Below are 71,524 nucleotides of genomic sequence, written 5' to 3' on the forward strand. Positions count from 1 at the left end.
TGTGTAATATATTATAATATATTCATTCATTCAGTCGTATTCATTGAGGACTTACTGTGTGCAGACCACTGGACTAAGCGCTTGGGAAGTACAATTTTCTGATATATATGTATATATAATGTAGTATGTAATGTAGTAGATGTATTACATATGAGAAGCAGCATTTAATGTAATATATGTATGTGTAATATATATATATTATATATATATAATATTATATTATATATATATATATAAATAATATATAATTATTATTATATATTATATATTATAATATATCATTCATTCAATCATATTCATTGAGGACTTACTGTGTGCAGACCACTGGACTAAGTGCTTGGGAAGTACAATTTTCTTATTATACATATATATATAATGCATCATATAATGTAGTAGATGTATTATATATGAGAAGCAGCATTTAATGTATTTAATATTATGATATTATTATAATGATAATAATGAATAGGGCCATTCAAGGAAAGTGCCGACCTGTACTTCCCAAGCGCTTAGTCCAGTGCTCTGCACACAGTAAGCGCTCAATAAATACGGATGACTGACTGACTGAATGAATGGGTTCAAATCCCAGCTCCACCAATCAATCAATCAATCGTATTTATTGAGCGCTTACTGGGTGCAGAGCACTGTACTAAGCGCTTGGGAAGTACAAGTTGTCATCTGTGTGACTTTCCTTCCTCTCCCCCTCCTTCCCGCCTTAACTCCTTCCCCTCCCCACAGCACTTGTGTATATGTTTGTACATATTTATTACTCTATTTTATTTGTACATATTTATTCTATTTATTTTATTTTGTTAATATGTTTTTGCCATATGTTGCCAACTTGTACTTCCCAAGCGCTTGGTACAGTGCTCTGCACACAGTAAGCGCTTAATAAATACGACTGAATGAATATGTTTGTACAGATTGATTACTCTATTTTATTTGGACAGATTAACTATTCTATTTATTTTATTTTGTTAATACGTTTTGTTTCTTTGTCTGTCTCCCCCTTCTAGATTTTGACCCGCTGTTGGGTAGGGACCGTCTCTAGATGTTGCCAACTTGGACTTCCCAAGCGCTTAGTCCAGTGCTCTGCACACAGTAAGCGCTTAATAAATACGACTGAATGAATGAATATGTTTGTACAGATTGATTACTCTATTTTACTTGGACAGATTAACTATTCTATTTTTTATTTTGTTAATCCGTTTTGTTTCGTTGTCCGTCTCCCCCTTCTAGACTGTGAGCCCGCTGTTGGGTAGGGGCCGTCTCTAGATGTTGCCAACTTGGACTTCCCAAGCGCTTAGTCCAGTGCTCTGCACACAGTAAGCGCTCAATAAATACGACTGAATGAATTCAATAAGCAGCGTGGCTCAGTGGCAAAGACCCCAGGCTTTGGAGTCAGAGGTCATGGGTTCAAATCCCGACTCCCGCCAACTGTCAGCTGGGTGACTTTGGGCAGGTCACTTCACTTCTCTGGGCCTCAGTTCCCTCATCTGGAAAATGGGGATGAAGACTGTGAGCCCCCCGGGGGACAACCTGATCACCTTGTCACCTCCCCAGCGCTTAGAACAGTGCTTGGCACATAGTAAGCGCTTAATAAACGCCATTATTATTATTATTATTAATAATAAATACGACTGAATGAATGAATGAGCCCAACGGCTCGTGAGGCAGAGGGGGGGATGGACGGACATGCGCAGCTCGTGGGGGGGGGGGGGGGGGGATGGACGGACATGCGCAGAAGGAGCGGGCCTGTACCATCTTCCGGGCGCGGAGGGGGAGGAGTTCGGAGGCGGACTGTACCATCCTCCCCAGGGAGGGGCGCCCTCCCCCTACCACCCGCTGGCGGGGGGGTTTCGGGCGCTACCTTCCCGCCCAGCCGGAGGAGGGGCGGACCGTCCTCCGAGCCCCCTTCCCCGCCTGGGCCTCGAAAAGATGAAAATCGGCCACCACCACAGAGGCTCTAAAATCCCCATCTTTTGACGGGCAGGGCGGGCTGTGGGGGGGAGGACGGGCTGAGGTGGGGGCGGGTCCCCCCCCCCGCCGCGGGCGCGTGGATCGCTCCGCCTCGCGCCGACAACGAGTGGTGTCGGGGGGGGTAGACCGGAAGTGACGTCAGCGCGCTTCCGGGTCGGGGAGCGCGCGCCGCCGGCCGCCCGTGAGGAGAAGGAGGAGGAGGAGGAGGCGGCGACGACGGTCTGTGAGGAAGAGGAGGAAGAAGCGGCGGGACGCCGGGGGTCGGAGGTCGGGGGTCGGAGGTGAGGGCGGGGGGCGGGACGTGCGGGGACCGGGGAGCGGGAGAGGCGCCTCCGGGCCGGCCGGGGACGCGGGGCCGGGACCCGCCAACATGGCGGACGACCCGCCCCCACCCTGCCCTTTGTGTGTGTCACGGGGGGGGGGGGGCAGGGGGGAGGGGGGGTCCCTCCTCCCGTCGTCCTCTTCATCACCCTCCTCATCATCATGAGGGTATTTGTTAAGCGCCCACTGTGGGCCAGGCGCCGTTCTAGTAAGGATCCTAATGATAATGGTGGTAATGATAATAGTTTTGAGGGCATTACGATATTAATAGTAATGACAGTCGTCGTCATGAGGGTATTTGATAAGCGCCCACTGTGGGCCAGGCGCTGTTCTAGTAAGGATCGTAATGATAGTAATAATGATAGTTACGAGGGCATTATGATAATAGTAATAAGTCATCATCATGAGGGTATTTGTTAAGCGCTCACTGTGGGCCAGGCGCTGTTCTAATAATGATAATACTAATAATAATAACAGTCACGAGGGCATTATAATAACAATCGTAATAATAGTCATCGTCATGAGGGTATTTGTTAAGCGCTCACTGTGGGCCGGGCGCTGTTCTAATAATGATAATAGTAGTAATAGTAATAACAGTGACGAGGGCATTATAATAATAATAGTAATAATAGTCGTCATCGTGAGGGTATTCGTTAAGCGCTCACTGTGGGCCAGGCGCCGTTATAATAAGGATCATAATGGTAATGGTAGTAATAATAATGGTTTTGAGGGCATTATGATATTAATAGTAATGATAGTCGTCGTCATGAGGGTATTTGATAAGCGCCCACTGTGGGCCAGGCGCTGTTCTAATAATGATAATAGTAGTAGTAATAATAACAGTGACGAGGGCATTATGATAATAATAGTAATAATAGTCGTCATCATGAGGGTATTCGTTAAGCGCTCACTGTGGGCCAGGCGCCGTTCTAATAAGGATCATAAGGATAATGGTAGTAATAATAATAGTTTTGAGGGCATTATGATATTAATAGTAATGATAGTCGTCGTCATGAGGGTATTTGATAAGCGCCCACTGTGGGCCAGGCGCCGTTCTAGTAAGGATCCTAATGATAATGGTGGTGATGATAATAGTTTTGAGGGCATTATGATATTAATAGTAATGATAGTCATCATCGTGAGGGTATTTGTTAAGCGCCCACTGTGGGCCAGGCGCTGTTCTAGTAATGATGATAGTAATAATAATAACAGTCACGAGGGCATTATAATAATAATAGTAATAATAGTCATCATCATGAGGGTATCTGTTAAGCGCTCACTGTGGGCCAGGCGCTGTTCTAATAATGGTAATAGGAGTAATGATAGCAGTCGCGAGGGCATTATAATAATAATAGTAATAATAGTCATCATCATGAGGGTATTTGTTAAGCACTCACTGTGGGCCAGGCGCTGTTCTAATAACGATAATAGGAGTAATGAAGATAACAGTCACGAGGGCATTATAATAATAATAGTAATAACACTCAACATCATGAGGGTATTTGGTAAGCGCTCACTGTGGGCCAGGCGCTGTTCTAGTAAGGATCATAATGGTAATGGTAGTAATAATAATAGTTTTGAGGGCATTATGATATTAATAGTAATGATAGTCGTCAGCATGAGGGTATTTAAGCGCCCACTGTGGGCCAGGCGCTGTTCTAATAATGATAATAGTAGTAGTAATAATAACAGTGACGAGGGCATTATAATAATAATAGTAATAATAGTCGTCATCATGAGGGTATTCGTTAAGCGCTCACTGTGGGCCAGGCGCCGTTCTAATAAGGATCATAAGGATAATGGTAGTAATAATAATAGTTTTGAGGGCATTATGATATTAATAGTAATGATAGTCGTCGTCATGAGGGTATTTGATAAGCGCCCACTGTGGGCCAGGCGCCATTCTAGTAAGGATCCTAATGATAATGGTGGTAATGATAATAGTTTTGAGGGCATTATGATATTAATAGTAATGATAGTCGTCATCGTGAGGGTATTTGTTAAGCGCCCACTGTGGGCCAGGCGCTGTTCTAGTAATGATGATAGTAATAATAATAACAGTCACGAGGGCATTATAATAATAATAGTAATAATAGTCATCATCATGAGGGTATCTGTTAAGCGCTCACTGTGGGCCAGGCGCTGTTCTAATAATGGTAATAGGAGTAATGATAGCAGTCGCGAGGGCATTATAATAATAATAGTAATAATAGTCATCATCATGAGGGTATTTGTTAAGCACTCACTGTGGGCCAGGCGCTGTTCTAATAACGATAATAGGAGTAATGAAGATAACAGTCACGAGGGCATTATAATAATAATAGTAATAACACTCAACATCATGAGGGTATTTGGTAAGCGCTCACTGTGGGCCAGGCGCCATTCTAGTAAGGATCATAATGGTAATGGTAGTAATTATAATAGTTTTGAGGGCATTATGATATTAATAGTAATGATAGTCGTCAGCATGAGGGTATTTAAGCGCCCACTGTGGGCCAGGCGCTGTTCTAATAATGATAATAGTAGTAATAATAATAACAGTGACGAGGGCATTATAATAATAATAGTAATAATAGTCGTCATCATGACGGTATTCGTTAAGCGCTCACTGTGGGCCAGGCGCCGTTCTAATAAGGATCATAATGATAATGGTAGTAATAATAATAGTTTTGAGGGCATTATGATATTAATAGTAATGATAGTCGTCGTCATGAGGGTATTTGATAAGCGCCCACTGTGGGCCAGGCGCTGTTCTAATAATGATAATAGTAGTAATAATAATAACAGTGACGAGGGCATTATAATAATAATGGTAATAGTAGTCATCATCGTGAGGGTATTTGTTAAGTGCTCACTGTGGGCCAGGCGCCGTTATAATAAGGATCATAAGGATAATGGTAGTAATAATAATAGTTTTGAGGGCATTATGATATTAATAGTGATGATAGTCGTCGTCATGAGGGTATTTGATAAGCGCCCACTGTGGACCAGGCGCTGTTCTAATAAGGATCATAATGGTAATGGTAGTCGCTTAGTACAGTGCTCTGCACATAGTAAGCACTCAATAAATACGATTGATGATGATGATAATAATAGTTATGAGGGCGTTATGATAATAATAGTAATGATAGTCGTCAGCATGAGGGTATTTGTTAAACGCTCACTGTGGGCCAGGCGCTGTTCTAATAAGGATCATAATGATAATGGTAGTAATAATAATAGTTTTGAGGGCATTATGATATTAATAGTAATAATAGTCGTCATCATGAGGGTATTTGTTAAGCGCTCACTGTGGGCCAGGCACTATTCTAAGAAGGATCATGATGATAATGGTAGTAATAATAATAGTTATGAGGGCATTATGATATTAATAGTAATAATAGTCGTTATCATGAGGGTATTTGTTAAGCACTCACTGTGGGCCAGGCGCTGTTCTAATAATGATAATAGTAGTAATAATAATAATAGTCAAGAGGGCATTATAATAGTAATAGTAGTCATCGTCATGAGGGTATTTGTTAAGTGCTCACTGTGGGCCAGGCGCTGTTCTAATAAGGATCATAATGATAATGGTAGTAATAATAATAGTTATGAGGGCATTATGATAATAATAGTAATAATAGTCATCATCATGAGGGTATATGTTAAGTGCTCACTGTGGGCCAGGCGCTTTTCTAATAAGGATCATAATGATAATGGTAATAATAATAATAGTTTTGAGGGCATTGTGATATTAATAGTAATAATAGTCATCATCTTGAGGGTATTTGTTAAGGGCCCACTGTGGGCCAGGTGCTGTTCTAGTAAGGATCATAATGATAATGGTAGCAATAATAATAGTTATGAGGGCATTATGATAATAGTAGTAATAATAGTCATCATCAAGAGGGTATTTGCTAAGCGCTCACTGTGGGCCAGGCGCTGTTCTAGTAAGGATAATAATGATAATGGTAGTAATAATAATAGTTCTGAGGGCATTATGATATTAATAGTAATAATAGTTGTCATCATGAGGGTATTTGTTAAGTGCTCACCGTGGGCCAGGCGCCGTTCTAGTAAGGATCGTAATGATAATGGTAGTAATAATAATAGTAATAATAGCCGTCAGCTGAGGGTATTCATTAAACGCTCACTGTGGGCCAGGTGCTGTTCTAGTAAGGATAATAGTGATAATGGTAGTAAAAATAATAGTTTTGAGGGCATTATGATATTAATAGTAATAATAGTCATCATCATGAGGGTGTTTGTTAAGCGCTCACTGTGGGCCAGGCGCTGTTCTAGTAAGGATAATAATGATAATGGTAGTAGTAATAATAGTTTTGGGGGCATTATGATATTAATAGTAATAATAGTTGTCATCATGAGGGTGTTTGTTAAGCGCTCACTGTGGGCCAGGCGCCGTTCTAGTAAGGATCATAATGATAATGGTAGTAATAATGGTAGTTTTGAGGGCATTATGATATTAATAGTAGTAATAGTCGTCATCATGAGGGTGTTTGTTAAGCGCTCACTGTGGGCCAGGCGCCATTCTAAAAGGATCATAATGGTAATGGTAATAATAATAATAATGGTTTTGAGGGCATTATGATATTAATAGTAATAATAGTCGTCATTATGAGGGTATTTGTTAAGCGCTCACTGTGGGCCAGGCACTGTTCTAGTAAGGATCATAATGATAATGGTAGTAATAATAATAGTTTTGAGGGCATTATAATATTAATAGTAATAATAGTCATCATCATGAGGGTATTTGGTAAGCGGTCACTGTGGGCCAGGCGCTGTTCTAATAATGATAATAGTACTAATAATGATAATAGTCACGAGGGCTTTCTAATAATAGTAGTAATAATAGTCATCATCATGAGGGTATTTGTTAAGCGCTCACTGTGGGCCGGGCGCTGTTCTAATAGGGATCAAAATGATAATGGTAGTAATAATAATAGTTTTGAGGGCATTATGATAATAGTAATAATAGTCTTCATCATGAGGGTATTTGTTAAGCACTCACTGTGGGCCAGGCGCCATTCTAGTAAGGATCATAAGGATAATGGTAGTAATAATAATAGTTTTGAGGGCATTATGGTATTAATAGTAATAATAGTCGTCATCATGAGGGTATTTGTTAAGTGCCCACTGTGGGCCAGGCGCCGTTCTAGTAAGGATCATAATGGTAACAGTAGTAATAATAATAGTCATGAAGGCATTATAGTAATAGTAATAATAGTCATCATCATGAGTGTATTTGTTAAGCACTCACTGCATGCCAGGCACTGCTCTAATAATGATAATAATGATAGTAGTAATAGTAGTCATGAGGGCATAATAATAATAATAGTCATCATCATGAGGGTATTTGTTGAGCGCCCACTGTGGGCCAGGCGCTGCTCCAATAAGGATAATGATAATAGTAATAATAATAATAATGGATGATAATAGTAATAATAGTCATGAGGGCATTATAATAATAATAATAGTCATCATCATGAGGGTATTTGTTAAGAGCTCACTGTGGGCCAGACGCTGCTCTAATAAGGATAATAGTAATAATAATCATCATGAGTGTATAATAATAATAATCATCATCATCATCATCATGAGGGTATTTGTTAAGCACTCACTGTGGGCCAGGTACTGCTCTAATAATGATAGTAGTAATAATCATCATTATGAGGGTATAATAATAATGATAATAGTAATAATAATCATCATCATGAGGGCATTTGTTAAGCTCTCGCTTTGGGCCAGGAGCTGCTCTAATAAGGATAATAATGATAATAGTACTAATAATAATAGTCAAAAGGATATAATAACATTGATAGTAATAATCATAATCATGAGGGTATTTGTTAAGCTCTCACTGTGGGCCAGGCGCTGCTCTAATAATGATAACAGTAATAATAATCATCACCATGAGGGTATTTGTTAAGCTCTCACTGTGGTTCAGGCGCTACTGTAATAAGGATAATAGTAGTAATAATAACAGCCATGAGGGTATAATAATAATAATGGTAATAATAATCATCATCATGAGGGCATTTGTTAAGCTCTCACAATGGGCCACGTGCTGCTCTAATATGGGTAATAATAATAGTAGTAATAATAATCATGAGGGCATTATAATAATAATAGTAATAATAGTCACCATCATGAGGGTATTTGTTAAGCGCTCACTTTGGACCAGGTGCTGCTCTAATAATGATAATAGTAGTAATAATAGTCATGAGGGAATTATAATAATAGTAATAATAATCATCACCATGAGGGTATTTGTTAAGCCCTCACTATGGGCCAAGTGCTGCTCTAATAAGGGTAATAATGATAATAGTAGTAATATAGTCATGAGGGTATAATAATAATAGTTATAATAAGTATCATGAGGGTATTGGTTAAGCTCTCACTGTGGGCCAGGCGCTGCTCTAATAATGATAATAATAATAATAGCAGTAATAATAATAGTCATGAGGGTATTTGTTAGGCGCTCACTATGGGCCAGGCGCTACTCTAATGATAATCAAGAGGGTATCTGTTAAGCGCTCACTGTGGGCCAGGCGCTGCTCTAATAATAATCATGAGCATATTTAAGCGCTCACAATGGGCCAGGAGTTGCTCTAATAATAATAATAAGAAGAGTAGTGATAACAATAATGATGAGGGTATTTGTTAAGCGCTCACTATGGACCAGGAGTTGCTCTGATAATGATAATAGTAATACTGGTAATAATGATGAGGGTATTTAAGCGCTCACTATGGGCCAGGTGCTGCTCTTATAATGGTAATAGTAATAATAATAATCATCATCATGAGGGTATTTGTTAAGCGCTCACTAGGAGTAATGAAAATAATCCTGAGGGTATTTGTTAAGCACTCACCATGGGCCAGGTGCTGCTCTAATAATAATAATCATCATCATCATGGGGGTATTTTTTAAGCGCTCACCATGGGCCAGGTTCTGCTCTAATAATGATAATAAGAAGAATAATAGTAATCATGAGGGTATTTGTTAAGCTCTCACTATGGGCCAGGCACTGCTCTAATGGTAATAATAGTAATAATGATGAGGGTATTTGTTAAGCGCTCACTATGGGCCAGGCGCTGCTCTAATAATAAGTAATGGTAATGATAATGATGAGGTTATTTGTTAAGTGCTCACTATGGGCCAGGCGCTGCTCTAATAGTAGTAATAGTCATGAGGTTATTTGTTAAGCGCTCACTGTGATCCAGGCTCTACTCTAATAATGATAAGAAGAAGAATAATAGTCATGAGGGTATTTGTTAAGCACTCACTATGGGCCAGGCGCTGCTCTAATAATAATAATAGTGATAATAATAATAATCATGAGGGTATTTGTTACTGCTCTAATAATAATAATAATCATGAGAGTATTTGTTAAGCACTCACTATGGGCCAGGTGCTGCTCTAATAATGTTAGTAATCATGAGGATATTTGTATAGTGCTCACTGTGGGCCAAGCACTGCTCTAGTAAGGATAATAAGAATAATAATCATGATGATATTTGTTAAGTGCTCACCATGTGCCAGGCACTGGACTAATAATAAGAAGAAGAAGAAGAATAATCACAAGGGTATTTTTTAAGCGCGCAGTATGGGCCAGGCGCTGCTCTAATAATAATAATAGTAGTAATAATAATAATCATGAGGGTATTTAAGTGCTTACTGTGTGCCAGGCACTGCTTTAATAGTGATAATAATAACAATGATGATGGTATTTGTTAAGCGCTCACTATGTGCCAGGCACTGGACTAATAATGATAATAAGAATAATAATCATTGTGATGGTATTTGTTAAGCGCTCACTATGTACCAGGCATTGCTGCAGTAATGATAATAATGATGAGGGTGTTAAGCGCTCACTATGTGCCAGGCACTGTACTACTGCTACTACTAATAATAATCATGATGGTACTTGTTAAGCTCTTACTATGTGCCAGGCAGTGCTCTAGTAATGTTAATAATGATGATGGTATTAAGCACTCGCTGTATTCCTGGCATTGCTCTAATAATGATAATAATCATGAGGGTATTTGTTAAATGCTTACTATATGCCAGGCATTGCTCTAATAATGATAATAATCACGAGGGTATTTGTTAAGCGCTTACTATGTGCCAGGCACTGTACTACTACTACTAATAATAATCATGATGGTATATCATCAATCAATCGTATTTATTGAGCGCTTACTATGTGCAGAGCACTTTACTAAACGCTGGGGTAGATATAAGGTCATCAGGTTGTCCTGTGTGGGACTCAGAGTCTTCACCCCCATTTTCCAGATGAGGGAACTGAGGCACAGAGAAGTGAAGTGACTTGCCCAAGGTCACACAGCAGACAAATGGCAGAGGTGGGATTAGAACCCATGGCCTCCAACTCCCAAGCCCGGGCTCTTTCCACTAAGCCATGCTGCTTCCCTACTAAGCCACATGAGCGCTGACTGTGTGCGGAGCACTGTACTAAGCGCCTGGAAAGTACAATTCGACAAGAACACACAAAAACAGAGTTAGCGGAGCTTACAGTCTCGGGGTCGGGGGCGGGGTGATACAGGAGGTTACTAATGCTAGCCCAAGTGTTCAGTACAGTAGATTGGAAGCTCCTCTTGGGCAGGGATCATCTCTGCTAATTCTAGAGTCCTTTCCCAGCGCTCAGTATAGTCCCCTTCACACGATAGATTGGAAGCTCCTAAAGGGCAAGGTTTGTGTCTGCCCGATTCTTGGACACTCTCAAGTGGTTAGTACAGTGCTTTGTACACAAAAGACTAAACTCCTTGAGGGCAGCGATTGTGTCTTCTATTCATTCATTCAGTTGTATTTATTGAGCACTTACTGTGTGCAGAGCACTGTACTAAGCGCTTGGGAAGTACAAGTTGGCAACATCTACAGATGGTCCCTACCCAACAGCGGGCTCACAGTCTAGAAGGGGGAGACAGACAACAAAACAAAACATGTTAACAAAATAAAATAAATAGAATAGTAAATACGTACAAGTAAAATAAATAGAGTAATAAATCTGTCCAAACATACATACAGGTGCTGTGGGGAGGGGAAGGAGGTAGGGCAGGGGGGATGGGGAGGGGGAGAGGAAGGAGGGGGATCTGTGTGGGAAGGCCTCCTGGAGGAGGTGAGCTCTCAGCAGAGCCTTGAAGGGAGGAAGAGAGCGAGCTTGGCGGATGGGCGGAGGGATTGGGGGCATTCCGGGCCCGGGGGAGGACGTGGGCCGGGGGTCGACGGTGGGACGGGCGAGAACTAGGCCCGGTGAGGAGGTGAGCGGGGGCAGAGGAGTGGAGGGTGCGGGCTGGGCTGGAGAAGGACAGAAGGGACGGGAGGTAGGAGGGGGCGAGGGGATGGATGGACAGCCTTGAAGCCCAGGGTGAGGCGTTTCTGCCTGATGCGCAGATTGATTGGTAGCCACTGGAGATTTTTGAGGAGGGGAGTAACAGGCCCAGAGCGTTTCTGCACAAGGCGATCCGGGCAGCGGCGTGAAGTATAGATTGAAGTGGGGAGAGACACGAGGATGGGAGATCGGAGAGGAGGCCGGCGCAGTCATCCAGTCGGGATAGGATGAGAGATTGAACCAGTAGGGTAGCGGTTTGGATGGAGAGGAAAGGGCGGATCTTGGCGATGTTGCGGAGGTGAGACCGGCAGTTTTTGGTGACGGATCGGATGTGCGGGGTGAACGAGAGAGCGGAGTCGAGGATGACACTAAGGTCGTGGGCTTGTGAGATGGGAAGGATGGTAGTGCCGTCTACAGTGACGGGAAAGTCAGGGAGAGGGCAGGGTTTGGGAGGGAAGAAAAGGAGTTCAGTCTTGGACGTATTGAGTTTTAGATGGCGGGCAGACATCCAGATGGAGATGTCTTGAAGGCAGGAGGAGACATAAGCCTGAAGGGAGGGAGGGAGAGAGCAGGGGCAGAGATGTAGATCTGGGTGTCATCAGCGTAGAGATGATAGTGGAAGCCGTGGGAGCGAATGAGTTCACCGAGGGAGTGCGTGTAGATCGAGAACAGAAGGGGACCAAGAACTGACCCTTGAGGAACCCCTACGGTAAGGGGCTGGGAGGAGGAGGAGGAGCCCGCAAAAGAGACTGAGAATGAACGGCCGGAGAGTTAAGAGGAGAACCGGGAGAGGACGGAGTCTGTGAAGCCAAGGTCGGATAGCGTGTTGAGGAGAAGGGGGTGGTCCACAGTGCCGAAGGCAGCTGAGAGGTCGAGGAGGATTAGGATAGAGTAAGAGCCGTTGGATTTGGCAAGCAGGAGGTCATTGGTGACCTTTGAGAGGGCAGTTTCCGTGGAATGTAGGGGATGGAAGCCAGATTGGAGGGGGTCGAGGTGAGAGTTGGCGTTGAGGCATTCGAGGCAGCGCGTGTAGACGACTCGTTCAAGGAGTTTGGAAAGGAATGGTAGGAGGGAGATAGGGTGATAACAAGAAGGGGAGGTAGGGTCAAGAGAGGGTTTTTTGAGGATGGGGGAGACGTGGGCATGTTTGAAGGCAGAGGGGAAGGAACCTGTGGAGAGTGAGCAGTTGAAGATGGAAGTTAAGGAGGGGAGGAGGGACGGAGCGAGAGATCTCATAAGATGAGAGGGAATGGGATCAGATGCACAGGTGGCCGGAGTAGCACTTGAGAGGAGGGAGGAGAGTTCCTCTGAGGATACCACTGGGAAGGATGGGAGAGTAGCAGAGAGTGTTGAGAGCCGGGGGGTTGGAGAAAGGGGGGAAGAGACTTTGGGGAGGTCGGACCTGATGGATTTAATTTTGTTAATGAAGTAGGAGGCCAGATCGTTGGGGGTGAGGGAAGGAGGAGGGGGAGGAACCGGGGGCCTGAGAAGGGAGTTAAATGTACGGAAGAGCTGACAGGGATGATGGGCATGGGTGTCAATAAGGGAGGTGAAATAGTTTTGTCTGGCAGAGGAGAGGGCAGAGTTAAGGCAGGAAAGCTCTGTCAGTCATATTTATTGAGCACTTACTTTGTGCAAAGCACTTTACTAAACGCTTGGGAAATGGAATTGTCTTTTAACCCTATTATGCTCTTGGTCAGTCATATTTATTGAGCACTTACTTCGTGCAAAGCACTCTGCTAGGCGCTTGGGAAAAGAGATTGTGTCCTCTACCCCTGTTATGCTCTCGGTCAGTCATATTTATTGAGCACTTTGTGCAAAGCACTCTGCTAAGCGCTTGGGAAGAGGAATTGTGTCTTCTAACCCTTTTATACTCTGTCAGTCATATTTATTGAGCACTTTGTGCAAAGCACTCTACTAAGCCCTTGGGAAAAGAGATGGTCTCTTTATTGCTGTATTGTACTTTCCCAAGTGCTCAGTATTCATTCATTCATTCAGCGTACTTATTGAGCGCTTACTGTGCGCAGAGCACTGGACCAAGCGCTGGGAAAGCCCAATTCAGCAACAGATAGAGGCGGTCACTATCCAACAACGGGCTCCCAGTCTAGAAGTGGGTAGAGTGCTCTGCACACAGTAGCGCTTAATAAATATGACTGAATGAATGAATATAGTGCAACAGCAAACAGGCACATTCCCTGCCCACAGTGAGCTCGAGTGCTTAGCGCAGTGCTTTGCACTCCATAGACTGTAATCACCTCGTGATGAGGGATTGTGTTTTCTACCTCTTTTGAACTCTCCCAAGCGTCTCGCACAGTGGTCGGCACTCAGATGATGATGATGATGATGGTATTCGTTAAGCACTTACAATGTGCCAAACACTGTTCTAAGCACTGGACTGTGATGGAGGTTAAGGATCATGCCTTCTAACTCCCGTACTCTCCCTAGCGGGTAGCACAGTGGGCTCTGCACCTGGGAGATTGTCAGATAATAATAATAATAATAATAATGGTATTTGTTAAGTGCTTACTATGTTCTAAGCGCTGGGTGGGAGGGATACAAGGTAATCAGGTTGTCCCACGTGGGGCTCACAGTCTTCACCCCCATTTTCCAGATGAGGGAACTGAGGCCCAGAGAAGTGAAGTGACTGGCCCAAAGTCACACAGCAGACAAGTGGTGGAGCTGGGATTAGAACCCATGACCTCTGACTCCCGAGCCCGGGCTCTTTCCACTGAGCCACGCGGCTTCTCAAGATCCTCGCAGAGGCAGGGTTCACGTTTACCCAGCGCCTTGTGCAGTGCTCCGCACGGGGAACCAGGTTGGGGTCTCCAGGAGGGTCCCGTTGTGGGGGCGGGGGTCACTGTTTTTGTTTTGTTGTCCATCTCCCCCTTCTAGACTGTGAGCCCGTTGTTGGGGAGGGATTGTCTCTATCTGTTGCTGAATTGGACTTTCCAAGCGCTTAGTACAGTGCTCTGCCCACAGCGCTCAATAAATGCGATTGAATGAATGAATGAGAACAGGCTCAGGGTTAAAGGTCGGGGGCAAGGGGCGAACACCCTAAACGACTGACCCTAGCGGGCCGGACTCTGGAAGAGAAGGGCGTCTCTAACGCTCTGACGTGGCGGACAGGCAGTGGGGATTGTGTGGGTGAAGACTGACAAAGGTAGTAATAATAACGATAATTATTATGTAATTGTGTAATATAGTAATAATGGTTACTATGTACTAAGCGCTGGGGTAGTTACGAGATAATCCGGTCCCACATGGAGCTCAAATAATCATTGCTATGGCATTAAAGCACTTACTATATGTTGCCAACTTGTACTTCCCAAGCGCTTAGTACAGTGCTCTGCACACAGTAAGCGCTCAGTAAATACGATTGATTAAAGCACTTACTATGTACAAAGCGCTGGGGTAGTTATAATCCAGTCCCAAGTGGGGCTCACAGTCAAGGTGAGCCCCTGGGTCGCTGTGTGACCTTGGGTCAAAGTCACTTCACGTGTCTGTGCCTCAGTTACCCCATCTGTAAAATGGGGTTCAGACTGTGAGCCCCACCTGGGATGGGGACTGCGCCCAACCTATTGCACTTAGAGAAGCAGCGTGGCTCAGTGGAAAGAGCCTGGGCTCGGGAGTCAGAGGTCGTGGGTTCCAATCCCGGCTCTGCTACTTATCTGCTGTGTGACCTTGGGCAAGTCACTTCACTTCTCTGGGCCTCAGTTCCCTCATCTGGAAAATGGGGGTGAAGACTATGAGACATGGGACAACCTGATGATCTTGCATCTCCCCCAGCGCTTAGAACAGTGCTTGGCACATAGTAAGCGCTTAACAAATTACCATCGTTATTATTATTATTAATAATCCCCATTTACAGGTGAGGTCACTGTGGCTCAGAGACGGTCAGCGACTCGGTCAAGGTCAAACAGCAGACAAGCAGAGGAGCCGGGATTAGAACCCAGGTCTTCGGACTCCCACGCCTGGGGTCTGGGATCTAGGCTGTGCTGCCCAGGTTTGGGTCTTCCGTCGATCAATCGAGCGTATTTATGGAAGCCTGGTGGCTAAAGCCTGGGAGTCAGAAGGTCATGGGTTCTAATACCGGCTCTTCCACTTGTCTGCTGCGTGACCTTAGGCAAGTCACTTCTCTGGGCCTCAGTTCCCTCATCTGGAAAATGGGCATTGAGACTGGGAACCCCATTCACTCAATCGTATTCAACCCCAGGTGGGCCAGGGACTGTGTCCATCCCGATTGGCTTGTATCCACCCCAGCGCTTAGTCCAGTTCCATGGCACGTAGTAATCGCTTAACAAATGTCATAATTTGCTCCTTTCAAAGCCCTACTGAGAGCTCCCCTCCTCCAGGAGGCCCTCCCAGGCTGAGCCCCCTCCTTCCTCTCCCCCTCCTCCCCCTCCTCCCCGCCCTATCTCCTTCCCCTCTCCACAGCACCTGTCGTGGCTCAGTGGAAAGAGCCCGGGCTTTGGAGTCAGAGGTCATGGGTTCGAATGCCGACTCCACCACATGTCTGCTGTGTGACCTTGGGCAAGTCACTTAACTTCTGGGCCTCAGTTCCCTCATCTGTAAAATGGGGATTAAGACTGTGAGCCCCACGTGGGACAACTTGATCACCTTGTATCCCCCCCAAGCGCTTAGAACAGTGCTCTGCACATAGTAAGCGCTTAACAAATGCCATCATTATTATTATTATGTATATATGTCCGTACATATTTATTATTCTTTATTTTATTTGTGCATATTTATTCTATTTATTTTATTTTGTTAATATGTTTTGTTCTCTGTCTCCCCCTTCTAGACTGTGAGCCCGTTGTTGGGTAGGGGTCATCTCTATATGTTGCCAACTTGGACTTCCCAAGCGCTTAGTCCAGTGCTCTGCACAGAGTAAGCCCTCAATAGATTGAATGAATGAATGAATAATTATTATTATTGCATAATTAACCTGTTGCACACCTAGGGAAGCAGCGTGGCTCAGTGGAAAGAGCCCAGGCTTTGGAGTCAGAGGTCATGGGTTCAAATCCCGCCTCCGCCAACTGTCAGCTGTGTGACTTTGGGCAAGTCACTTCACTTCTCTGGGCCTGTGACCTCATCTGTAAAATGGGGATGAAAACTGTGAGCCCCCCACCGTGGACAACCTGATCACCTTGTAACCTCCCCAGCGCTTAGAGCAGTGCCTTGCACATAGTAAGCGCTTAACAAATGCCATTATTATTATTATTACTAATATTATTGAGGGCTTACTCTGTACTAAGCACCTGGGAGTGTACAGTGCCACAGAATTAGCAGACGGGTTTCCTGCGTACAGTGAGTTTACAGTCTCGTGGGGGAGACACACATTAATAATCTCCCCCTTTTAGACTGTGAGCCCACTGTTGGGTAGGGACTGTCTCTATATGTTGCCAATTTGTACTTCCCAAGCACTTAGTACAGTGCTCTGCACACAGTAAGCGCTCAATAAATACGATTGATGATGGTGATGATGATGAATAAACAATTTACACAATTTAAAGAGACGGTGCAAGTGCTGTGGTGTCGAGGGCGGGGCGAAAATCAAATGTCCAGAGGTCACAGGTGGAGGTGCATAGACGCGGAAGAGAGAGGGGGCCAGTGGCAGGACGGCTTCATCTAGGAAGGCTGCTCGGAGGAGGCGTGACCTTAGTAAGGCTTTCAGGTGGAGAGAGTGGGGGGACGTCTGGCCTGGGAGGGCATTCCAGGCCAGAGGCAGGACGTGGGCGAGAGGTCGGAGGTGACATAGACGAGATCGGGACATGGTAAGACTAGTAATAATAATAATAATGATGGCATTTGTTAAGCGCTTACTATCAATCAATCAATCAATCAATCGTATTTATTGAGCGCTTACTATGTGCAGAGCACTGTACTAAGCGCTTGGGAAGTACAAATTGGCATCACATAGAGACAGTCCCTACCCAACAGTGGGCTCACAGTCTAAAATGCCAAGCACTGTTCTAAGCACTGGGGGGGTTACCAGGTCATCCTGTTGTCCCAAGTGGGGCTCGCAGGCTTCATCCCCATTTTCCAGATGAGGTCACTGAGACCCAGAGAAGTGAAGTGACTTGCCCAAAGTCACCCAGCTGACAATTGGCGGAGGTGGGATTGGAACCCATGACCTCTGACTCCAAAGCCCGTGCACTTTCCACTGAGCCATGCTGCTTCTCAGTGTGATACAATAATACAGTTGAATAAAATATAATTGAATGAATGAAGCAGCGTGGCTTAGTGGAAAGAGCCCGGGCTTGGGAGTCAGAGGTTGTGGGTTCTAATGCCGGCTCCTCCGCTTGTCAGCTATGTGACCTTGGGCAAGTCACTTCATTTCACTGGGCCTCAGTTACTTCATCTGTAAAATGGGGATTACGGCTGTGAGCCCCACGTGGGACAACCTGATTAACTTGGATCTACCCCAGTGCTTGAAACAGTGCTTAGCACATGGTAAGCGCTTAACAAATGCCATCATTATTATTATTATTATTATCATCATGAATGAATGAATGAATGAATGAGAGGGAATTCCAGGCCAGAGAGAGGAGGTGGGCAAAGGCCTGATGGCAAGACAGACTTGATGGAGGTACAAAGAGTATATTGGTGTTAGAGAAGAGTTCCAGTTGGATTGAAGTAGTGAATCAGTGAGAGTAGAAGGGGACAGGCTGATTGCATGCCTTAAAGCCGATGATGAGCCGGTCTATTCTATTTATTTTATTTTGTTAATATGTTTGGTTTCGTTCTCCGTCTCTCCCTTTTAGACTGTGAGCCCGCTGTTGGGTAGGGACTGTCTCTATATGTTGCCAACTTGTACTTCCCAAGCGGTTAGTACAGTGCTCTGCACACAGTAAGCGCTCAATAAATGCGATTGATGATGATGATGAAGTGACTTGCCCAAGGTCACACAGCAGACACGTGGTGGAGGCCGGATTAGAACCCATGGCCTCTGACTCCCAAGCCCAGGCTCTTAACACTAAGCCACGCTGCTCTACCCTTCCTCAGCGTGCATGCGTGTGTGTGTGTGTGTGTGTATGTAGACTGTCAGCTCATCGTGGGCAGGGAATGTGTCTGTTTATTGCGCTCCTGTAAGTGCTTAGTACAGTGCTCTGCACACAGCGCTCAATAAATACGATTGAGTGAGTGTGTGTTTGTGTGTGTTTGTGTTTCCAGCTGCACCCTCAGTTATTCCGATTCCCCTCAGGGTGAATATTTTGGGGCCTGTCTACCCCAGTCAGTGATTCCTGATTGCTTAGCACACAGTTAGCGCTCAATAAATACCATTAATTGATTCCATTAGTGATATTTCTTGTGCTGTGGCAGAGCACTGGTCTAAGCGCCGGGGAGAGCATAAAGTCCTTTGAACAGGGAATGGGTCATTGTCTTCATCATCAGTGGTGCTTATTGAGCGCATACAGAGCAATCAATCAGTCGTATTTATTGAGCACTTACTGTGTGCAGAGCACTGTACTAAGCGCGTGGGAAGTACAAGTTGGCAACATACAGAGACAGTCCCTACCCAACAGTGGGCTCACAGTCTAGAAGGGGGAGACAGAGAACAAAATCAAACATATTAACAAAATAAAATAAATAGAATAGATATGTACAAGCAAAATAAATAAATAAATAGAGTAATGAATATGTACAAACATATACATATATACGGGTATATACATATATACAGGTAACACTGTACAGAGCACTGTAGTGAACGCGTGGGAGAGGACATACAGAACAGAGTCGGCAGACCAGACGTGTTCTCTCCCCGCAGTGAGCTCACTTTAATTCTAAATAAATGAATTTGAGTATGTATATAAGTGCTGTAAGGCTCGGGGGTTGGGCGAATAGCAAATGGCCAAAGGTCACGGATCCCAGGTGCGAAAGACGACACAGAAGGGAGAGGGAGCTGGGAAAGGAGGGCTTAATCAGGGCGGGCTTCTTGGAGGAGGTGTGACCCCAATCAGGTTTTGAAGGTGGGGGAGAGGGGTATTCCTGGCATACATGGAGCAAGTTCCAGGCCAGTGGGGGAGGATGTGGGAAAGGGATCGTCGGTCAGTCAGTGGTATTTATTGAGCGCTTACTGTGTGCAGAGCACTGTATTACACGCTTGGGAGAGGACAGTAGAACAGTATAGCAGACACTTTCCTTGCCCGCAACAAGTTTATAGTCCAGAGGATGAGCTTGCAGTCAAGAAGGCTGTGAAATAGATGAGAAGCAGCGTGGCTCAGTGGAAAGAGCCCGGGCTTGGGAGTCAGAAGTCATGGGTCCTAATCCCAGCTCCACCACTTATCAGCTGTGTGACTTTGGGCAAGTCACTTCACTTCTCTGGGCCTCAGTGACCTCATCTGGAAAATAATAAATAATAATAATAATAATAATGGCATTTATTAAGCGCTTACTATGTGCAAAGCACCGTTCTTAGCACTGGGGAGGTTACAAAGTGATCAGGTTGTCCCACGGGAGGCTCACAGTCTTTCTCCCCATTTTACTGATGAGGTAACTGAGGCACAGAGAAGTGAAGTGACTTGCCCAAAGTCACACAGCTGACAGAAGAGTCGGGATTTGAACCCATGACCTCTGACTCCGAAGCTCTGGTTCTTTCCACTGAGCCATGCTGCTTCCCGTAGCATGATTAAGGGAAAATGGGGATTAAGACTGTGAGCCCCATGTGAGACATGGACTGTGTCTAATCTAATTAGCTTGCCTCTACCCCAGCGCTTAGTACAGTGCCTGGCATGTAGTAAGCACTTTCCTCACCAGTAAAGTAGGGATTCAGTACCTGACTCCAAGCCCCATTTATTTACCCCGGGATTTACCCTTTAAAAGCTTGATAGTCTGGGCTTGGGGGGGGTGGAGGATGTGGATTCTAATTTTGCCTCTGCCACTTGTCAGCTGTGTGACTTTGGGCAAGTCGCTTCACTTCTCTGGGCCTCGGTGACCTCATCTGGAAAATGGGGATGAAGACTGTGAGCCCCACGTGGGACAACCTGGTTACTTTGTATCTCCCCCAGTGCTTAGAACAGTGCTTGGCACATAGTAAGCACTTAACAAATACCATCATTATTACTACAAGTATTATTATTATTATAGCCAAGTGGTTAATTGGGGAATAAGAGTGTGAGCCCCACATGGGACAACCTGATTACTTTGTATCTCCCCCAGTGCTTAGAACAGTGCTCGGCACATAGTAAGCACTTAACAAATACCATCATTATTATTATAAGTAGTATTATTATTATTATAGCCAAGTGGTTAATTGGGGAATAAGAGTGGGAGCCCCATATGAGACAACCTGATTACTTTGTATCTCCCCCAGCGCTTAGAACAGTGCTCTGCACATAGTAAGCACTTAACAAATACCATCATTATTATTATAAGTATTATTATTATTATTATAGCCAAGTGGTTAATTGGGGAATAAGAGCGTGAGCCCCATATGGGACAACCTGATTACTTTGTATCTCCCCCAGCGCTTAGAACAGTGCTCTGCACATAGTAAGCACTTAACAAATACCATCATTATTATTATAAGTATTTATTATTATTATAGCCAAGTGGTTAATTGGGGGAATAAGAGTGTGAGCCCCATATGGGACAACCTGATTACTTTGTATCTCCCCCAGCGCTTAGAACAGTGCTCTGCACATAGTAAGCACTTAACAAATACCATCATTATTATTATTATAATTATTATTCATTCATTCATTCAGTCGTATTTATTGAGCACTAACTGGGCCAGGGGGAGAACGTGGGCCGGGGGTTGACGGCGGGACGGGCGAGAACGAGGCCTAACGGTGAGGAGGTGAGCGGCAGAGGAGTGGAGGGTGCGGGATGGGCTGGAGAAGGAGAGAAGGGACGGGAGGGAGGAGGGGGCCAGGGGATGGATGGATGGATGGACAGCCTGGAAGCCCAGGGGGAGGAGTTTTTGCCTGATGCGTAGGTCGATTGGTAGACACTGGAGATTTTTGAGGAGGGGAATAACATGCCCAGAGCGTTTCTGCACTAAGACGATCCGGGCAGCAGTGTGAAGTATAGATTGAAGTGGGGAGAGACAGGAGGATGGGAGATCGGAGAGGAGGCCGATGCAGTCATCCAGTTGGGATAGGAATGAGAGATTGAACCAGCAGGGTAGCAGTTTGGATGGAGAGGAAAGGGCCGATCTTGGCGATGTTGTGGAGGTGCGACCGGCAGGTTTTGGTGACGGATTGGATGTGAGGGGTAACTATTATTATTATTATTGCCAAGTGGTTAATTGGGGAATAAGAATGTGAGCCCCACGTGGGACAACCTGACTACTTTGTACCTCCCCCAGCGCTTAGAACAGTTCTTAGCACATAGGAAGCGCTTAGCAAATACCATCATTACTGTTGTTATTATGAGATCAGGGCACAGCGAGCAAGCGGATCCCCAGGGCTTCATCCAGCCCCCAGCCCCAAGTGGGCGCTCAGTACACACTCTCCCTCCCCCTGCTCTCCCCATCCCGTGCCTCCGGCCGGCCCTCGGGGGGATGGCGGTCCCGGGTGCGGGCGGTGACGGGCAGCGGGTCTGCGGCAGGGCCCGCCCCCGATGTCCGGCGATGGCTGAGGACAGTCAGGACGAGCTCATCAACAAGAACGCCGCACTGGGCCGGACCCGGAGACCCAGCCTGGCCGACCTGCTCAGTGACGCGGGTAAGTGCCCCCCACCCCCCAGAGCCCGGGGGTCTCTCCCCTCCCGCCAGACTTGATCCCCAGTCTTCGGCCTGGCCCCCTTACCCTCCCTCCCCTTCCCTGGGAATCACGGTGCCAACTGGGTCTGACGCCAGGCGTCCCCTGTGCCGGTTGGATGGGGGTGATGATAACGAGGGCATTGCTTTACACATAGTAAGCGCTTAATAAATGCCATCATTATTGTTATTATTATTATTGGTGAAGCTCCCACCCTGTGCTGAGCTCTGAGCTGGGCCCTGAGATAGAGGCGAGCCCGGGAGCCCGTTGCATTCATTCATTCATTCATTCAGCGCTTACTGTGTGCAGAGCACTGGACTAAGCGCTTGGGAAGCACAAGTTGGCAACATACAGAGACGGTCCCTACCCAACAGTGGGCTCACAGTCTAGAAGGGGGAGACAGAGAACAAAACAAAACATAGTAACAAAATAAAATTGTCTCTATTTGGTGCCGAATTGCACTTTCCGAGCACTTCGTACAGTGCTCTGTACACAGTAGGCGCTCAATAAGAGAAGCAGCACGGCTTAGTGACAAGAACTTGGGCTTGAGAGTCAGAGGTCATGGGTTCTAATCCCAGCCCTGCCACTTGTCTGCTGAGTGACTTTGGCCAAGTCTCTTCACTGCCCTGGGCCTCAGTTCCCTCATCTGTAAAATGGAGGTGAAGACTGTGAGCCCCACGTGGGACAACCTGCTGACCTTGTATCCACCCCAGCGCTTAGAACAGTGCTTGGCACATAGTAAGCGCTTTACAAATACCCTAATTATTATTATTATTAATAAGTGCGATTGAGTGAATCGGGTCAGATCCGACCTCTGTCCCATGTGGGGCTCACAGACTGAGGGGGGAGGGGGGATTGAGTGTCGCCTCTCCATGGGATGGACGAGGAAACCGAGGCCCCGAGGAGTTAATAGGATGTGCTTCACGGCTACCACATCATCAGGGTAAGCGAGGGGCAGTGCGGCCCAGTGGGAAGAGCCCAGGCTCGGGAGTCGGAAGACCTTGGCCGAGTCCCTTCACTTCTCCGGGCCTCAGTTCCTCGTCTGTTAAATGGGGATTAAAACTGTGAGCCCCACGTGGGACAACCTGATGACCCTGGGCCTCCCTCAGTGCTTAGAACAGTGCTTGGCACATAGTAAGTGCTTAACGTACCATCATTATTATTATTACCATTATCTACCCCAGTGCCTAGGACCTGGTACATGGTGAGTGTTTAATAAATACTGGCCTAAGGTCCCATGGCAGAGCGGGGATTCGAACCCGGGTCTCCTGACCCTCAGGCCCAGGCTAGCCCCGCCAGGGCCACACTGCTTCTCAGGAGCAGGTCAGGAGTCAGTCGGGGTGGAGGAGGGCTCCCGTCCACCCCTCGGCCGCCCCCCTGTCCCCAACCCCTTCCCGGCTCTGCCCAGAAGAAAGCGGCGGCGACTCCAACTCCGGTGCCACCAGCGAGGAGGAGGAAGAGGATGGTACCGACGAGGGCGAAACGGAGGAGGAGGAGGAAGAAGAAGGCGGAGACGAAGATGTGGAAGGCGACTCAGGTGAGGATGCCCGGGCGCAGTGGGGGGTGGCTTCCCTCCTCCTCCCCCCGGGCCTGGAGCCAGCGGCTGCCCGGGTCGAGGTTAGAAGGGGCCTGGCGCCTGGGCACGTCCCACGTCCGGCTGCCAGACTGTGAGCCTGCTGTTGGGTAGGGACCGTCTCTATATGTTGCCACCTTGTACTTCCCAAGCGCTTAGTACAGTGCTCTGCACACAGTAAGCGCTCAATCAATACGATTGATTGATTGATTGAAGCGGGAGCTCGGCCCAGACTGTCCCCGAGGTTTCCCGCGGTCTGGCGGTGCCCACCAGGATCAGAGGGCATTCATTCATTCTTTCAATTAAATGCCTATTATTATTATTATTATTGCCCAATTTTATTAAAATACTGTATAATTTTAAGTCTGTATAATACATAGGGTTCCTTTGAAGATGACACCGGTAATGTTGAAGCTAACTGTGGATGTGTATTTATCTGTACATATTTATTCTATTTTATTTTGTTAATATGTTTTGTTTTCTTCTGTGTCTCCCCCTTCTAGACTGTGAGCCCACTGTTGGGTAGGGACCGTCTCTATATGTTGCCAACTTGTACTTCCCAAGTGCTTAGTACATTGCTCTGCACACAGTAAGTGCTCAATAAGTACGATTGAATGAATGAATGAATTTATTGAGCGCTTACTGTGTGCAGAGGGAAGGCCCTACTGTGAGCTCACCTCCTCCAGGAGGCCTTCCCTGACTGAGCCCCCTCCTTCCTCTCCCCCTCCTGCCCCTCTCCATCCCCCCCACCTTACCTCCTTCCCTTCCCCACAGCACCTGTATATATGTACATATGTTTGTACATATTTATTACTCTATTTATTTTATTTGTACATATCTATTCTATTTATTTTATTTTGTTAATATGTTTGGTTTTGTTCTCTGTCTCCCCCTTCTAGACTGTGAGCCCACTGTTGGGTAGGGACCGTCTCTATACGTTGCCAACTTGGACTTCCCAAGCGCTTAGTACAGTGCTCTGCACACAGTAAGCGCTCAATAAATACGATTGATTGATTGATTGCAGAGCACTGTACTAAGCGCTTGGGAAGTACAAGTTGGCAACATATAGGTACCCAACAGTGGGCTCACAGTCTAGTCTAGGGTATGGGAGGACGGGTCCAGTTTCGGGCTTGGAGCCGCCCGAGAGACCGGCTGAGCCCGTGCCGCGGTCGCCTCCCCTGCCTCCTAATAATAATAATAATAATAATAATAATAATAATAATAATAATAATAACGGTGGCACGTGTTAAGCGCTTACTATATGCCGAGCACTGTTCTAAGCTCTAGGGTAGATACAAATTAATCAGATTGGACACAGTCCCCGTCCCACATGGGGCTCACAGTCTTAATCCCCATTTTCCAGATGGAGGGAACCGAGGCCCGGAGAAGTGAAGTGACTGTCCCAAGGTCACACCGCAGACAAGTGGCGGAGCCGGGCCTAGAATCCAGGTCCTTCCGACTCCTTCTGACGTCTTGCGCCCCAGGCCCGTCGTCGGCCTGCGGGTGAGGGGCCCAGCAGCTGAACAAATAAACAAAATTTATTTTGTTAATATGTTTGGTTTTGTTCTCTGCCTCCCCCTTCTAGACTGTGAGCCCACTGTTGGGTAGGGACCGTCTCTAGATGTTGCCAACTTGGACTTCCCAAGCGCTTAGTCCAGTGCTGTGCACACAGTAAGCGCTCAGTAAGTACCATTGAATGAATGAATGAATGAGGTGGCCATTCACCAGCGCGGGAGGGGGATTGGGCCACAAAGAGAGCATTGTCTAGCCCCCTCCCCGCCCTCCCCTAATTCCCCCAGGGTCCCCCACCTGGGACCAACCTTCCTGGTAGAGCGCCAGCTTGGGAGTCAGAGGTTATGGGTTCTAATTCCAGCTCCGCCACTTGTCAGCCGGGTGACTTTGGGCAAGCCACTTCACTTCTCTGGGCCTCAGTTCCCTCATCTGTTCATTCATTCATTCAGTCATTCAATCATATTTATTGAGCGCTTACTGTGTGCAGAGCCCTGGACTAAGCTCTTGGGAAGTCCAAGTTGGCAACATCTAGAGGCGGTCCCTACCCAACAGCGGGCTCACAGTCTAGAAGGGGGAGAGAGACAACAAGACAGAACATATTAACAAAATAAAATAGAGTAAATATGTACAAATTAAATAAATAAATATTCATTCATTCAATCGTATTTATTGAGCGCCTACTGTGTGCAGAGCACTGGACTAAGCGCTTGGGAAGTCCAAGTTGGCAACATCTAGAGACGGTCCCTACCCAACAGCGGGCTCACAGTCTAGGAGGGGGAGAGAGACCACAAGACAGAACATATTAACAAAATAAAATAAATAGAGTAAATATGTACAAATAAAATAAATAAATAAATATTCATTCATTCATTCAATCGTATTTATTGAGTGCTTACCGTGTGCAGAGCACTGGACTAAGCTCTTGGGAAGTCCAAGTTGGCAACATCTAACATCTAGAGACGGTCCCTACCCAACAGCGGGCTCACAGTCTAGAAAAGGGGGAGACAGACAACAAAACAAAACATACTAACAAAATAAAATAAATAGATTAGTAAATATGTTCAAGTAAAATAGAGTAATAAATCTGTTCAAACATATACAGGTGCTGTGAGGAGGGGAAGGAGGTAGGGTGGGGGGGATGGGGAGGGGGAGAGGAAGGAGGGGGCTCAGTCTGGGAAGGCCTCCTGGAGGAGGTGAGCTCCCAGGAGGGCTTTGAAGGGAAAATGTTAAATGGGGATGAAGACTGTGAGCCCCAAGTGGAACAACCTGATCACGTTGTATACCCCTGGTGCTTAGCACATAGTAAGCGCTTAACAAACACCATTGTTATTATCATTATTATGTGGATTATGACTGTGAGCCCCACATGGGACAACTTGATGACCTCATATCTTCTCCAGCGCTTGGAACAGCGCTCGGCACATAGTAAGCACTTAACAAACACCATCATTATTGTTATTATTATTATTCCAAGCTGCCCCCGTCCCGTCCCGTGGACCCCTTAATGCCATTAAAGGTGCGGTCCATCCTTGTCCTGCCCCCCGCCAAGGTTCGGAGGAGGACGATGAGGACTACGGCCCGGAGGACGAGGCCCCGAGGGAGGGCTCGGCGGCGGTACCCAGAGGGAAGCAGGGAGCCGGCGGAGGCGGCGACGGCGGCGGCGGAGACCCTCTCAGCTCCGACGGCGACGAAGCGGAGAGCTGCCCCATCTGCCTCAACGGCTTTCGGGGCCAGGCGGTCGGGACCCCGGAGAGCTGCGCCCACTATTTCTGCTTGGACTGCATCGCGGAGTGGGCCAAAGTGAGGCCGGACCCCGGGGGGGCGGCCCGCAGAAGGCCAGCGGGGTTCCTCGTTCTCCTGGGCCCGGGGAGGGCGAGGACGGGTGAATCGGGGATCGGCGGGCACTGGGGCCTTCCCGCCCGGGATTCCCGTCGCGCCTGCCCGCCCACCCCGACTCCCGGCGGAAAGCCGCTGGGAGGGACCCCGGGCGGCCTCCCCTCTGCCCGCCCGTGACCCCGGTGCCCCCGTCCCGTTCCCTTCTAGAACGCCAACTCCTGCCCGGTGGACCGGATCACCTTTAAATGCATCTGCATCCGCTCCTGCTTCGGCGGGGAGGTCCTGAAGAAGGTGAGCGTCCCACGCGACCCGCGCTCCCCTCGGCCGGGGCCGGCCAAGCGATGGAAACCGCGGGATTTTGTCCAGCCCCACCCGGGGCTCGCCGTCCAACGGGGAGGGGGAGCTGGCGTTTTTACCCCCCTTTGTCCGGATGGGGACAGCTACTGTGTGCTCTGCACACAGTAAGCGCTCAATAAATACGATTGAATGAATGAATGAGACCGAGGCAATCAATCCGTTCTATTTACTGAGCGCTTACTGTGCGCAGAACACCTTACCGACCGCTTAGGAGAGGGAGACACAACAGAGGCGGTGGACACGTTCCCTGCCCACAACGAGCTCACAGTCTAGAGGGGAGATGGACATCAGTAGAAATAAATCAAAGGTGGAGAGGGGCATAACTGCTGTGGGGCTGAGGGAGCGGTGGGCGAAGGGAGCAAAAAAACGAAAAAGTGGGTCGGACGGGTCGCTGAGGTGGCTGGCCGTGCCAGGGGTACAAAGGGTCGGGAAGAGGGGTCCACGGCCGGGGTCTCTCCGTTTCCGTCCCTCAAATCCCGCCTCCCTCCAGTTGGTGCCCCGGTTCATTCAGTCGTATTTATTGAGCGCTTACTGCGTGCAGAGCACTGGACGTAGCGCTAGTACAGTTTGGAAGCAGATAGAGACAGACCCTCCCCAACAACGGGCTCAGACACCTTGCCATCTAGCGAGATGGGCACATGTGTGTGTGTTTGTGTGTTTGTGTGTGCATGCTGCCCATGGGATAAGGCGCCTGCTGGGCGGGGGTGCCCACCTGCTCAGGGAACCCCCCGCCCCCACCTTTCCTCTCCTCCCCCCTGCCCAAAGTGGCCCTGTTGGGTGCCCAGCCCGAGAGGAAATAGCCTCTTGACTTGGTGGAGAAGCAGCGTGGCTCAGTGGAAAGTGCTCGGCCTTGGGAGTCAGAGGTCACGGGTTCTAATCCTGCTCCGCCACTTGTCAGCTGGGCAAGTCACTTCCCTTCTCTGGGCCTCAGTTCCCTCATCTGGAAAATGGGGATGAAAGCTGTGAGCCCCACGTGGGACAACCTCGATTATCTTGTAATAATAATAATAATGATGATGGCGGCGGCATTTGTTAAGCGCTTGCTATGTGCGAAGAACTGTTCTAAGCGCTGCGGGGGGCGGGGAGGATACAGGGTGATTAGGTTGTCCCACGTGGGACTCACAGTCTTCATCCCCATTTTACAGATGAGGGAACTGAGGCCCAGAGAAGCGAAGTGACTTGCCCAAAGTCACACAGCTGCCAATTGTCAATTGACAATTGTATCCCCCACAGCGCTTAGAACAGTGCTTGGCACATAGTAAGCGCTTAGCAAATACCAACGTTATTATTAATGGGAAGCAGCGTGGCTCAGTGGAAAGAGCATGGGCTTTGGAGTCAGAGGTCAGGGGTTCAAATCCCGGCTCCGCCAGTTGTCAGCTGTGTGACTTTGGGCAAGTCACTTAACTTCTCTGGGCCTCAGGTACCTCATCTGTTAAATGGGGATTAAGACTGTGAGCCCCCTGTGGGACAACCTGATCACCTTGTAACCTCCCCAGCGCTTAGAGCAGTGCTTTGCACATAGCAAGTGCTTAATAAATGCCATTTTATTATTATTGTTATTGAGCTTGTCGTGGGCAGGAAATGTGTCTGTTTATTGCTGTTTTGGACTCTCCCAAACGCTTAGTCCAATGCTCTGCGCACAGGGACGCTCCATAAATCCCACTGACTGAATGAATGACCCTTGCCCCCGGCCAGGTCCCCGTGGAGAAGGCGAAAGGGCCGGACGGGGAGGAGGAGGAGGAGGGGGCGGAGGGGCTGGAGGACCCCACCTTCTGCGAGGTGTGCGGGCGCAGCGACCGCGAGGACCGCCTCCTCCTGTGCGACGGCTGCGACGCCGGGTGAGTGTCCGCGGGGGCGGGGGGCGAGGCGGGGGGTGAACGCGGGCATCGGCGGTGGGACCCGCGGGCCGGGACGCAGCCGGCTTCGGCGTCGCTCACGGCCCTCCCCGCCTCCTCCCGTTCAGCTACCACATGGAGTGCCTGAGCCCGGCTCTGAGCGAGGTGCCCGTGGACGAGTGGTTTTGCCCAGAGTGCGCCGCCCCCGCTCCCGGTAACGATCGCGCCCCGCCGGCGAGGACCGCTGCCTGCCACCGGGAGGGGCCTCATCTTCAATCAATCAATCAATCAATCGTATTTATCGAGCGCTTACTGTGTGCAGAGCACTGTACTAAGTGCTTGGGAAGTCCAAGTTGGCAACATCTAGAGACAGTCCCTACCCAATAGTGGGCTCACAGTCTAAAAGACTGTGATCTTCCCCCGGGGCTTCCTTGGGAGGGCATCGGGGGCAGCGCTGGCAGGGAGGAGCGGGGAGGGAAGTGGAAATCAAGAACTCGGGGCGGGGAAGGGAGACTTGTTGGCCAGCCCAACAGCCCCCTTCTCGGCGCTCGAAGGCCTGGAGGCGAGGGGCGAGGGAACCCCGAGGGCGAGGCTGGCGGTGCCCGGGGAGGGAAGGGAGCGCTAAGCCCGGGCGTCGCGAGTGAGGGTCGGCCTCTCCCTCCCCCGAGCCGCGGAGCGCGTGAGCGAAGAGGAGCCGTCCAGCCTGCTGGGGGAAGCGGTCCCGGTGCCCGGCCGGCTGCGCGCCAACGCGGGCCGCACCAGGGCCATCGCCCGGACGCGCCAGAGCGAGAGGGTGAGGGCCACCGTCAACAGGAACCGCCTCACCACGGCTCGCACCATCCAGGTAACCGCGCGGCCCCTCGCTCTCTCTTCCGCACGTGCTCCCCCGGGGCACCCCCCTGCCTGCCCAGGGCGCCCGAACGGCTGGGCACCCGGGTGCCACGCACACCACCACTTCTGTGGTTTTTGGGTTGTTTGTGCCAGGCACTGTACTAAGCACTGGAGTAGATTCAAGTTAGGTTGGACAGAGTCCCCGTCCCCAGGCGGGGCTCCCAATCTTCATCCCCATTTCCCAGGTGACGGAAATGAGGCCCAGAGAAGTGACTTGTCCAAGGTCACCCAACAGACAAGTGGCGGGGCTGGGATTAGAACCCAGGTCCCTGTCACTCCCAGGAGGTGTGTGCAGAGCACTGTACTAAGCGCTTGGGAAGTCCAAGTTGGCAACGTATAGAGACGGTCCCTACCCAACAACGGGCTCACAGTCTAGAAGGGGGAGACAGGCGACACATTTAATATGTGTCACGCACTGTTCACGTGGGGTAGATACGAAATAAATAATTACGGTATTTGTTAAGCGCTTACTATTCATTCATTCTATCGTATTTATTGAGCGCTTACTGTGTGCAGAGCACTGTACTAAGCGCTTGGGAAGTGCAAGTTGGCAACATATAGAGACGGTCCCGACCCAACAACGGGCTCACAGTCTGGAAAGCCACTTCACTTCCCTGTGCCTCAGTTCCCTCATCTGTAAAATGGGGATGAAGACTGTGAGCCCCACAGCCTTTTAACCTCCCCAGCGCTTAGACCGGTGCTTTGCACATAGTAAGCGCTTAATAAATGCCATCGTTATCATCAGTGGTGTTGTTAGAGCACTTTCCTGAGGTTCTTGAGCATTTCGGTGCTCTGGAGCAACAGATAGAGCACCTCTGACGGAGAATTTGTCCCGAGAAGGGCAGGGGAAATCGGTTTGGCTAAATGGTCCAGGCCAGGGGGCCGTGGTAACCCCGGTTCTCTCTCTCTGTCTCTCTGTCTCTCTCGCCCTGTCTCTCTGTGTGTCTGTCTCTCCCTGGGTGCGTCTCTCCGCAGCACGTGCCGGGGTACCTGATGTCCTCTCTGCTGGATGAAACCATCGAGGCCGTGGCGGCGGGGTTGAGCACGGCCGTGTACCAGAGGCCTCTCACGCCCCGAACGCCAGGGAAGCGGAAAAGGAAGATGGGTGAGTCCCGGCGGGAAACCGGCCCCGGCTCGGGGCGTGAGGGCCCGCGGCCCGTCTGGGCTGGGGGGCCGGCGGCTACAGCCAGGCACGACTGACTCCTATCCCGGCTCGGCTTTCTCTCCTTTCCTTCCGGTAATAATAATAGTGATGGTATTTGTTAAGCGCTTACTATTTATTTATTTTACTTGGACATATCTATCCTATTTATTTTATTTTGTTGGTATGTTTGGTTTTATTCTCTGTCTCCCCCTTTTAGACTGTGAGCCCCCTGTTGGGTAGGGACTGTCTCTAGATGTTGCCGATTTGTACTTCCCAGGCGCTTAGTACAGTGCTCTGCACATAGTAAGCGCTCAATAAATACGATTGATTGATTGATTGATTGCCGAGCACTGTTCTAAGTGCTGGGGTGGATACAAGGTAATCAGATTGTCCCACTTGGGGCTCACAGTCCTTCCTCTCCCCCTCGTCCCCCTCTCCATCCCCCCCACCGTCTTACCTCCTTCCCTTCCCCACAGCACCTGTATATAGCCCGGGCTTTGGAGTCAGAGGTCATGGGTTCAAATCCCGGCTCCGCCACTTGTCAGCTGTGGGACTTCGGGCAAGTCACTTCACTTCTCTGTGTCTCAGTGACCTCATCTGTAAAATGAGGATTAAGACTGTGAGCCCCCCGTGGGACAGCCTGATCACCTTGTAACCTCCCCAGCGCTTAGAACAGTGCTTTGCACATAGTAAGCGCTTAATAAATGCCATTACTGTTATTATTATTATTATTATTATATATATATGTATGTGCATATTTATTACTCTATTTTACTTGTACATATCTATTCTATTTATTTCATTTTGTTAATATGTTTGGTTTTGTTCTCTGTCTCCCCCTTCTAGACTGTGAGCCCACTGTTGGGTAGGGACTGTCTCTAGATGTTGTACTTCCCAAGCGCTTAGTACAGTGCTCTGCACACAGTAAGCGCTCAATAAATACGATTGATTGATTGCCAACTTGTACTTCCCAAGCGCTTAGTCCAGTGCTCTGCACACAGTAAGCACTTAATACGATTGATTGATTGATTGATTGATTAATCCCCCTTCTAGACTGTGAGCCCACTGTTGGGTAGGGACCGTCTCTATATGTTGCCAACTTGTACTTCCCAAGCGCTTAGTCCAGTGCTCTGCACACAGTAAGCGCTCAATAAATATGATTGAATGAATGAATGAATCCCCGTTTTATAGATGAGGGAACTGAGGCCCAGAGAAGTGAAGTGACTTGCCCAAAATCACCCAGCAAAGTGGCGGAGCCGGGATTAAAACCCACGACCTCTGGCTCCCAAGCCCAGGCTCTTTCCACTGAGCCATGCTGGGCTCCTGTGAGACTGGGGGCATTCATTCAGTCATTCACTCGTATTTATTGAGCACTTACTATGTGCAGAGCACTGTACTAAGTGCTTGGGAAGTACAAGTTGGCAACATATAGAGACGGTCCCTACCCAATGATGGGCTCACATTCTAGAAGGGGGAGACAGACAGTGAAACAAAACATGTGGGCAGGTGTCAAGTCATCACAATAAATAGAAATAAACCTAGAGGCACATCATTAACAAAATAAATAGAATAGTAAATATGTACAGGTGAAATAAATAGAGTAATAAATCTGTACAAACATATATGCAGGTGCTGTGGGGAGGGGGAGGAGGAGAGCTGTGAGCCCACTATTGGGTAGGGACCGTCTCTATATGTTGCCAACTTGTACTTCCCAAGCGCTTAGTACAGTGCTCTGCACACAGTAAGCGCTCAATAAATACGATTGATTTATGATTTATTGATGATGATTTATGTAGATTGATGATGATGAGAGGATAAAGGGGGCTCAGTCTTGCCCCCACCCTGTCCACATGGGCACGCACACACATTGTTGTCTGCCTCCCCCTTCTAGACTGTGAGCCCGTTGTTGGGTAGGGACCGTCTCTAGATGTTGCCGATTTGTACGTCCCAAGCGCTTAGTACAGTGCTCTGCACACAGGAAGCGCTCGGTAAATCTGACTGAATGAATGAAGAAATAAAAATAATGATAATGGTTCTTATTAAGCGCTTATTACACGCCAAGCATTCATTCAGCCTTATTTATTGAGTGCTTACTGTGTGCAGAGCACTGTACTAAGCACTTGGGGGAGGACGATAGTCATAAACGTACACATTCCCTGCCCACAATGAGGTGACGGTCTAGAGGAGGGGAGACAGACGTCAATAGAAATAAATAAAAGACTGATATGGACATAAGTGGTGTTTTTAGACTGTGAGCCCACTGTTGGGTAGGGACTGTCTCTATACGCAGCCAATTTGTACTTCCCAAGCGCTTAGTACAGTGCTGTGCACACAGTAAGCGCTCAATAAATATGATTGATGATGATGATAAGTGGTGTGGGGCTGGGTTGGGGGGAAGAGCAAAGGGAGCAAGTCGGGGCGAGGCGGAAGGGACTGGGAGGTGAGGAGAGGGGGAGCTGAATCTGGGAAGACTTCTTGGAGGAGCCGGGCCCCCAGTATTTCATTCATTCGATCGTATTTATTGAGCGCTTACTGTGTGCAGAGCACTGGACTAAGGATGACTTTGAAAGAATAATTGTCAGTACCCCAAGCACTGTTCTAAGAGCTGAGGTGTAGATACAAGTTCATCAGCCTGGACCCAGTCCCTGTCTCCCATGGGGCTCGCACTCTTATCCCCATATTACAGATGAGGTAACTGAGGCACAGAGAATCGCAATAATAGTAATGATGGTATCTGTTAAGCCGGGAAAGCGCTTAGCACAGTGCTCTGCACAAAGTAAGCGCTCGGTAAGTGCGATTGAATGAGTGAATGAAAGACAACAAGGTTATCAAGTTGTCCCACTTGGGGCTCACTGGCTTAGTCCCCATTTTCCAGATGAGGGAACTGAGGCCCGGAGAAGTGAAGTGACTTGGCCAAAGTCGCACAGCGGACGTGGGGTGGAACCGGAATTCGAACCCAGGTCCTTCTGACTCGCAGGCCCTGGGTTCTCACCACTAAGTCCCGCTCTAGACTTACTCTCCCCCTTCCCCCTCTTTCCACAGATTTATGTGTTGTTCTTGGGGGGGGTTCTCAGCTCCATGTTAATTAGTCATATTTATTGAGCGCTTACTGTGTGCAGAGCACTGGACTAAGGATGACTTTGAGAGAATAATTGTCAGGTACCCCAAGCACTGTTCTAAGCGCTGGGGTGTAGATACAAGTTCAACAGCCTGGACCCAGTCCCTGTCTCACATGGGGCTTGCACTCTTATCCCCATATTACGGATGAGGTAACTGAGGCACAGAGAATCGTAATAATAGTAATGATGGTATCTTTTAAGCCGGGAAAGCGCTTAGTACAGTGCTCTGCACAAAGTAAGCACTCGGTAAGTGCGATTGAATGAATGAATGAAAGACAACAAGGTTATCAAGTTGTCCCACTTGGGGCTCAGTGGCTTAGTCCCCATTTTCCAGATGAGGGAACTGAGGCCCAGAGAAGTGTAGTGACTTGGCCCAAGTCGCACAGCGGACGTGGGGTGGAACTGGAATTCGAACCCAGGTCCTTCTGACTCGCAGGCCCCGGGTTCTCACCACTAAGTCCCGCTCTAGACTTACTCTCCCCGTTCCCCCTCTTTCCACAGATTTATGTGTTGTTCTTGAAGGGGGGTTCTCAGCTCCATGTTAATTAGTCATTTATTGAGCGCTTACTGTGTGCAGAGCGCTGTACTCAGCACTTGGGAGAGCGTAATAGGATACTGCAGAAGCAGCGTGGCTCAGTGGAACGAGCCCGGGCTTGGGATTCAGAGGCCGTGGGTTCTAATCCCGGCCCCATCACTGATCAATCAGTCGTATTTATTGAGCGCTTACTCTGTGCAGGGCACTGGACTAAGCGTTTGGGAAGCCCAAGTTGGCAACATATAGAGACGGTCCCTCCCCAACAACGGGCTCACGGTCTGGAAAGTCACTTCACTTCCCTGTGCCTCAGTTCCCTCATCTGTAAAATGGGGTTGAAGACTGTGAGCCCCACGTGGGACAACCTGATCACCTTGTCTCCACCCCAGCACTTAGAACAGTGCTGGGCACATAGTAAGCGCGCAACGAATGCCATCTTTATTTGTTATTAAACAGACACCGGCGCTGCCCACAGCAAGCTGACAGTATAGATCATCAGCATCATCATCAATCGTATTTATTGAGCGCTTACTATGTGCAGAGCACTGTACTAAGCGCTTGGGAAGTACAAATAGATAGGGGCTTGCAGTCCAGAGCTAGAGCCTCACAGGGGGAGAGGGGGAGTGTGGCCCAATGGGTAGAGCCCGGGCGTAGGAGTCGCGGGTTCCTCGGTTCTTATCCCGGCCCCGCCACTCGCCTGCCGGGTGACCTTGGGTAAGTCACTTCACTTCAGTGGGCCTCCAGTTACCCCGTCTGTAAAATGGGGATTAAGATCAGAGAAGCAGCGTGGCTCAGTGGAAGGAGCCCGGGTTTGGGAGTCACAGGTCATGGGTTCAAATCCGGGCTCTGCCACTTGTCAGCTGTGTGACTTTGGCAAGTCACTTCTCTGAGCCTCAGCTCCCTCATCTGTAAAATGGGGATGAAGGCTGTGAGCCCCACGTGGGACAACCTGATCATCCTGTAGCCCCCTCAGCGCTTGGAACAGTGCTTTGCACATAGTGCCATCATCATCACGAGCCCCACGTGGGACAGGGACCGTTTCCAACCTGAATAGCTTGTATTGACCCCAGTGGTTAGTACAGTGCCCGGCACACAGTAAGTGCTCAACAGATACTGTGAGAAAGAAAACTAAACCCCACTGCCCCTGCGCGCCTCCCCACACCGTCCAACCTACCGTCCGGTTTCAGGCAGGAGGAAGAAAAAGTCCGGGAAGAAGAAAACCCCGGCCAAATCGGCCGCCGGGAGCCAGGGCCCGGGCTCACGGATCAAGAGGCGCAAATCCCGCAGGAAGAGGAGGAAGGGGAGGAAGACGATACGGGTGAGTCCGTCGGGGACCCGACACGGTCTCTGGAAAGGGTCTCCTTGTTTCCGAAAAGGAACCCCTTCCGCTGAGAACTCCCGGGTCCACGGGGGTAGCCGGAAGGCGGCCTACAGCAGGGGTCCCGGGTCTCTCGGAGGCCGGGAAGAAGATCGGATCGCCCCGAACTCCGTCGGCGGGGCCGGGGTTCGAAGGGCGGGGTCGCCCCCGGCCGACCGTCTGGTTTCTCCGGGCCCCAGGTGAGGAGCTCGGCGACGACCCGCTCGCGCATCGCCAGGACCCTGGGGCTGGGGAAGGTGGGGCGCGGCCTGCCGCTGCCCACCCTGAGCAGGCCCGTCCAGCCGTCGCTGGGCCTCATGCGGGCGGACATCGGCGCGGCGTCGCTGTCTCTGTTCGGGGACCCGGACGCGTTGGACGACTACGACAGGTGGGCCTGGCGGTGGTGGGGGAGCCTTGGCCTGCGCTTCTGGGATGGGGTCGGCGGGGAAGGGGGCAAAGAAAACACGCACGAGGCCGTGGATCACGACAGTCTCGGTGGCCCCATGGACCGTACGGCCCTTGTGGCTCAGGGTGGACCATCCCACACCCCTGACTCGTCCCTCCAGCAGTCCATCCAACACCCCGACTCTCCCCTGTCCATCCCCGACTCTCCCCCAGTGACCCAGGACGGACCATCCAACCCCGTGACTCTCCCCAGTTACCCAGCACAGACCACCCAACACCCTTGACTCTCCCCTGTCCATTCCCGACTCTCCCCCAGTGACGCAGGATGGACCCTCCCACACCTCCGACTTTCCCTTCTCCATCCCCGACTCTCTCCCAGTGACCCAGGATGGAGCATCCCACCCCCCTGACTCTCCCTAGTGACCCAGCACAGACCATCCAACACCCCTGGCTCTCCGTGCTCCATCGCTTGCTCTTCCCAGTCATCCTGTTTGCACCTAACTCTCCCCTTCCACCCCTGACTCTCCCCAGTGACCCAGCACGGACCACCCAACACCCCCGACTCTCCCCTGTCCATCCCTGACTCTCCCCAGTGACCCAACACGGGCCATCCCACTTCCCCGACTCTCCCTTGTCCATCCCTGACTCTCCCCAGTGATCCAACACGGACCATCCCACTTCCCCAGCTCTCCCCTGTCCATCCCTGACTCTCCCCAGTGACCCAACACGGACCATCCCACATCCCCGACTCTCCCCTGTCCATCCCTGACTCTCCCCCAGTGACCCAACACAGACCAGTCTATCCAGAGGCTGGTTCAACCCTGGGCTGTCTTAGGGGTGCGATTGCCGGGTAAGGGGCTCTCGGTAGAACGGTCCGGGGTTGAGGGAAATGCTGGGTTGGGGCCCAGACGACGTTGGGGACCCCTCCCATCCCGCTCCAACCAAGCCAGCCGGGGCCTGGCAGGGCTCCCCTCTCCGGCCCCGGACGGGTCGGCGGTGGGGCGGCTCCCGCGGGGACGATGTGGGCGCGTTTCCCGCTTCACCCGTCTGCCCCCGTAGCAACGAAGAGCCCCCGGCGCCCCCGGGCTCGCCCCTGAGTGCCAAGCGCAGGCTGCTGTCCCAGTCCGCCCTCCGCTCCCACCAGCCGGTGGCCAGACCCGTCTCCATGGGCGTCTCCAGGTAATAATAATAATAATAATAATGCTAATAATGGCATTTATTAAGCGCTTACTATGTGCAAAGCACTGTTCTAAGCGCTGGGGAGGTTACAAGGTGATCAGGTTGTCCCACGGGGGGCTCACGGTCTTCATCCCCATTTGACAGATGAGGGAACTGAGGCCCAGGGGAAAATCTGGCTCGGTGGATAGAACCCAGGCCTAGGAGTCAGAAGGGCCTGGGTTCTGATCCCGGCTCCGCCGCTTGTCTGCTGGGTGACCTTGGGCGAGACGCTTCGCTTCTGCGCCTCGGTGACCTCCTCTGTAAAATGGGGATGGAGACTGTGAGCCCCATCTGGGATAGGGACTGTGTCCAACCTAATTAGCTAGTATTTACGCCAGCTTGGAGCTCATTCATTCATTCAATCGTATTTATTGAGCGCTTACTGTGTGCAGAGCACTGGACTAAGCGCTTCAGTGCCTGGCACAAAGTAAGTGCTAAACAAACGCCACAGTTATTAATATTAACACCAAAGCCGCTCCTTGGGAGCAAGGGCCGTGTCTACCACCTCTGGGGTCTCGGGCTCTCCCAAGCGTTCAGTACAGTGCTGTGGATTTGTACCCTTGATTCGCTCCTCCCTCAGCCCCACAGAACTTAAGTCCACATCAGTATCTTCTGGTAATATCTGTCTCCCCCTCTGACTGTAAGCTCCTTGTGGGCAGGAAATGTCTGTTGCACCGACCTCTTCCAAGCTCTTAGTACAGTGCTCCGCACGCAGTATGGCGCTCAGTCAGTACGATCGATAGTAAGCACTCAAGGATATCCCTTGACGAATGGGCTGATAGCCGGGCATCTGCCTGTGCCCGCAGGGGGACGATCAGGCCCCGGCCTTCTGCCCGCCGAGCTTAACCCTCCCTTCTGAGCCGGGTGGCCCAGGTGGCCGGCATCCAGCATGGCTCAGTGGAAAGAGCACGGGTTTTGGAGTCAAAGGTCATGGGTTCAAATCCTGGCTCCGCCACCTGTCAGCTGTGTGACTTTGGTCAAGTCACTTCACTTCTCTGTGCCTCAGTTACCTCATCTGTAAAATGGGGATTAAGACTGTGAGCCCCCCCCCCCCCCCGCGGGACAACCTGATCACCTTGTAACCTCCCCAGCGCTTAGAACAGTGCTTTGCACATAGTAAGTGCTTAATAAATGGCATTATCATTATTATATTATGGGAGATGGCGTGGCCGGGGACGGGGGGTGGGGAGGCGATGCCTGCCCCGCATGACTTAAAGCCCACAGCGGGCGAGACGCTGAAGGTTCCTCTGGTCTCCCCACTCCAGGAGGGGCGTCCCGGCCTCGGCCCCCGAGCGAGCAGCCGAGGCCGCCCCCGTGCCCGACCTCCTGGGCAGCATCCTGTCCGGCCAGAGCCTCCTGATGATGAGCGGGGCCGACGTGGTCATCAACCGGGACGGCTCCCTCTCGGCCAAGAAGGCAGGTGAGGTGGCTTCCGAAGCCCTCCTCTCAGCCTCACTGTGAGCAGCTTCTTCATACTGAGGGCTTTTGTAACTCGTCTCTCCCTCCCTCCGTGTCTTTCTTGCTCCTCCTCCTCTCTTCATCCCTCCCCCTAATCCCTCCTTCTCCCTCATCCCTCCTTCATCCTTCCCCCTCATCCCATTTCCCTCATCCCTCCCCCTCATCCATCCTTCATCCTTCCCTCATCCCTCTCATCCCTACTCCATCCCTCCCCATCCCTCCATCATCCCTCCCCCTCATCCATCCTTCATCCTTCCCTCATACCTCTTATCCTTACTTCATCCCACCCCCTCATCCCTCTCCCCATCCCTTCGTCTCCCTCATCCATCCTTCATCCTTCCCTCACTTCCCTCATCCCTCTCATCCCTACTTCATCCCTCCACCTCATCCCTCCCCCATCCCTCCATCTCCCACATCCATACTTCATCCTTCCCTCATCCTCCCTCATCCCTCCTGCATCCCTCCCCGTCATCCCTCCACCTCATCCTTCCCTTATCCCCCCCTCATCCCTCCGTCTCCCTCATCTCTCCCTCTCCTTCATCCCTCCCTCATCCCTTTCCCTCCCTCTCTCTACCCTCCCGCAGCTCCAGTCTCCCTGCAGCGGAGCTGGGCCGGAGACTGGAGAGGGGCGGGCCGGCCCGGCCCACCGCCCCGAACGGGTAGTACGGACCCGGCGGCCAGCGGCCCCGCCCCGGACCCTGCCCATCGTCTGGGGTTGAACTCTCACACCAGGCCGCCCCCCAACATGTTCGCCGCCTCCTCCTCCTCCTCCTCCTCCGCCGCCACCACCTCTTCCTCCGCCTCGTCGTCCTCTTCGTCGTCGTCGTCCTCCTTCTCCACAGCCGCCGCCGCCACCTCGTCCTCCTCTTCGGCCTCCTTCGCCTCCGCCGGAGCCGGGGGGGCGGAGAAAGGCGGGGCCCCCCCTCCGCCGTGGCCCTCGAGGCCGGCGGTGAAGCTGGAGTTCTCCATGACCCCCCGCTCGGTCCAGAACTCAACCGGCGCCCCCAGGCCCAGGCTGAGGCCGGCGGCCCAGTGGAACGGGGAGGACGGGCTGCCGCCCCCCGGAGCCACCTGGTCCGGAAGGGGCGGGGCCGGGCAGCCGCCGGCCCGCCCCCCGGCCCCCCGGGCGGACATCTCCGACCTCCCCAGGATACCAAAGATCAAGAGAGAGGGCGGGGATGGCGACGGGCCCCCGGGCCCCGAGCCCGCCGCGGGGAACAGCCGGGGCGTGGACGGCCCCGCCCCCTGCATCAACCGGCTGACGGGCCGAGAGGGCTCCGGCCGGGGCGGCGGGGCCCAGGGCGGGCCCGGCCCGCGGGAGCCCGGGGGGCCCAAGCCGCCGGCGGGCGGGGGGGCCCCCTCCTCGTCCTCGTCGTCCTCCTCCTCCTCCGGAGGCCCCGCCCCGCCGGGCCCGGCCCGGGGCGGCCGGGGGCTGGGCCCGCCCTTCGAGAGCTTCCGGATCAACATCCCCGGGCACGCGGCCCCCGCGGGCCGGCCGGCCCACCCGGGCTTCTGCAACACGTTCCGGCCCGTGGAGCGGCGGGCCCAGCGCAAGGAGCCCGCCTCGGCCCTCTTCTCCTTGGCCAAGAGCAAGCAGCAGGTGAAGAGCGAGATGTACGACCCCTTCGAGCCCACGGGCTCGGACTCCAGCTCGCCGGCCGGCAGCCCCGACCGGCCGGGCCCCGGCCCGCGCCCCTCGGGGATCACACGCACCATCTCCGTCCAGAGCCCCGAGCCGCCCGCCTTCCACACGGTGCGTTGCGTCACGTCCTACACCCTGGGCGGGGAGGCCGACGACGAGGACGACGCCGGCGGCGGCGGCGGGGGCCCGGCCGGCCCCGCCCCGCCCCCGGCCGACCCCTTCTTCGACGCGGGCGGCCGCACGGTGACCTGCGTGACGGTGGGACCGGCCCCGTCGCCCCCGGCGTCGCCGGCCCCGCTGCCCCCGGCCGCCGTCCACCGCATCGTGGAGCTGCGGTCGCCCCCGCCCTCCCGCTCCCGCTCCCGCTCCGACTCCAGCTCCCGGAGCGGGAAGAGGGCCGAGCGGAAGGCGGCGGCCGGGCGCGGGCGGTCCCGCTCCCGCTCCCGCTCCCGGGAGGGCAGCTCGCGCTCCACCTCGCGCTCGGCCGGAGAGGGCCGCCCCCGCGGGGCGCGGGCCCGGCCCCAGGCCCACCCGTCGTCCAGCGACGGGTCCGGCAGCCGCGAGCGCGGCCCCCGGAAGAAGGCCAAGGACCAGGGCCGCGAGAGGCGGCGGGCCCCCCGCCCGCGGGACCGCAGGCCGCCCCGCTCCCGCTCCCGCTCCGGGAGCCCCGACGGCTCCGCCCACGAGCCGGCCGAGGGCCGCAGGAAGAAGAGGCGGCGGCGGTCGGGCTCTCGGCCCCGCGGGCGCGAGGGCTCCCGCTCCAGCAGCCCCGAGCGGGGCCGGCGCCACGGACGCAGGAGGGAGCGCAGCCGCGAGCGCCGCCCCAGGAGGGACGGCGGGCCGCGGGCACGGGAGCGCCGGGCCTCCCGCTCGCGCTCCCGGGACAAGCGGCGGTGGCGGGCCGCCGAGCCCCGCGGGGGGCCGCCCGGCCGCGGGGCCCCGGGCCCGGGAGAAGAGGCCCCACTCCCGTTCCCGCTCCCGCTCCCGGGACAGGAAGCGCGCGGGGAAGGAGGAGGCGTCGCCCCCGCCCCCGGAGAAGGAGCCCGGGCCCGCCGTCACGGACGCGGCCCGGCCGGAGCCCCCGGCGACCGGCGAGACGGCGGCGGCGGCGGTCCCCGCCGCGGCCCCCGCCGAGGACCTGGACTACGGCGACACGGTGGAGGCGGACCACGTCTTCGAAGAGCTGTCGGGCGAGGCCGGCCTCTTCCAACTGGACGACATGAGCTCGCCCCCATCCCCGGACCCCACCGACTCCTCGCCCGAGAGAGAGCCCCTCCCGGGACCCCCCTTCCCGGCGGGCCCCCCGGGCCCCCTGAACCCGCCGGCCGGTCCGGGAGAGACGGCCCCCGCACCCCAGGAGGCGGGCCCCGTCGGGTGGGCCCAGGCGCCCGCCGCCCCCGGCTCCTCCGGGAACTCGGCCGGCGGCGGGGCGGAAGAGGACGGAGGCCCCGCGCCCGCCGAAAGGCCGGGCGGGGGCCCGAAGCCCGAGGGGGCGGCCTGTCCTTTGGCCCCCCTCCTCAAATCCAAGGCTCCCGTCAAGAGGGTCACCTGGAACCTCCAGCAGCAGGAGGACGACGCGGCCGCGCCTAGTGAGTCGTCCCCAACGCTCGGCTCCGCCGCGGCCCTCGGGGTGGGGGGTCCGGCCGACTTCCCCTTGAAAAGCCGGGGGGCTCAGTTTGGTCTTGTCTCCCCCTTTAAGACCGTGAGTCCACTGTTGGGTAGGGACCGTCTCTATATGTTGCCAACTTGGACATCCCAAGCGCTTAGTACCGTGCTCCGCACACAGTAAGCGCTCAATAAATATGATTGATGATGACAAAGGGCCCGGGCTTGGGTGTCCGAGGTCGTGGGTTCCAATCCCGGCTCCGCCGCTAGTCCGCTGCGTGACTTGGGGCGAGTCACTTCATTTATCAGGCCCTCAGTTCCCTCGCCTGTAAAGGGGGGGTGATAATAATGACGGTGGCACATGAGAAGCAGCGCGGCTCAGTGGAAAGAGCCCGGGCTTTGGAGTCAGAGGTCACGGGTTCAAATGTGGACTCCGCCACTTGTCAGCCGGGTGACTTTGGGCAAGTCACTTCACTTCTCTGGGCCTCAGTGACCTCATCTGGAAAATGGGGATGAAGACTGTGAGCCCCCCCGTGGGGCAACCTGATCACCTTGTAACTGCCCCAGCACTTAGAACAGTGCTTTTCACATAGTAAGCGCTTAGTAAATGCCATTATCATTATTATTATTATTATCATTATTATTTATTAAGCGCTTGCTATGTGCCACGCACTGTTCTAAGCACTGGGGAGGTTACAAGGTGATCAGGTTGTCCCATGGGGGGCTCACAGTCTTCATCCCCATTTTACATGGGGATGGTGACTGGGGGATGGAGACTGGGGTGGGGTGGGACAACCTGATCACCTTGGATCTACTCCAGCGCTTAGAACAGTGCTTGGCACGTGGTAAGCGCTTAACAAATACCATTCATTCATTCATTCATTCCCCTCCACGGGGCCCCCTCTTGGGTTTGGGTCCGGGGCTAACGGGGCTGCCCTGAGGCGGGGGGAGCCCCTGATTTTACGGGCGAGGAAACCGAGGCCCAGAGAGGTCAGCCACTTGGCCGCCGCCACTCAGCCTGCCGGTGGCGGAGCTGGGACCAGAGTCCCGGTCTCCTGGGCTCTTTCATTAATTCATTCAGTCAGTCAGTCAGTCGTATTTATTGAGCGCTTACTGTGTGCAGAGCACTGGACTGAGCGCTTGGGAAGTCCAAGTTGGCAACATATAGAGACGGTCCCAACCCAACAGCGGGCTCACAGTTCCCACCACCCGACCCCACCGCCTCCCTCCTCGGGGGCAGCCCGCCCGGGGCACCTAACGTCGGGCTCTCATCATCATCATCATCATCAATCGTATTTATTGAGCGCGTACTATGTGCAGAGCACTGTACTAAGCGCTTGGGAAGTACAAATTGGCAACATATAGAGACAGTCCCTCCCCAACAGTGGGCTCACAGTCTAAAAGGGGGAGACAGAGAACAAAACCAAACATACCAACAAAATAAAATAAATAGAATAGATATGTACAAATAAATTAAATAGAGTAAAAAAATATGCACAAACATATATACATATATACAGGTGCTGTGGGGAGGGGAGGGAGGTAAGATGGGGGGATGGAGAGGGGGACGAGGGGGAGAGGAAGGAAGGGGCTGAGTGTGGGAAGGCCTCCTGGAGGAGGTGAGCTCAGCAGGGCCTTGAAGGGAGGAAGAGAGCTAGCTTGGCGTAGGGGCAGAGGGATTGGGGGCATTCCAGGCCCGGGGGATGATGTGGGCCGGGGGTCGATGGCGGGACAGGCGAGAACGAGGTACGGTGAGGAGATCAGCGGTGGAGGAGCGGAGGGTGCGGGCTGGGCTGGAGAAGGACAGAAGGGATGGGAGGGAGGAGGGGGCCAGGGGATGGATGGATGGATGGATGGACAGCCTGGAAGCCCAGGGTGAGGAGTTTCTGCCTGCCTCTCCCATCTGCCCCCGCCCCTCCCGGGAGACCAGTTAGTTCTTGGGGCGTCCCAGCATTCGAGCCCCTGTGACGGCATCCCGCCGGCCTCTTGGCAACCAGTCGGTCAGTCGATCGATGGGATTTACATATTTATTACTCTATTTATTTATTTATTTTACTTGTACATATCTATTCTATTGATTTTATTTTGTTAGCATGTTTGGTTTTGTTCTCTGTCTCCCCCTTTTAGACTGTGAGCCCACTGCTGGGTAGGGACCGTCTCTGTATGTTACCAACTTGGACTTCCCGAGCGCTTAGTACAGTGCTCTGCACACAGTAAGCGCTCAATAAATACGATTGATGATGATGATTTACGGAGCTCTTACTGCATTCGTTCAATCGTATCTATGAAGCCCTTACCGACGTGCAGAGCGCTGAATAAGTGCTCTGTCTCCCCCTTCTAGACTGTGAGCCCGTTGTTGGGTAGGAACCGTCTCTATATGTTACCAACTTGTACTTCCCAAGCGCTTAGTACAGTGCTTTGCACACAGGAAGCGCTCAATAAATACGATTGAATGAATGAACTAAGTGCCTGGGATAGGCAAGGATAATGAGTTAATAATCGGGGTATTTGTTAAGCGCTTGCTGTGTGCCAGGCACTGTACTAAGCGCCGGGGAAGATACAAGCAGATCGGGTTGGAGACCGTGAGCCCCAGGGGGGACAGGGACTGTGTCCAACCCGATCTGCTTGTATCTTCCCCGGCGCTTAGTACAGTGCCTGGCACACAGTAAGCGCTCAATAAATGCGATTGAATGAATGAACTAAGTGCCTGGGATAGGCAAGGATAAGAGGAGTTAATAATAATCGGGGTATTTGTTAAGCGCTTGCTGTGTGCCAGGCACTGTACTAAGCGCCGGGGAAGATAGAAGCAGATCGGGTTGGACACAGTCCCTGTCCCCCCTGGGGCTCACGGTCTCCATCCCCATTTTACAGGTGAGGGAACTGAGGCCCAGAGGAAGTGAAGTGACTTGCCCAAGGTCTCCCAGCAGATAAGTGGCAGAGCCCGGATGAGAACCCGTGACCCAAGTCCCAGGCCCGGGCTCTGCCCGCTTCGCCACGCTGCATTGTGGTAGACACGTTCCCTGCCCACCACCAGCCTACGGCCCAGAGGGAAAGCGTGTCTCCTGTGGCTTAGTGGTTAGAGCCCGGGCCTGGGAATCGGAAGGTCCTGGATTCGAATTCCGGCTCCGCCACACGTCTCCTCTGCTAGTCGCTTCGCTTCTCTGGGCCCCAGTTCTCTCGTCTGTAACCCGGGAATTCAGACCGCGAGCCCCACGTGGGACGGAGACTGGGTCCAACCCGACGACCTCGTGTCTACCCCAGCGCTTTCGAACGGCGCCTGGCGCATAGTAAGCGCTTAAATAAGTACCGTCGTCGTCGTCCTCCAGGAGGCTTCCCAGACTGAGCCCCTTCCTTCCTTTCCCCCTCGTCCCCCTCTCCATCCCCCCATCTTACCTCCTTCCCTTCCCCACAGCACCTGTATAGATGTCTATATGTTTGTACAGATTTATTACTCTATTTTATTTGTACATATCTATTCTATTTATTTTATTTGGTTAGTATGTTTGGTTTTGTTCTCTGTCTCCCCCTTTTAGACCGTGAGCCCACTGTTGGGTAGGGACTGTCTCTATATGTTGCCAACTTGTACTTCCCAAGCGCTTAGTACAGTGCTCTGCACACAGTAAGCGCTCAATAAATACGATTGATGATGATGATGATGAGGGATAGTTATTACAGTTCACAGAGCATGCCGTCCCGTAGTCCCCCGGGCTCGCGGCTCCCCATCCTCCCCCTCTCCATCCCCCCTGCCTTACCTCCTTCCCCTCATCACCTGTATATATGTATATATGTTTGTACATATTTATTACCCTATTTATTTTACCTGTACATATCTATTCTATTTATTTTATTTTGTTAGTATGTTTGGTTTTGTTCTCTGTCTCCCCCTTTTAGACCGTGAGCCCACTGTTGGGTAGGGACTGTCTCTATATGTTGCCAACTTGTACTTCCCAAGCGCTTAGTACAGTGCTCTGCACACAGTAAGCGCTCAATAAATACGATTGATGATGATGATGATGATGAGGGATAGTTATTACAGTTCACAGAGCATGCCGTCCCGTAGTCCCCCGGGCTCGTGGCTCCCCATCCTCCCCCTCTCCATCCCCCCTGCCTTACCTCCTTCCCCTCATCACTTGTATATATGTATATATGTTTGTACATATTTATTACCCTATTTATTTTACCTGTACATATCTATTCTATTTATTTTATTTTGTTAGTATGTTTGGTTTTGTTCTCTGTCTCCCCCTTCTAGACTGTGAGCCCCCACTGTTGGGTAGGGACCGTCCCTAGATGTTGCCAGCTTGGACTTCCCAAGCGCTTAGTCCAGTGCTCTGCACACAGTAAGCGCTCAATAAATGCGACTGAATGAATGCAAGGAATGATAAGCGGCATCTTCACCCTCTTGCCTTCCAGGACTACCCTTCTACAGGCTGCCGAGGCTAAAAGAGGGGTTTTGGAAGGCCGAGGATTCCGGCCTGCTCCCGTTGGATCAGGTGCACTTAGCCAGGCCTCCTCCCACCAATTCCATCGTTCCCGAGCCCTTCTTTCCCGACCCGGACTCCTCTCAGGTGGGTGTCCCCTCCGCACGTCCCGCTCCCCATCCCGCCCCGGGCGGTCCGGGACCCCGGGGTCTCGGAGGCCCGTCTCGTCCGCTCCCTTCGGTTGGTTCACTCGCCTGCCCAGAGACCGGTGGTGGGTCATTTATTCGGTCAGATTAAGCGAGCACTTACCGCGTGCGGGGCACCGCACTAAGCGTTCGGGAGAGTAGACGCCCGTCTACTTGTTCCGTTCTGTTGTCCGTCTCCCCCTCCCAGACTGTGAGCCCGCTGTTGGGTAGGGACTGTCTCTATGTGTTCCCGATTTGTACTTCCCAAGCGCTCAGTATAGTGCTCTGCACACAGTCATCGCTCCGTAAATGCGATGGAGAGGACGAGAGAACAAGAAACGGACAGGTTCCTTGCCCACACCGAGCTGACAGTTTAGAGGACAGTCGACAGCCCAGTCAGTGGCGTTTGTTGAGCCCTTACTGTGTGCGGAGCACTGTACTAAGCGCTTGGGGGAGGACAAAAGACACATTCCCTGCCCACAATGACCTGATAGTCTAGTGGTTGAGGGGGCGGGGGGGGAAAGGGGCTGCCCTTAGGCCTGGGGCATCTTTCATTCATTCATTCATTCATTCAGCCGTATTTATTGAGTGCTTACTGTCTGAAGAGCACTGTACTAAGCGCTTGGGAAGTACAAGTCGGCAACATATAGAGACGGTCCCTACCCAACAATCAATCAGTCGTATTTATTGAGCGCTTATTGTGTGCAGAGGACTGTACTAAGCGCTTGGGGGAGGACAAAAGACACATTCCCTGCCCACAAGGAGCTTTTAGTCTAGTGGTTGGGGGGCGGTGGAGAAAGGGGCTGCCCTCAGGCCTGGGGCATCTTTCATTCATTCATTCAATCGTATTTATTGAGCGCTTACTGTGTGCAGAGCACTGTACTTAGCGCTTGGGAAGTCCAAGTCGGCAACATATAGAGACGGTCCCTACCCAACAATCAATCAGTCAATCAGTCGTATTTATTGAGGGCTTATTGTGTGCAGAGCACTGTACTAAGTGCTTGGGGGAGGACAAAAGACACATTCCCTGCCCACAAGGAGCTTCTAGTCCAGTGGTTGAGGGGCGGTGGAGAAAGGGGCTGCCCTCGGGCCTGGGGCATCTTTCATTCAATTGTATTTATTGAGCGCTTACTGTGTGCAGAGCACTGTGCTTAGTGCTTGGGAAGTACAAGTCGGCAACATATAGAGACAGTCCCTACCCAACAATCAATCAGTCGTATTTGTTGAGCGCTTACTGTGTGCAGAGTACTGTACTAAGCGCTTGGGAAGTCCAAGTCGGCAACGTATAGAGACGGTCCCTACCCGACAGCGGGCTCACCGTGTAGAAACCTGTCACCCCCACAGGTTTACAACCCCACCGTGCCCCTGCCCCCGACGCTGCCCTCCAACCTGCCGCCCTACGCCCCCGTCAGCCAGCCCACCGTGCAGTTCATCATGCAGGGGAGCCTCCCCCTCCTGGGGGGCTACGGGGCCGGGCCCAGTCTCACCCCGGACCCGGGCCCCCTGGAGCCGGGCGCCCCGGCCGCCGCCTCGGAGCCGGGCACCCAGGCCGCCGCCTCCACGGGCGACCAGGCGGCCGAGGACAAGGCCCCGCCGCCCAAGCCCGCCCTGGAGAAGACCAAGAACGAGGAGGTGAGTCGGGGGGTGGGGGGACCGGGCCCAGCCTGGCAGCGGGCACACTCACCCGCGCACCTCACCAGGTGCCCGGGCGGATTGTCCCGGGGCCGGCGGCTCGAGTGACCCCCGCTTTTTCCCTCCCAGTACCTGAAGAAGCTGCACGTGCAGGAACGGGCCGTGGAGGAGGTGAAGCTCGCCATCAAGCCCTTCTACCAGAAGCGCGAGATCACCAAGGACGAATACAAGGACATCCTCCGCAAGGCCGTACAGAAGGTCAGGGGGCGGGCGGGAGGGCGGATCGGTGCCCCCCCCCCCACCCCGGGGCTTTCGGTCCCGCTAATCAATCAATCAATCAATCGTATTTATTGAGAGCTTACTGTGTGCAGAGCACTGGACTAAGCGCTTGGGAAGTACAAGTTGGCAACATCTAGAGACAGTCCCTACCCAACAGTGGGCTCACAGTCTAAAAGGGGGAGACAGAGAACAAAACCAAACATACTAACAAAATAAAATAAATAGAATAGGTATGTACAGGTAAAATAAATAGAGTAATGAATATGTACAAGCATATATACATATATACAGGTGCTGTGGGGAAGGGAAGGAGGTAAGATGGGGGGATGGCGAGGGGGACGAGGGGGAGAGGAAGGAAGGGGCTCAGTCTGGGAAGGCCTCCTGGAGGAGGTGAGCTCTCAGTAGGGCCTTGAAGGGAGGAAGAGAGCGAGCTTGGCGGATGGGCAGAGGGACTGGGGGCATTCCGGGCCCGGAGGATGACTTGGGCCGGGGGTCGATGGCAGGACGGGCGAGAACGAGGCCTAATGGTGAGGAGATTAGCGGTGGCAGAGGAGCGGAGGGTGCGGGCTGGGCTGGAGAAGGACAGAAGGGAGGGGAGGTAGGAGGGGGCGAGGTGATGGATGGACAGCCTTGAAGCCCAGGGTGAGGAGTTTCTGCCTGATGCGCAGATTGATTGGTAACCACTGGAGATTTTTGAGGAGGGGAGCGATATGCCCAGAGCGTTTCTGGACAAAGATAATCCGGGCAGCAGCATGAAGTATGGATTGAAGTGGGGAGAGACAAGAGGATGGGAGATCAGAGAGAAGGCTGATGCAGTAGTCCAGACGGGATAGGATGAGAGCTTGAACTAGCAGGGTAGCGGTTTGGATGGAGAAGAAAGGGCCGATCTTGGCAATGTTGCGGAGCCGAGACCGGCAGGTTTTGGTGACGGCTTGGATGTGAGGGGTGAACGAGAGAGCGGAGTCGAGGACGATACCAAGGTTGCGGGCTTGTGAGACGGGAAGGATGGTAGTGCCGTCAACAGAGATGGGAAAGTCAGGGAGAGGGCAGGGTTTGGGAGGGAAGACAAGGAGTTCAGTCTTGGACATGTTGAGCTTTAGGTGGCGGGCGGACATCCAGATGGAGAGGTCCTGAAGGCAGGAGGAGATGCGAGCCTGGAGGGAGGGGGAGAGAGCAGGGGCAGAGATGGAGATCTGGGTGTCATCAGCGTAGAGGTGATAGTTGAAGCCGTGGGAGCGAATGAGGTCACCAAGGGAGTGCGTGTAGATCGAGAACAGAAGGGGACCAAGCACTGAACCTTGGGGAACCCCCACAGTAAGGGGATGGGAGGGGGAGGAGGAGCCTGCAAAAGAGACGAGCATGAACGACCGGAGAGATGAGGAGAACAAGGAGAGGATGGAGTCTGTGAAGCCAAGGTCAGATAGCGTGTTGAGGAGAAGGGGGTGGTCCACAGGGTCGAAGGCAGCTGAGATGTCGAGGAGGATTAGGATAGAGTATGAGCCGTTAGATTTGGCAAGCAGGAGGTCATTGGTGACCTTTGAGAGGGCAGTTTCCGTGGAATGTAGGGGACGGAAGCCAGACTGGAGGGGGTCGAGGAGAGAGTTGGTGTTGAGGAATTCGAGGCAGCGCGTGTAGACGACTTGTTCAAGGAGTTTGGAAAGGAATGGTAGGAGGGATATGGGGCGATAACTAGAAGGTGAGGTGGGGTCAAGAGAGGGTTTTTTTAGGATGGGAGAGACATGGGCATGTTTGAAGGCAGAGGGGAAGGAACCAGTGGAGAGTGAGCGGTTGAAGATGGAAGTTAAGGAGGGGAGAAGGGACGGAGGGAGAGATTTCATGAGATGAGAGGGAATGGGGTCTGAAGCACAGGTGGCTGAAGTAGCACTTGAGAGGAGGGAGGAGAGCTCCTCTGAGGATACTGCTGGGAAGGATGGGAGAGTAGCAGAGAGTGTTGAGAGCCGGGGGGGTTGGAGAAGGGGGGGAAGTGACACTGGGGAGATCGGACCTGATAGATTTAATTTTGTTAATGAAGTAGGAGGCCAGATCGTTGGGGGTGAGGGAAGGAGGCCGGGGGAGGAACCGGGGGCCTGAGAAGGGAGTTGAATGTACAGAAGAGCTGGCAGGGGTGATGGGCATGGGTGTCATTAAGGGAGGAGAAATAGTTTTGTCTGGCAGAGGAGAGGGCTGAGTTAAGGCAGGAAAGGATGAACTTGAAGTGAACGAGGGTGGCATGGTGTTTTGACTTTCGCCAGCAGCGTTCGGCAGCTCGAGCATAAGAGCGAAGGAGGCGGACAGTGGCAGTGATCCAGGGCTGTGGGTTAGTGGTACGAGAGCGGCGAAGGGAAAGGGGAGCGAGTGAGTCTAGCTGAGTAGAAAGGGTAGAGTTGAGAGCAATAATCTGATCATCAAGACTCGATAGAGAGGAGAGGGCGGCGAGGTGGGGTGTGAGACGCTCCGAAAGATGGATGGGGTCAAGAGAGCGGAGATCTCTGTGAGGGAGTAATATGGATTTACAGGGGAAAGGAGTGTGAGTGAAGAGGCAGGTGAGAAGATTATGATCAGAGAGAGGGATTTCAGAGTTGGTAAGGGTGGACACAGTGCAGCGGTAGGAGATGATGAGGTTGAGGGTATGACCAAGTTGGTGAGTGGGCGAGGTGGGGTGGAGCAAGAGGTTGGCAGCGTCGAGGAGAGATAGAAGGCGGGTGGCAGAAGAGTCATCAGGGATATCCATGTGGATGTTGAAGTCTCCGAGGATCAGAATGGGCATGGAGAAGGAGAGAAGGAAGGTGAGGAAGGGGTCAAAGTCGTTAAAGAAGTTGGAGGTGGAGCCGGGAGGGCGGTAGATGACGGATACAAGAATCTGGAGGGGGTGGGAGAGGCGAATAATGTGGGCTTCAAAGGAAGGGAAGGAAAGGGAAGGGGGAGGAAAGATAGTGCGAAAGCGACATTGGGGGGCGAGAAGGAAACCGACACCTCCTCCTTTTCCGGTGAGTCTGGGGGAGTGGGAGAAGAAGAGGCCTGCACTGCAGAGAGCAGCAGAAGAGACCGTGTCTTCTGGAGACAGCCATGTTTCAGTTAGGGCGAGGAGGAGTAGAGAGCTGGAAAGGAATGAAAGGGATCTTACTTAAAACGGAGCGGGGGTTCCAGAGGCCACAGTTGGCAGCAGCTATCGAGGGAGGGGAGGGAGGGGGAAGGGTGCGAGGGGTGGGGAGGGTTTGGGTTGGGATGAGTTGGCGGGGGCCTGGGCGGGGAGAGTGGGAAGGGGGGTGGCGATGGGAAAGGAGAACTGGGATGGGGTGAGGGCGGGGAGAAGGGGAGGGAGGGGGCCGGGAGGGAGGAGTGGAGGACTGACACTGGTACAGAGGGATCCTTGGTGGGGGGTGAGGGGGACTGGTCCCGCTACCGGCCCCGGAGGCCCTTGGGTGACCCGCCGTCCGCCCACCCCCACAGATCTGTCACAGCAAAAGTGGAGAGATCAACCCCATGAAAGTGGCCAACTTGGTCAAGGCCTACGTGGAAAAGTACCAGCACATGAGGCGGCAGAGGAAGGCCGGCCCCGAAGACGAGCCCCCCGAGGTGGAGAACTGAGGAAGACCCCCCCAAACCCGTCCGCCCCTGCCGAGCCATCGACGCCCGGCACGGGAGACGGGGGGCAGCGGCGCCCGAGGGACGAAGGAAGCCAGCCTCGGACGGACGGGCGGCGGGCGGACGCTGCGGGGACCCCCAGAAAGTGCTACTGTTTTCAGGGTTTAACTTGGATCACACTTTTTTGTTCCGGGGCCCCCCCACCCCCCGCCCTTCCCCAAATCCCTCCCCTCCGCCCGCTCCGTCCCCGACCGGACGGACAAACTCGGGGTTTTCGTTTCGTTTTTTTTTTTGTTTTGTTTTCGTTTTTTTAATCTGTATACAGTATATATATATATTATATATACACACCCGCCCTCTTTCTCACGGTGGTGTAATTTATCGAAATATGGATTGTCTTTAGAGAACGTCTAAGTTGATTTAATACTTGAAGCGGAGGAGAGTCGGGGTTCGGGGGGCGCGGGGGGCGGGAGCTGAACCTTTATAAACGGAAACTGCCGAAATAACCCCGAGCCAGAGGTGATGTTCATTCCGGGGGGATCTTGCCGGGCGGGCGGAGATCATCAACATCAATCTTATTTATTGATTGATTGATCTTGCCGGGCGGGCGGAGATGGGGCGTGAGGGTGGGGTGAGCATCTTTTCACGGGGGGAGTGTCGCGCTTCTGTAAAGAACGAGTTGGTGCTCGGCCGAGCCGCCTTTAGAGGAAGAAAAAGGACACACGCACGTCTGCGTGATCGTGGTACTTGTTAAGCGCTTACTGTGTGCCAAGCACTGGAGTAGCTACAAGTTCATTAGGTTGGACAGAGTCCCTATCACCCGTGGGGCTCACAGTCTCCATCCCCATTTTGCAGGTGAGGGAACTGAGGCCCAGAGAAGTGAAGTGACTCGCCCACGGTCACACGGCAGACAGGTGGCCGAGTCGGGATTAGAACCCGGGTCCTTCCGCGCCCGTGAGCACGCACACGAACACCCAGATCCCCAAAACGCCGCCAGGAGGGGGTTGGTGTGACGCCCCAGGGCCTGTGCACACCGCAGAAACAGTGCTTGGCACGTATTAAGTGCATAACAAATGCCATTATTAATTACAAACAGGCGGCGGTTATGGAAAGTGATTTGGGGGGTGTCCACCACGTTCCGTTTATTTCCCTGAGTCCTCGCCCAGAAAGTTCGCCCTCCTCTTTCCCCAGACCTCCCCCCACGTTCTGGAGCAAACATTTTGGTTTAGGATTTGATTTTGGGCTGTTTTAACTGGAATTCTGGTGGCTTTAAAGAGGGTGGACTGTTTAAGATGCGAGTAGTGGTATTGATTAAGCACCCGCTCTGCTCAGCGCTGGAGGAGACACGGTAATCAGGTCGGACACGATTCCCGTCCCCTTTGGGGGCTCGCGGTCAGCAGGAGCCCGGGCTTCCCTTGATTCCCTTTATAATAATAATAATAATAGCGATGGCATTTTTTAAGCACTTTACTGTGTGCAAAGCACTTTTCTAATAATAATAATGATGGTATTTGTTAATCAATCGTACTTATTGAGCGCTTACTGTGTGCAGAGCACTGTACTAAGCGCTTGGGAAGTACAAGTTGGCAACATATATAGTCCCTACCCAACAGTGGGAAGCGCTTACTATGTGCAAAGCACTGTTCTTAGGTGATCAGGTTGTCCCACGTGGGGCTCACAGTCTTAATCCCCATTTTACAGATGAGGTAACTGAGGCATAGGGAAGTTAAGTGACTTGCCCAAAGTCACACAGCTGACAATTGGCGGAGCCGGGATTATATCCCCTCCCCCCTAGCAGGGGGGCCTCAGTCTCCTCCCTCTGGGCCCTACTAAGTGGAAAGAGCATGGGCTTTGAAGGCAGAGGTGGTGGGTTCGAATCCCCGCTCTGCCACATGTCTGCTGTGTGACCTTGGGCAATTCACTTAACTTCTCTGTGCCTCAGTTACCTCATCTGTAAAATGGGGATGATGACTGAGCCCCGTGTGGGACAACCTGATCACCTTGTATCCCCCAGCGCTTAGAACAGTGCTTGGCGCACAGTAAGTGCTCAACAAATGCCATTATTATTATTATTTATTACTAAGGGAATCTCTGTTCACTCGGAGCCCTGGATCGATAGATCGATAGTATTTATTGAGCGCTTACCGTGTGCGAAACTACTAAGCGTTTGGGAGAGGACAATACAACAGAGTTGGTGGACACGTCCCCTGCCCACAACGAGCTGACAGTCCAGAGGGAAAGAAGGACATTAATTGAAATAATAATAATAATGAGGTATTTGTTAAGCGCTTACTATGTGCAAAACACTGTTCTAAGCGCAGGGGGGGGAATACAAGGTGATGAGGTTGTCCCATGTGGGGGACACAGTCTTAATCCCCATTTTACAGATGAGGTAACTGAGGCTCAGAGAAGTGACTTGCCCAAGGTCACACAGCAGACATGTGGCGGAGCCGGGATTCGAACCCATGACCTCTGACTCCAGAGCCCGGGCTCTTTCCACTGAACCACGCTGCTTCCCCTTCATGAATGACAGCTATGGATGGAAGTGCCATGGGGCTGAGGCTGGGGTGAATAAGATCAGGGCGATGGAGAAGGGAGTGGAAGAAGAGGAAGTGGGAGTAATTCTGTTGTGTGGTACTCTCCCAAGGGTTTAGTGCAGTGCTCTGCACACAGTAAGTAAGTAATAATAATAATAATGATGGCATTTATTAAGCGATTACTATGTGCAAAGCACTGTCCTAAGCGCTGGGGAGGTTACAAGGTGATCAGGTTGTCCCACGGGGGCCTCCCAGTCTTCATCCCCATTTTACAGGTGAGGGAACTGAGGCCCAGAGAAGTGAAGTGACTTGCCCAAAGTCACCCAGCTGACAAGTGGCGGCTAAGTATAGCCTAGCATAGTGGATAGAGCACAGAGCTGGGAATCAGAAGGCCATGGGTTCTAATCCCAACCCAGCCGCTTGTTAATAGTAATAAGAAGAATTGTATTTTTTTTCCGATGGCATTTATTAAGTGCTTACTATGTGCAAAGCACTGTTGTAGGCGCTGGATTTAGTATGTGGCAGGCACTGTACTAAGTGCTGGGGTACAAGGTAATAATGATAATAATGTTGGTATTTGTTAAGCGCTTAGTATGTGCAAAGCACTGTTCTAGGCGCTGGATTTAGTATGTGGCGGGCACTACTAAGTGCTGGGGCACAAGGTAATAATAATAATAATGTTGGTATTTGTTAAGCACTTACTATGTGCAAAGCACTGTTCTAAGCGCTTGGGTAGATACAAGATAATCAGGTTGTCCCACGTGGGGCTCACAGTCTTCATCCCCATTTTACAGATGAGGTCACTGAGGCCCAGAGAAGTCAAGTGACTTGCCCAAAGTCACCCAGCCGACAAGTGGCGGAGCCGGGATTCGATGGACACGGTCCCTGTCCCACATGGGGCTCACGGTGATGGATTGATTGATTACATGTTTTGTTGTGGGTCTCCCCCTTCTAGACCGTGAGCCCGCTGTTGGGTTGGGACCGTCTCCCAATCGTGTAGTACAGTGCTGTGCACACAGTAAGCGCTCAATAAATACAATTGAATGAATGAACTATAAATAAATAGGAGAAACCCTAGCCAGAAATTGGCCCAATAGACACTGAGACCAGATATAAACCAGTCGGCAAGAAACTGTGAGTGCCGTGTGGGCAAATGGATCGATCAGTGGTATTTAATAATAACAATTGTGATCATCATCATCATCAATCGTATTGAGCGCTTACTATGTGCAGAGCACTGTACTAAGCGCTTGGGAAGTACAAATTGGCAACATCTAGAGACAGTCCCTACGCAACAGTGGGCTCACAGTCTAAAAGAGGGAGGCAGAGAACAAAACCAAACATATTAACAAAATAAATAGAATAGATATGTACAAGTAAAATAAATAAACAGAGTAATAAATATGTACAAACATATATACGTATATACAGGTGCTGTGGTCATTGTTAAGTGCTTACGGTGTGCCAGGCACTGTACTAAGCTCTGGGGGTGGATATGGGCAAATCGGGTTGGACGCGGTCATTCATTCATTGTCATATTTATTGAGCGCTTACTATGTGCAGAGCACTGGGCTAAGCACTTGGGAAGTACAAATTGGCAACATCTAGAGACGGTCCCTACCCAACAGTGGGCTCACAGTCTAAAAGGGGGAGACAGAGAACAAAACCAAACATACTAACAAAATAAAATAAATAGAATAGATAGGTACAAGTAAAATAAATAAATAAATAGAGTAATAAATATGTACAAACATATATACAGGTGCTGTGGTCATTGTTAAGTGCTTACGGTGTGCCAGGCACTGTACTAAGCTCTGGGGTGGATATAGGCAAATTGGGTTGGATGCGGTCATTCATTCATTCATTCAGTCGTATTTATTGAGCGCTTACTGTGTGCAGAGCACTGTGCTAAGCGCTTGGGAAGTCCAGGTTGGCAACATATAGAGACAGTCCCTACCCAACAGTGGGCTCACAGTCTAAAAGGGGGAGACAGAGAACAAAACCAAACATACTAACAAAATAAAATAAATAGAATAGATAGGTACAAGTAAAATAAATAAATAAATAGAGTAATAAATATGTGCAAACATATATACAGGTGCTGTGGTCATTGTTAAGTGCTTACGGTGTGCCAGGCACTGTACTACGCTCTGGGGTGGATATGGGCAAATCGGGTTTGACGCGGTCATTCATTCATTCAGTTGTATTTATTGAGCGCTTACTGTGTGCAGAGCACTGGGCTAAGCGCTTGGGAAGTACAAATTGGCAACATCTAGAGACGGTCCCTACCCAACAGTGGGCTCACGGTCTAAAAGGGGGAGGCAGAGAACAAAACCAAACATACTAACAAAATAAAATAAATAGAATAGATAGGTACAAGTAAAATAAATAGAGTAATAAATATGTACAAACATATATACATCATCATCATCAATCGTATTTATTGAGCGCTTACTGTGTGCAGAGCACTGTTCTAAGCGCTTGGGAAGGCCAAGTTGGCAACATCTAGAGACGGTCCCTGCCCAACAGCGGGCTCACAGTCGAGAAGGGGGAGACGGAGAACGAAACGAAACATATTCACAAAATAAAATAAATAGAATAAAGGCGGGAGAGCAAGAGTGGGAAGAAGGATCCGGCCCTAGAGAAGCAATGTGGTCTAGTGGTTAGAGCCCCTCCTTGTCCCACGTGGGGCTCACAGTCTTCTTCACATGGTAAGCACTCAGTATATGCGGCCTAGTGGAAAACACTGTGGGCCTGGGCATCAGAGGTCGTAGGTTCTTATCCCGGCTCCACCGCTTGTCTGCTGTGTGACCTTAGGCAAGTCACTTCCCTTCTCTGGGCCTCAGTTACCTTGTCTGTACAATGGGGATGAAGACTGTGAGCCCCACGTGGGACAGGGACCGTGTCCAACCCGGCTTGCTCGTATCTACCCCGGTGCTTAACACGGTGCCTGGCACATAGCAAGTGCTTAACAAACGCAATGAGAAGCAGCGAGGCTCAGTGGAAAGAGCCCGGGCTTTGGAGTCAGAGGTCAGGGGTTCGAATGCCGACTCCGCCACTTGTCAGCCGTGTGACTTTGGGCGAGTCACTTGACTTCTCTGGGCCTCAGTTCCCTCATCTGGAAAATGGGGATTAAGACTGTGAGCCCCTGTGGGATAACCTGATCACCTTGTAACAACCTGATCACCTTGTAACCTCCCCAGCGCTTAGAACGGTGCTTTGCACGTAGTAAGTGCTTAATAAATGCCATTATTATAAGCGCTTAGTACAGTGCTCTGCACACAGTAAGTGCTCAATAAATACGATTGATGATGATGAAATGCCAGAATTAGTATTACGCCCAGGTGCATGTTGCAAAAATCCCCAACCTGCTTTCTTTTCCACCTCCATCTCCGGTGGCCCTGGCTCCTGCTCACCTTTATTAATAATAATAATAATAATAATAATGACATTTGTTAAGCGCTTACTATGTGCCAAGCACTCTTCTAAGCACTGGGGTGGGGGAATACAAGGTGATCAGGTTGTCCCACGTGGGGCTCACAGTTTTAATCATCATTTTGCAGATGAGGTAACTGAGGCCCAGAGAAGTGAAGTGACTTGTCTAAAGTCATGCAGCTGACAAGCGGCGGAGCCGGGATTAGAACCCATGACCTCTGACTCCGAAGCCCGGGCTCTTTCCACTGAGCCACGCTGCTTCTCGAGCCTGTGGCCGGGCCTCCAGTTAGGGCATGGGCCATCACACAGTAAGCGCTCAATAAATACGATTGATGATCCCTGCCCCGCGCCCCCCCGCCTACATTCAGCTCCGGTGGATCGATCGGTCGTATTTATCAATCAATCAATCAATCAATCAATCGTATTTATTGAGCGCTTACTGTGTGCAGAGCACTGTACTAAGTGCTTGGGAAGTACAAATTGGCAACATATAGGGACAGTCCCTACCCAACAGTGGGCTCACAGTCTAAAAGGACATCAAGCACATCATCTTGTGCAGGCTGTGACTGCAGTGTGGCTCAGTGGAAAGAGCCCGGGCTTTGGAGTCAGGGGTCATGGGTTCGAATCCCGGCCCTGCCAATTGCCAGCCGTGTGACTTTGGGCAAGTCACTTCTCTGAGCCTCAGTTCCCTCATCTGGAAAATGGGGATGAAGACTGGGAGCCCCCCGCCGTGGGACAACCTGATCTCCTTGTAACCTCCCCAGCTCTTAGTGCTTTGCACATAGTAAGCGCTTAATAAATGCCAGCATTATTATTATTCTTACATTTATGATAGTAAGCGCTTAATCTGTGCTAAGTGTTGGGGTACATTCATTCGATCATATTTGTTGAGCGTTTACTGTGTGCAGAGGACTGGAAAAAGCAGCGTGGCTCAGTGGAAAGAGCCCGGGCTTTGGAGTCAAAGTTCACGGGTTCGAATCCCGCTCCGCCAATTGTCAGCTGCGTGACTTTGGGCAAGGCACTTCACTTCTCTGGGCCTCAGTTACCTCATCTGTAAAATGGGGTTTAAGATTGTGAGGCCCCCGTGGTACAACCTGATGATCTCGTAACCTCCCCAGCGCTTAGGACAGTGCTTGTGAGCCCACTGTTGGGTAGGGACTGTCTCTAGATGTTGCCAACTTGGACTTTCCAAGCGCTTAGTACAGTGCTCTGCACACAGTAAGCGCTCAATAAATACGATTGATTTGCACATAGCGCTTAATAAATGCCGGCATTATTATTATTAATCGTTACATTTATGACATTAAGTGCTTAATCTGTGCTAAATGTTGGGGCACATTCATTCGATCATATTTATTGAGCATTTACTGTGTGCAGAGGACTGGAATAAGCGCTTGGGAGAGTGCAATACAACAATAAACGGAAACTTTCCCTGCCCACAACAAGCTGAGGGTCTTGAGGTGGAGAGGCAGACGTCAATACAAATAAATAAATGACAGATCTGAGCATAAGTGAGAAGCAGCGTGGCTCAGTGGCGAGAGCCTGGGCTTGGGACTCAGAGGTCATGGGTTCTAATCCCGGCTCTGCCATATGTCTGCTGGGTGACCTTGGGCAAGTCACTTCTCTGAGCCTCAGTTACCTCCTGTAAAATGGGCATGAAGACGGTGAACCCCACGTGGGACAACCTCATCACCTTGTATCCTCCCCCAGCGCTCAGAACAGTGCTTCGCACATAGTACTTAACAAATGCCATCATTATTTATTAAGTGGTGTGGGGCTGGGACGGGGGGTGATGATGATGGTATTTGTTAAGCGCTTACTATGTGCCAAGCACTGTTCTAAGCGTGGGGGGGGGGGGGATACAAGGTCATCAGTATCCTGATGACCTGTATATATGTATATATGTTTATACATATTTATTACTCTATTTTACTCGTACATATCTATTTTATTTTGTTAGTATGTTTGGTTTTGTTCTCTTTCTCCCCCCTTTTAGACTGTGAGCCCACTGTTGGGTAGGGACTGTCTCTATACGTTGCCAATTTGTACTTCCCAAGCGCTTAGTACAGTGCTCTGCACATAGTAAGCGCTCAATAAATACGATTGATGATGATGATGATGTGAGCCCACTGTTGGGTAGGGACTGTCTCTATATGTTGCCAATTTGTACTTCCCAAGCGCTTAGTCCAGTGCTCTACACACAGTAAGCGCTCAATAAATACGATTGATGATGATGATGAGATTGTCCCACATGGGTCTCAGTCTAAATCCCCATTTTACAGATGAAATGACTTGCCCCAAGTTACACAGCTGACAAGTGGGGGCTTCTAGACCGTGAGCCCGCCGTTGGATAGGGACCATCTCTAGATGTTGCCAACTTGGACTTCCCAAGCGCTTAGTCCAGTGCTCTGCCCACAGTAAGCGCTCAATAAATACGATTGAATGAATGAATGGGGGGGCACGATTAGAACGCAGGTCCTTCTGACTCCTAAATCCGTGCTCTATCCACTTACCTGCTGCCTGACCTTGGGCGAGTCACTTCGCGGGGACGATGAGCACGATTGAATGAATGAAGAAAGGGAGCGAGTCAGGGCGGCGCAGAAGGGAGTGGGAGAGGAGGAAAGGGGGGATTAGTCAGGGAAGGCCTCCTGGAGGAGGTGGGCCTTCGGTAAGGCTCCGAAGCGGGGGGAAGAGTGATTGTGTGGCGGATTTGAGGAGGGAGGGCGTTCCATCATCAATCGTATTTATTGAGCGCTTACTGTGTGCAGAGCACTGGACTAAGCGCTTGGGAAGTACAAATTGGCAACATATAGAGATGGTCCCTACCCAACATCATCATCATCAATCGTATTGAGCGCTTACTGTGTGCAGAGCACTGGACTAAGCGCTTGGGAAGTCCAAGTTGGCAACATATAGAGACGGTCCCTACCCAACATCATCATCATCATCATCATCATCAATCGTATTTATTGAGCGCTTACTATGTGCAGAGCACTGGACTAAGCGCTTGGGAAGTACAAATTGGCAACATCTAGAGACAGTCCCTACCCAACAGTGGGCTCACAGTCTAAAAGGGGGAGACGGAGAACAAAACCAAACATACTAACAGTTCCAGGCCGGAAGCAGGACGTGGGCCGTGGGTCGATGGCGAGAGAGGCGAGATGGAGGCCCGCCGAGGAGGTTGGCATTAGAGGAGGCAAGTGTGCGGCCTCAATTGTTGAAGAAAAGTGAGGTGAGGGAGGAGGGGGCAAGGTGATGGGCGTCTCTAAGGCCAAAAGTGAGGAGTTTTTGTTGGACGCGGAGGTGGATGAGCAGCAACTGGAGTTTTTTGGAGTTTTTGGTCGGGAGGCAGATATCACGACCAGAGCGTGGTGATGGGGCTAAGGGTGCAAGGGCTCAGATTAATTGAGATTCATTCATTCATTCAATCAATCCTATTTATTGAGCGCTTGCTGTGTGCAGAGCACTGTGCTAAGCACTTGGGAAGTCCAAGTTGGCAATATATAGTGACGGTCCCTGCCCAACAGCGGGTTCACAGTCTAGAAGGGGAGATCTGAGGGGGCCAAGGGGGTGCTGGACACAATTTCTTTCTTGAGCTTCACCCCTTCAGCCCAACCCTGTCTTGTGGGCCAGGACCCTCCTAAGTCTCCTTGGCTGCCCCCATTCAAAGCCTGTATGAAGGCACATCTCCTCCAAGAGGCCTTCCCAGACTGACCCCCTTCGTTCCTCTCCCCGTCGTCCCCCTCTCCATCCCCCCATCTTACCTCCTTCCCTTCCCCACAGCTCCTGTATATATGTATATATGTTTGTACATATTTATTACTCTATTATTTATTTATTTATTTATTTATTTATTTATTTTACTTGTACATATCTATTCTATTTCTTTTATTTTGTTGGTATGTTTGGTTTTGTTCTCTGTCTCCCCCTTCTAGACAGTGAGCCCACTGTTGGGTAGGGACTGTCTCTATATGTTGCCACCTTGTACTTCCCAAGCGCTTAGTCCAGTGCTCTGCACACAGCGCTCGATAAATACGATTGATTGATTGATTTTGGAGGAGGGAGGTGACGTGTCCTGTACGTTGTTGTAGAGCGATGATCCAAGCAGCAACGAGAAGTCTGGACTGGAGTGGGGAGAGACAGGAGGCTGGGAGGTCAGCAAGAAATCTGATAGAGTCATCCAGGCGGGAGAGGAGGAGCGATTGGATTAACGTGGAATCAATCAATCAATCAATTGTATTTATTGAGCGCTTACTGTGTGCAGAGCACTGAACTAAGCGCTTGGGAAGTACAAGTTGGCAACATATAGTGGAAGTAATTTGGATGGAAAGGAAGGGGCGGGTGTTAGTGATGTGAAGGTGGGACTGACAGGATTTGGCAGTGGACTGAATAGATACAAGACCATCATGTTGGCCACAATCCCTGTCCCACGTGGGGCTGCCATTCTAAGTAGGAGAGGAGGAGCGATTAGATTAACGTGGAATTAATCAATTAATCAATCGTATTTATTGAGCGCTTACTGTGTGCAGAGCAGTGGACTAAGCGCTTGGAAAGTACAAGTTGGCAACATACAGTGGAAGTAATTTGGATGGAAAGGAAAGGGCGGGTTTTAGTGATGTGAAGGTGGGACTGACAGGATTTAGCAGTGGACTGAATAGATGCAGGACCATCATTCATTAATTCATTCATTCAGTCGTATTTATTGAGCGCTTACTGCGTGCAGAGCACTGTACTAAGCGCTTGGGAAGTCCAAGTTGGCAACATCTAGAGACAGTCCCTACCCAACAGCGGGCTCACAGTCTAGAAGGGGGAGACAGACAACAAAACAAAACATTCTAGACTGTGAGCCCGCTGTTGGGTAAGGACTGTCTCTATATGTTGCCAACTTGGACTTCCCAAGCGCTTAATACAGTGCTCTGCACACAGTAAGCGCTCAATAAGTAGGAGAGGAGAACAGGAATTGAATCTCTATTTTACAGAGGAGGAAACTGAGGCTCGGAGAAGCGAAGTGACTCGCCCGAGGTCAGGCAGCAGGTAAGTGGATAGAGCACGGATTTAGGAGTCAGAAGGACCTGCGTTCTAATCCCGCCCCCCCCCCATTCATTCAATCGTATTTATTGAGCGCTTACTGTGGGCAGAGCACTGTACTAAGCGCTTGGGAAGTACAAGTTGGCAACATATAGAGACGGTCCCTATCCAACAGTGGGCTCAAAGTCTGGAAGCCCCCACTTGTCAGCTGTGTAACTTTGGGCAAGTCATTTCATCTGTAAAATGGGGATTTAGACTGTGAGCCCCATGTGGGACAATCTGATGACCTTGTATCCCCCCCTGCGCTTAGAACAGTGCTTGGCACATAGTAAGCGCTTAACAAATACCATCATCATCATCATTTCACTTCTCTGGGCCCCAGTTACCTCATCCGTAAATTGGGGATTAAGGCCATGAGCTCCATGTGGGACATGGGCTCTGTCCAAACTGATTAGCTTATATCTATCCCAGGGTTTAGTACAGTGCCTGTCAGTGACCTTGGGCAAGTCACAACTTCTCTGTGCCTCAGTTCCCTCACCTGTAAAATGGGGCTGAAGACCGTGAGCCCCGCGTGGGACAACCTGATTTCCTTGTTTCTTTGTTTCCTTGTTTCCTTTTAGGCTGTGAGCCCACTGTTGGGTAGGGACTGTCTCTATATGTTGCCAATTTGTACTTCCCAAGCGCTTAGTACAGTGCTCTGCACATAGTAAGCGCTCAATAAATACGATTGATTGATTGATTGTATCTACCCCAGCGCTTAGTGCTTGACACATAGTAAGCGCTTAACAAATACCAACATTATTATTATATAATAGGCACTTAAGTACCATTTAAAAAAAGGGGTGATTCCAGGCCCAAGCTCTTCATCCCCTCCCCACCCCCACAGCAGTCACGTCCATATCTGTCATTTTATTTATTTGTGTTGGTGCCTGTGTTCCCCCACGTCCAATCAATCAATCAATCGTATTTATTGAGCGCTTACTGTGTGCAGAGCACTGTACTAAGCGCTTGGGCAGTACAAGTTGGCAACATATAGAGACAGTCCCTACCCAACATTGGGTTCACAGTCCGTGGGCAGGGAATGAGGCTGTTTATTGCCCTATCGTCCTCTCCCAAGCGCTTTGTACAGTGCTCTGCACGCAGTAAGCGCTCAATAAATAGGATCGAATGAATGAGGGAAAGCATTCTACCCTTCGGACTTGAAGCTCCGAGGAGGCCAAAACTCTAGTCTTGTAGCCACAACGTCCCCTCCTCCTTGTTACATACCCACCGTAGTCTTTGCCTTTTGTTGATTTTGCCTTTTTGTGGTCTCATCCTTCCTTTTCCCCCTCCGTCTCAGAGCGGGGTTCAGTGGGAAGAGCCAGAGGTCCTGGGTTCTAATCCCGGCCCCTCCACTTGTCAGCCGGGTGACTTTAGGCAATCCACTTCACTTCATCAATCGTATTTATTGAGCGCTTACTGTGTGCAGAGCACTGTACTAAGCGCTTGGGAAGTTCAAGTTGGCAACATATAGAGACAGTCCCTACCCAACAGTGGGCTCACAGTCTAAAAGGGGGCCTCAGTGGGCTCTTCTCTGGGCCTCGGTGACCTCATCTGGAAAATGGGGATGAAGACTGTAAGCCCCACGTGGGACAACCTTGTATCCCCCTTCAGCGCTTAGAACAGTGCTTGGCACATAGTAAATACTTACCAAATGCCATCATTATTATTATTATTACCATTCTGGGGCCAGGGATCCTTCATTCATTCATTCGGTCGTATTTATTGAGCACTTACTGTGTGGGCAACAGATAGAGACGGTCCCTACCCAACAACGGGCTCCTAGTCTAGAAGGGACTAGACTGTTGGACTGGGTATCTCAGTCAGTCAGCAGTCCTATTTATTGAGCGCTTACTGTGTGCAGAGCACTGGACTAAGCTTGGGGGAGTCCTGTAGGACATTATAACGGACACCTTCCCTGCCCACGACGAGCTTACGGTTTAGGGGGGAGATGGACATAAAGGGAGGAGCAGGGGAAAGGCCACATAGATACTTAAGTCTGTCAGTTAATCAGTGGTATTTATTGAGCGCCTACTGTGTGCAGAACACTGGACTAAGCTTGGGAAAAGCCCAATAAAACAATATAACGGACACATCCCCTGCCCACAAAGAGCTTTCAGTCTAGAGGGGGAGACGAGCATGAACAGAAATAAATACATGACAGACATGGGCGTGAAGTGTGGTGGGGCTGGGAGAGGGGGAATGAATAAAGGGAGCGAGGCAGGGTGATGCAGCAGGGAGTGGGAGAAGAGGAAAGGAGGGCGTTTAGCACATTGTTTTGCCCAGAGTAAGCGGTTTTTTTTTTTTTTTTAAATCCCAATTCTGTGTATTTTTCCACCCGCCTCCCGGGACTAACGTGCTGCTGCTTGCATTCACGGCGCTGGGGGGCGCTGGGGAGCTGCCTGCTGCTCCCACTCCTGCCGCTGGGTGGCGCCGGCGAGCTGTCCGCAGCCTCCGGGGGGCGCTGGGGAGCAGTCTGCTTCCTGTTCACGCCACTGGGGGGCGCCGGCGAGCAGCCTGCTGCTTCTATTCCCGCCATTGGGTGGCGCGGTCGAGCAGCCTGCTGCTTCTATTCCCGCCATTGGGAGGCGCCGGCGAGCAGCCTGCTGCTTCTATTCCCGCCATTGGGAGGCGCCGGCGAGCAGCCTGCTGCTTCTATTCCCGCCATTGGGAGGCGCCGGCGAGCAGCCCGCTGCTTCTATTCCCGCCATTGGGTGGCGCTGGCGAGCAGCCTGCTGCTTCTATTCCCGCCAGTAGCCTGCTACGCTGCCTCCATTCCCACCATTGGGTGGTATTTGTTAAGCGCTTACTATGTGCCAAGGACTGTTCTAAGCGCTGGGGAAAATACAAGGTAATCAGGTTGTCCCCACGTGGGGCTCACAGTCTTCATCCCCATTTTAAAGATTAGGTAACTAAGGCCCAGAGAAGTGAAGTGACTTGCCCGAAGTCACACAGCTGACAAGCGACGGAGGTAGAAATAGAACCCATGACCTCTGACTCCCGAGCTCTGGCTCTTTCCGCTAAATCACGCTGCTTCTATTCCCGCCATTGGGGGTGGCGCTGGCGAGCAGCCTTCGGCTTCCATTCCCAACATTGGGTGGCGCTGGCGAGCAGGCTGCAGCCTCTGTTCCCGCCATTGGGTTGCGCTGGCGAGCAGCCTGCGGCCTCCGTTCCCACCATTGGGTGGCGCTGGCGAGCAGCCTGCCGCCTCTGTTCCCACCAATGGGTGGCGCTGGCGAGCAGCCTGCCGCCTCTGTTCCCACCATTGGGTGGCGCTGGCGAGCAGCCTGCTGTTTCTATTCCTGCCAGCAGCCTGCAGCGCTGCCTCCATTCCCGCCATTGGGTGGCGCTAGCGAGCAGCCTGCTGCCTCCATTCCCACCATTGCGTGGCGCTGTTGAGCAGCCTGCTGCTTCCATTCCCGCCATTGGGTTGCGCTGGCGAGCAGCCTGCGGCCTCCGTTCCCACCATTGGGTGGCGCTGGCGAGCAGCCTGCCGCCTCTGTTCCCACCAATGGGTGGCGCTGGCGAGCAGCCTGCCGCCTCTGTTCCCACCATTGGGTGGCGCTGGCGAGCAGCCTGCTGTTTCTATTCCTGCCAGCAGCCTGCAGCGCTGCCTCCATTCCCGCCATTGGGTGGCGCTAACGAGCAGCCTGCTCTCTCCGTTCCCACCATTGCGTGGCGCTGTTGAGCAGCCTGCTGCTTCCATTCCCGCCATTGGGTGGCGCTGGCGAGCAGCCTGCTGCCTCCATTCCCGCCATTAGGTGGCGCTGGCGAACAACCCGCTACTTTTATTCCCGCCATTGGGGGGCGCTGGGGAGCAGCCTGCTGCCTCCATTACCACCATTGGGTGGCGCTGGCGAGCAGCCTGCTGCTTCTATTCCCGTCATTAGGTGGCGCTGGCGAACAACCCGCTACTGTTATTCCCGCCATTGGGGGGCGCTGGGGAGCAGCCTGCTGCCTCCATTCCCGCCATTAGGTGGCGCTGGCGAACAACCCGCTACTTTTATTCCCGCCATTGGGGGGCGCTGGGGAGCAGCCTGCTGCCTCCCACCATTGGGTGGCGCTGGCGAGCAGCCTGCTGCTTCTATTCCCGCCATTGGGTGGCGCTGGTGAGCAGCCCTCTGCTCCTATTCCCGCCATTGGGTGGCGCTGTTGAGCAGCCTGCTGCTTCCATTGCCACCATTGGGTGGCGCTGGCCGGCAGAGAGGCCACTGTGCTCTCTCTATCAGCGCTTAGAACAGTGCTTTGCACATAGTGAGCGCTTAATAAATGCCATTATTATTATTATTATTATTATTATTACTCCTCCAATGCTCCCCCCCCAGAGCCCCAAGGGGCCGCCCCCAGGGCCTGCCCAGGGGCTAGAGCCCAGGCCTGGCCGTCAGAAGGATCTGACTTCTAATCCCGACTCCGCCACTTAATAATAATGGCATTTATTAAGCGCTTACTATGTGCAAAGCACTGTTCTAAGCACTAGGGAGGTTACAAGTGCTTAGATCAGCACTTAGAACAGTGCTCTGCACTGCTTAACAAATGCCATTATTATTATTATTATTATTATTATTACAAGGTGATCAGCTTGTCCCATGGGGGGCTCACAGTCTTCATCCCCATTTTACAGAATGGGGTAACTGAGGCCCAGAGAAGTGAAGTGACTTGCCCAAAGTCACCCAGCAGACAAGTGGTGGAGGTGGGATTTGAACCCATGACCTCTGACTCCAAAGCCCGGGCTGTTTCCATTGAGCCACGCTGCTTCACACTTGTCTGCTGTGTGACCCTGGACCAGTCACTGCACTTCTCTGGGCCTCAGTTCCCTCATCTGTAAAATGGGGATGATGATGATGATGATGGCATTTGTTAAGCGCTTACTATGTGCAAATCACGGTTCTAAGCGCTGGGGAGGTTACAATAATAATAATAATAATGATGGCATTTGCTAAGCACTTACTATGTGCAAAGCACTGTTCTAAGCACTGGGGAGGTTACAATAATAATAATGATAATGATGGCATTTGTTAAGCGCTTACTATGTGCAAAGCACTGTTCTAAGCGCTGGGGAGGCAATAATAATAATAATAATAACAATAATAATAATAATAATAATAATAATAATGGTGATGATGAGACTGGGAGCCCCATGTGGGATGGAGACTGTGCCCAACCTGATTGGCTTCTATCGACGAGAAGCAGCATGGCTCAGTGGAAAGAGCCCGGGCTTGAGAGTCAGAGGTTGTGGGTTCTAATCCCGGCTCCGCCACGTGTCTGCTGTGTGGCCTTGGGCAAGTCCTTTCACTTCTCTAGACCTCCCCAGTTACTCCGTAAGACTGTGAGCCCCACGTGGGACAACCTGATCACCTTGTATCTTCCCCAGCGCTTAGAACAGTGCTTGGTACATAGTTAGTGCTTAACAAATACCATTATTATTATTATTAATATTATTACTATTATTGTTATCTACCCCAGCACTTAAAACTCTCACCCATAGTGTTTTTCAAGCACTTAAAACAGTGCTGTGCACACAAATAAATATGATTGAATGCATAGTGCTTAACAAATACAATTGGTTATTATTATTATTATTATTATTATTAAGGACACTGAGCCCAGTTTGGAGAGCAGTATGGGAGGGTGGGGACCCAACTTGTACTTCCCAAGCGCTTAGTACAGTGCTCTGCACACAGTAAGTGCTCAATAAATATGATTGAATGAATGAATGACCCTCAGGGCTAAGTGAGGGGGGCACCTTTGGGGTGAGCGGGAACTGGACAGACCCCAGAATGGCTGCCCTAGCAGCAACAGGAGGGATTGAGGTTAGACAACAGGCAGAACTTCTGGTCCAGGGTGGAGGATCTTGGAGCCCAAGCACCTGTGGTGTCTCATTCAATCGTATTTATTAAGCGCTGTGTGCAGGGCAGTGTACTAAGCGCTTGGGGAGTACAAGTCGGCAACAGATAGAGACGGTCTCTACCCAACAACGGGCTCACAGTCTAGAAGGGGGAACTGAGGCCTAGAGAAGTGAAATGGCTTGCCCAACCATTGCACAACAGACAAGTGGTGGAGTGGGATTAGAACTCAGATCCTTCTGCAGCCTGGCTCAGTGGAAAGAGCCCGGGCTTAGGAGTCAGAGGTCATGGGTTCAAATCCCAGCTCCACCACTTGTCAGCCGTGTGACTTTGGGCGAGTCACTTCTCTGGGCCTCAGTTCCCTCATCTGGAAAATGGGGATGAAGACTGGGAGCCCCATGTGGGACAACCCTGATTACCTTGTATCCCCCCCCCAGTGCTTAGAACAGTGCTTGGAACATAGTAAGCGCTTAACAAATACCAACATTATTATTATTCTGATTATTCTGATCAATCAATCGTATTTATTGAGCGCTTACTGTGGGCAGAGCACTGTACTAAGCGCTTGGGAAGTCCAAGTTGGCAACATATAGAGACGGTCGCTACCCAACAGTGGGCTCACAGTCTAGCCCCTGGGCAAGACGCCTTGGGGGAGCACAGGGAGCAGTGGGCATGGGGGACCCCCGGGTTTCTAGCCACCTAATATTTCCTCCATGGTATCTGTTAAGTGCTTACTATGCTCCCGGCACTGTCCTAAGCACTGGGGTTGGTACAAGCTAATCAAGCTGGACACAGTCCCTGTCCCACATGGGGCTCACACTCTCCATCCCCATTTTCCAGATGTGGTGACCGAGGCCCAGAGAAGACAAGTGACTCGGTCGAGGTCACACGGCGCGCACGCGGCGGAGTCGGGATTAGAACCCAGGTCCTCCCAGGCCCGGGCTCCAGCCACTAGGCCGCCCTGCTTCTCTTCGGACCATCGATTAGTCTGGTCCTTGACTCTGGACACCATTCGGGACAACCTTTCGTTCGTTCATTCAGTCGTATTTATTGAGCGCTTACTGTGTGCGGAGCGCTGGACTAAGCGCTTGGAAAGTCCAATTCAGCAGCAGGTACAGTCCTTATCTTGTCTTTATCCTGGTGCTTAGAACAGTGCTTGGCACATAGTAAGTGCTTAATAAATACTATTATTATTATTATTATTATTATTATTATTATTATTATTATTATTATTCGTGCAGTGACAAGCCTGCTTACCCCCAACCCTCCCAGGTCTAAGGACCCCTCACAGTCATTCATTCAGTCGTATTTATTGAGCGCTTACTGTGTGCAGAGCACTGGACTAAGCGCTTGGGAAGTACAAGTTGGCAATATATAGAGACGGTCCCTACCCAACAGTGGGCTCACAGTCTAGAACATGGGGTCTAGTCATGGGTTCTAATCCCGGCTCCGCCGCGTGTCTGCTGGGTGACCTTGGGCGAGTCGCTTCACTTCTCTGTGCCTCAGTTCCCTCATCTGTAAAAAGGGGATTAAGACTGTGAGTCCCCCGTGGGACAACCTGATCACCCTGTAACCTCCCCAGCGCTTAGAACAGTGCTTTGCACATAGTAAGTGCTTAATAAATGCCATCTTCATCATTTTCTGAGCCTCGGTGACCTCATCTGTAAATTGGGGATGAAGACTGTGAGCCCCATGTGGGCCA

General features: G+C 51.4%; 1 protein-coding gene across 1 annotated transcript; it reads left to right on the top strand.

The window, feature by feature from the left end:
* Positions 1 to 2,142: 2,142 nt before the first annotated feature.
* On the top strand, positions 2,143 to 53,347 carry PHRF1 (PHD and ring finger domains 1). Its single transcript, XM_038765377.1, has 19 exons — positions 2,143 to 2,261; positions 22,203 to 22,318; positions 23,763 to 23,891; positions 26,989 to 27,239; positions 27,483 to 27,566; positions 29,328 to 29,470; positions 29,596 to 29,681; positions 30,136 to 30,311; positions 31,334 to 31,463; positions 36,341 to 36,471; positions 36,711 to 36,898; positions 37,975 to 38,094; positions 39,399 to 39,553; positions 40,176 to 42,105; positions 42,143 to 42,822; positions 47,252 to 47,406; positions 48,789 to 49,076; positions 49,206 to 49,334; positions 52,806 to 53,347. Exons 2-19 carry the CDS (start codon positions 22,225 to 22,227, stop codon positions 52,941 to 52,943), a joined length of 5,007 nt encoding a protein of 1,668 aa, XP_038621305.1. The 5' UTR covers positions 2,143 to 2,261; positions 22,203 to 22,224; the 3' UTR covers positions 52,944 to 53,347.
* The last annotated feature ends 18,177 nt before the right edge of the window (positions 53,348 to 71,524 follow it).

Source organism: Tachyglossus aculeatus, chromosome 22, assembly GCF_015852505.1.
Source record: "Tachyglossus aculeatus isolate mTacAcu1 chromosome 22, mTacAcu1.pri, whole genome shotgun sequence".
NCBI classification, from domain to species: Eukaryota; Metazoa; Chordata; class Mammalia; order Monotremata; family Tachyglossidae; genus Tachyglossus; species Tachyglossus aculeatus.

Bases quoted from the DNA above. Each gene is read 5' to 3' on its own strand.
- PHRF1 (XM_038765377.1), top strand. From the start codon at position 22,225: ATGGCTGAGGACAGTCAGGACGAGCTCATCAACAAGAACGCCGCACTG. The intron at 27,240-27,482 runs GTGAGGCCGGAC...GTTCCCTTCTAG, and splicing joins GCATCGCGGAGTGGGCCAAA to AACGCCAACTCCTGCCCGGT. The intron at 38,095-39,398 runs GTAATAATAATA...TCCCCACTCCAG, and splicing joins GTCTCCATGGGCGTCTCCAG to GAGGGGCGTCCCGGCCTCGG.